Source organism: Oncorhynchus kisutch, linkage group LG14, assembly GCF_002021735.2.
Source record: "Oncorhynchus kisutch isolate 150728-3 linkage group LG14, Okis_V2, whole genome shotgun sequence".
Lineage (NCBI taxonomy): Eukaryota > Metazoa > Chordata > Actinopteri > Salmoniformes > Salmonidae > Oncorhynchus > Oncorhynchus kisutch.
In genome coordinates this window covers 25,211,948-25,272,920 of record NC_034187.2, presented here as the reverse complement: position 1 = coordinate 25,272,920, position 60,973 = coordinate 25,211,948, and the positions used below count along the sequence as shown (strand labels likewise).

Below are 60,973 nucleotides of genomic sequence, written 5' to 3'. Positions count from 1 at the left end.
GCCTGAAGACAATGGAGCAAACAAATGAAAAGATGCCTTGTAACATTTTGAGTTTTAGGAGACCTTTTATTTTCTCTTTGTTTGTTATTTAATGAACACCCTTGAAACAGAGCTAATACAATTGTGTCTGATCTGTGTAAATGTCTGGACCAAACCTCCCAGTCTGCCACAATGTATTAACGATGTCAATACCGTCTCAGCAATTCACCAATATCCCTCAAGTAAAGTGAAATCCAAATGTAATTTTTTATTTTGAACCTTAAACTACTTGTAATTGGAAATGCATGATCTCTGAGGTACTTGAACTCTAATATTGTCATGTGTCAGAGAGGATGCAGAGAGAGAATGATCTATCTTTATTAAATCATGTTTATTTTTGACATTTATTACAACAATATCTTCAACATAAAAAAGTGGAAAAACATGTTACTGTATTTTTGTGAGCATTTAACAATAATATGGTTATCTTTTTAATTGATTCTTCAAAGGAATTATTGAACCACTATGTGTATAACATACTCTCAGTAAAGCATAAGATCACAACATGAAAGTTACATGTAGCATTTCTAAATCAAGTGAAATAGCCTTTAGCATTTCTAAATGAACTGGGTGTCATGTTTTTGTTTTCTATCAATGCCCAATTGCAATATGTAAGCGATGTCTTTAATCAATGAATATATATTTCTATTTTGCACAGAAGCTTTGATGCCATGTCCAGCACCTCTGATTCGTTCTCATACTTGAACATCTTATTGGGAATGTGTGGTGATGGGTGGTAGTTTGGGTATTGAGTGGTCTTGGGGTCGACTCCCAGCTGTTTCAGTTTGCTCACAATGTTGGGTAGAGTGTCTAACTGGGGGCTGTAGCTAGACACCCGCTCAGCTAGGCTGGAGATGGAGCTGTCTTTGCAATGATTTCCATGTCTTTTGTATTCTGCTGCCACCAGAGCCTTCTCCACAGCCTGATGTACCTTGAACAGAGTCCACTCTGTGGTCTTGCCTCCTGTGTCGTTGTCAGCAGCGGCTAGGTCACACTGTGCTTGTCTCAGCCAGCGCTCAGCCTCTGCTCGGTTGGGTTGTGGTACATTTCCATGATGTGTCCAGAAGTTGTATCTAGTATTGTGTCCCCTGTAGAACCTCTCTCTCCCACACTGGTGGCGATGAGCTTCTTGGTTCCATTGGTTGTAGAAGTTTCTGAAATTTGTGTTCCACTGCTGTGAGGATGGGTTCCCCGTCCTGTGTGAGGATGGTTTCCCCGTCCTGCCGTTTTCAAGATCCTCAATTCTGTTTTTCAGATACTTGAATGCCTCCGTGGCTAGCTGTTGGCAGTCTGGGTTTTTGTCAGGGTGCCACCTCAGGTAGAGGCGTCTGATGGCCTTGAACCGCTCCTCTGCAGACAGAATCCAAATCTCTGCCAGACATTTGTCTATTTCCATTTTGGCTTCTTCCAGAGACTGTGGTGAGGTCTTTGTGGATGAAGACCGCTGCACAGATTCTCCCAGTTGTACCAGTTCCATGCACGTTGCTCCAGTGGAAGAGTATGAGAATGGCTTCTTTTCCCGTTTAAATTGGTAGAGATCAAGGGCACTGACTTCTATGACTTCATCTTTCCCAATCTGTATTTTGTATCTGTAGGGACTCTGTCCTGATTGGCCAGATGGCACACACAGCTGTTCCACTATAACTGCATAGCAACAATGCTCCTCCTCTGCCGTATTCTTAAAGCCAACATATTCCCCAGATTCATAGTTGTTGAGGAAGCTCATGTCCAGGGCATCATGCCACTCTTCAGGAACAGGACTTCCTGGTTCTGGTGGCCCTTTCATGGAGTCCTCAGTATCAGCACTGTCATGGATTCCATTCTGTTCTAGAGTTGTCTTGACGTCCTTCATGCTATCACACGAAAGAAGGTGTCCTAGAACTAGCAGGAGATTTGAGCCAAGAATGTTATTAAGAAGGGCATTAATCTCTTTAGTCAGTCTCATGATGATCTCACTCTTCACTTTGTGGGCCTGGTCGTCATTGTGTTTCAGGTAGAAGGTACAACCTTGCTGGCCCTTTTTTACGTACACCTGTGTGACAGCAGTGGTGTCACTCAGTACCTCCTGGCCAAGTTGAAGCACTGTTTCAAGGCTGTTGCAGCAGGTGATCTCAATGCTGCCAAAGGTTTTCTGACACATGGTGGCAGCATCGCCTTGTGATATCTTGCCCTGACACTGCTCTCTGATGAGACACACTAGACCATGCATGAAGGGAGCTGAGGATAGGTGTGCCCCAAACCATCCGCTGAACTCGCAGCCCTCCCCGTACTCACACAGTTGCATGTTGGATTCCGCCACATTCTCTACTGTAATCTGAGAGAGCATTTTGGGTTGTATCTCCAGGGGCAACAACTGCATCATTTTACAATGTTCATACATGTCGTTCTCTAAATGGCAATTGCTCAGTTTCTCCAGGAGTTTCAATTTGTCTTTAATGGCATCCTCCAATCTGCTAACCTTGAAGACTGTGTCATTGAAATACAGTGAGGCTGAAGGGTACAGTCTGCCATCGGTTGAAGGTAGATACAAGGTCTTGGGAATTTCTGAGGTCAACTGATTTTCTTGCAATTTGATGATCAGATGAAAAAGCTGCTCCACAGCTCGCTTGACAGTTTTCTCCTGATTTGGCTGAAGGGTCTGCTTGTCGGTGGAATCTGCATGGATTTCTTGTAGAACATTGCAGTACTGCTCTGCAGTAGGCTCGTCTTTGACGCCAATTTTCTTGAAGAATTCTGCAAACCTGACATCCTTTGGAGGAATGCAGTACAAGTACGGCCTGAACTCCATACAATGAAGCAGTATCAGAGCTGTTTGCTTGCTCTTTACAAGTGCAGAATCTTCCTCCACAAGCACCACAGGGAGATCAGTCAACGGCTTGGGGTCAAACTCTATTGTTTGTAGATAGGTGTAAGATGTCCGGAACACTTCAGCTCGTGTTCCAACCAAGTCAGCAGTTTGGCATGGTGACTGACAGATGTTTCTGAGGTTCTCTGTCACACGTTCAGAAGGGGGTTGGTCAACTGCACCTGCTTCTCTAATCATTTGAATATGCTTTTCATCGCAGTTTCCTACGTGCAGTATTGGCATGGATGTCCAAATTAGGCATGGGTGGAGGACATCTTTTTCAATCAGACAACCTCTGATTGAAACTACAGTCCTCTTTCCTGCAAATGACTGGTGGTAGTTGCACAACCTCTTTTGAATTTCCACAGGAAAAACAAACTTGATGTCAGCAATCGTTTTCAGAAAGTCTGGTGCTAGCTTTTTGACATTTCTTTTGAAAATAGTTTCAAACAATGTAGACGACATCAGTTTCAACCCTTTGAGGCTGGCAGTGCCTTTGGCATCCAATTCAATTTGATGAGCAAATTCAATTATTTCCTCATCTGACACAGTGCACTTCATTCCAAGTTCTTTGAGCAGTTGCCTTGCTTCACTCTTGAAAATGATGTTCGCTCTATTATGAAATTCATTCCAGAAGCTTTCTGGCACAAATCTTTCTTGCGGCAGCATCACCTTGTACAACGTCTGATTCTCATCAAAGAAGTAGGAGGCCATCTGCAGATTCCCATGGATGTCCCGAATGAATTTCACATTTTTCATTATAGAGATGATTTTGTCATGGTACTGCTGATAGTCCTGTTTGAGTTGTAGTGACAACAACAGCTGGACAGAGTGGATCATTTGGTTGTTGTTTAGCTTGTGCAGGAAAGGCAGAATGAACTGGACATAGTACTCCAAATCACTTAATATCTTAATGCTCAGGTATTTTGACAAGCTCTCATTTACAATGTGGTATTTCAGGAAAATGTTGTTGTCATCTGCCATGTACACGTCTGGAAATCTTTCCCTGAACTCTGTGTTGAGGATGTATACATTTCTGGGTCCATCAATACGCTGCCGTCCACCCTGTATGGTTTCAAATAGTGGCAATGACTTGAGCTTTCTCTGGTAGTCCTGTTTGTTTTTAGATGAGGATATCCCAGACTGTAGGACATTTTGAAGTCTCTTCAACTCGTAATCTGAAAGATGCTGAAATTCTGAATGTTCCAGCTGGTGGACTTGGTCTAACACAGCACTGCTGTCGCTTGTCCTCAAGAGCTCAGGGAGTAGATATTGATGCAGATGCCTGTTCACATCTTGGAAGAATGTAAGGTCCAGTTTCATGAGACCAAGTTTCATGAGAATTAATATAATTTCTTCTTCTGAAAACAGAATCACACTGGACATCTTCCTCATTGTTTGTAGAACATATTTGTTGTTTAGTCTTGGGCACACAACAGGCAACATAGGGCAGTCAGAGAACAGCTCCTTGATGGCTATCAGAGCCTGGTTACCATCTCCATTTGTTGAAGCTGTAGCATGTATGTGATAACTAAAGAATTCCCATAGTTCTTTCAGCCATGAGTGTATTATCTGGTTTGGTACATGTAGCCCACAGTGTGGATCGGTTTCACAGTTTTGAAGGAGGTGCAGAAGTATAGGTTTCAAATACTTTGCTGCGACTGGAATTGTCAATTCTTTAAGAAAGTTCCCATCTTGTAGAACCTGAAAATGTTTGGTGTTGATTATTAAATCAGCAAAATCCTCATGATGTCCATGGAACATACTGTAAAATGGTGACAGAAGCTTGGGAGAGTCAGGGTCAAACACTCTAAGAATCTGATCTTGAGTGAGAAGCAGTGGAAGTCCGGTGACTGAACTGGAACTCTTCCTGTTAGCATCTTTTTTAAGTCTACTGTCAGAACTGGACCTGTCCTCACTAACTACAACATTTTTGATACAGTACTCCAAGAGAATGGAGCATCTCTTTTTGTCTCTGATCAAAGTCTGGCCAATGGGTAGAGGTAAATCCATTTCAGTGTGAGTTGGATCATTCAGTGGTTTCTTCCTCAGGTAGTTACCCACTGTCAAAGGACTGACTTTTCTCACTTCAATCCCAGCCGATTTGAAGCTGGTCCATATTTCCACCATTTTTCTGGATGAAGGAACCAACTGCATTCCAAGATCATCTAAAATAGAAACAATAGATCTATTTTCTTTGCTCAAATGAGGTGCATCACTTGGTTCCGTCTTGCTCACACTAGACCACTCAACAGTGTACTCTGTTATTGACCTGTGTTGAACTTGTCGAGTTGAGCCGTGTAGCACTGGAATAAGGTCAAGTTTTCTGTCATTGACTGACCTGTACACTTCATGAATCATTTCATGCCAATCTTGGCCAGTGTCTTTGGAGATGGTGGGGAAGAAACACAAGTATGAGCTATCAAGGACTGAATCAATATGTATGGAATTGACTTTCACTTTCTTTAGGTCACAACGGATGTAATTGAGAAGGTCAGCATACAATGGGGCGATGACATTCAATTTCAGGGACTCATTCCAATCTATCTTCAGACTTTTCCCATCTTCTTTCCAGAAACCCCGTCTGGAGGAATCTACCTCAAAGTTCCCGTTGACATGGACTGGAAGTCCAGTTTTACCAGGCAAGGGCAGGGAGCAGAATGCTTGTCCAATGAAGTCATCCTGTTTAAGCAGAGAGCTTGTGCTGACAATTCTTTCTCTTTCTCTAGGCTGAGAGCTTACACATGCTGCCAAAGCTGCCTGGGGAACTCTGCCAGTCTGTCCTTCCATATCAGTGTTTACTTTAAAAGAGCCAAACTGCTCTGCAATGATCCATTGGCTTGGCCGTTTACCAGATGATGAAATCTTGACACTGTAAATGGCTTCCTGTGGTGTTTGTCCGTGGGACAGCAGCGACTGTTGTACGTGGTTTTGAAAAGAAACCCATTCTGCAATGCTCTTCTCATGTATACTTTTTTCAATCGAGAAAGTAGTCTTGAGCTTTCCTGTGCCTGGGTTGATTTCATGAAACTGGATTTTCCTGATGTTCTTCAAGAACATTATCAATCCCTCAGGGTCTTCACAGAGAGCTGAGGACAGTTCTGCCATATCTTCGACATTGACCCCATTGCCGGATATTTCGGAGGTTTTTGCCATGGCACCAGTCCTGATAGGCAACCTAAACATGGTGCCTTCTTTAAGAGAGAATTCTTTTGGGAGAAATGTATTGTAAACATCAATGAAGGTGTTCTTACATTCCTCTTCCCATAAGATTTTGACACCTGGTGATTCTCGTGATGCTTCAACATACTTCAGATTGGGATCAGATATGCAGAGCCATTTGTCACCGGTTAGGATCGAAGGACAGTCAGTCAGGTGGTAGACTGAGTTAAACCCAAGTCCATATTTTCCGGTTTTCCCTGGAATGTTGTGCTTTCCACCTTCTCCCAGCTGCTGAATACCTTGCAGATCAGCAGGAGAAAACACCTGGTTGTTGTACACACACAGTGCCGGGCCCTGAAGTGGATTCCATCTCTGTCCAAATGTTTTCTCTGTGCTGTGCTGTCTTTTGTCCCAAACAAAGTGAATTTCTGTGGCCTCTGCATCATCAGCATTTTGGATGAGTTCTTTCAGGATGTCCTTCTTCGAGGGATAAGCTGAGATTATGTTTTTAATGCGAACTGTCAGTTTCTCACGTTGTCCAAACTCTTCGGCAAATGGTGAGAAGTTCTCTACTGAATGCTTTAGCAGTGTGTGATGTCTTGTTGTGATCACCCCAAAATGAAGTGCAATGGCACGAGATATTTTTGCATGGCACAAAGTGACATCTTCTGACACTTCCATCCAGGGGCTGTCATTGAAATACAGCTGGTTAGATGGCTGCAAAACACACATTTCATCAGGTATGAGACAGTCATCCTGTTTTTCATCTTTGGCCTCATATAATCCCCTTTGGACTATTGTCAGACAAATTTCTAGATCATTATTGGAAAGTGGGCTGATGCCATAGGCTTGGCTGAGTTTCTTCAGTACACCATGAAACTGTTCTGGTGTGAATTGCTTTTGGATGCATAGACATTTCCAGAGATTCTTGAAACTGGAGAAGGCAGTTGGAAGCACATGAAGATAAGGTTTAGCATCAAATTCCTCATTTTTAGCCACAGACTTTACATCCACAAACCTGTCTTCAACAAGGATAAAGGGGAATGAGTGTGCCCTCTCAAAAATGGCAGTCAATTCCTTCTCATCATACAGCCATCTGTTCAAAAAGCTGTAGCAATTATGGGCTGTGTTGAAGAGCGTCTGTTTGTCACATGTTTCCGAGTGCTTGGATGATTCCTGTAGCTGCTGAAGCACTGTCTCGAGTGATGGGCTTTCACAAACTCCCAGTATGCATAGCACTGCATCGTCACTGTGTATTTTCAGATTTAAAGAGTCTACCACAGACTGTGTCATGTCAACTAGATGGCGACATCTGTCACTGTAAATGTCAGTAGGCTTTTGAAGTCTGACTATTCCATCCTTCACTGCTCCACCCTTCCCTGCGTATGTATTAACTGGAGGACATGCTGGAATGAACACGGTGTTTCTCAGAGTCTCCCAGTGAGGCGAGGCTTCATCCTTTAGGGAGTCCCTCATCAGCTCCAGGATGCACTGGACATGCTTGTATGCTTTGCCTTTGTCTTTTTGCCAGATTTTGTCAATGGTCTCTGCTCTTTCTATGATGTCCTCCAAAGGGAGCTGGTCACTCAGCATCCCCAGTTCTGACAGACGTTGAATCCTTTTAGGGGAATGAAAGTCATTTTTGGTTCCACCGAGGAACCGTCCTTCCTCTTGCTCAAACAAGTGTGCCACTTTTCCAGAAGTATTCACAAGTTTTTTGATGTACTGAAGTTTTCCACTTTTCTTTGTAGGAATGCATGGGTAGCTCCTTAGTAGATTGTCAATGGCATCGTCCTTCAGGTCAATAGCATGCAACACAAGAGCATTCCTACTCTTCTGGTCCATATTGTTCAGGTTGTTGAATACCACTTCTTGGTAAAATGCTTCCCAGTCAAATGTTCTCTGCTGGAGAATCTCATCTAAACCGGTCTGTATGAAACTCTGTCTCACCCACAAAGGCAGAGGAACAACAAGATAAGATGTGTTTGAATTGCTTTTACACACCTTCATTGCAAGCTCTCCAACAGCTTTGTCCTCTTGAATATTTGGGTGCAGAAATCTGGCTTTGTCCATTGAGCACCAGTTTTCCCCATCACTGAAGAGCTTCAGAGGTTTGCCAGAGAAGTGCTGACTGACGACCAAGTAAAATGTATCAACCAAGGGTTTGAAGGGTTTGTTCACGTTCTCTCCATTAGGCCAAAAGGTATAGTACTGATAACGTTGAAGGGTTCCATTTCTTGACATGTTCTTCAACACTAGCAGTGTACTGACATATGCGGTTGTAACAGCATCCTGAAGGAGAGCTCTATTCCAGTCGTATTTCACTCCACTCTCCCACAGACCTCTCCGATTAGAGGTCACAGCAAAGGATCCGTTCAGGTTCACTGGGAGCCCTGTGGCAACAGAGAGAGGGAGGAAGCAGAACGCCTGGCCAACCAGGTTGGTTTCTCCAGGGACCCATTTCCCTGTCTTTGGTTCTTTGTTTAAAGGTACAGCAACACCTCCGATTGGCATGGAGAGCACTGCCTGCTTATTATCTCTCTGGACCATTTGTAAAGAATTCTTTGTCCCAAAGCAATTGTATAGGAGCCAGAACTGGACATCAGATCCATCACAATGTTGTTGCGTTAGTTCAGCTATGTTGGCTCTATGGCAGTCAATGACCTCTTGGCATTTCGCATCACGCTTCATCAGACATTTCAGAGCATCATTCTGTAATATTCCTAGAGGAGTGTCCTCTGGAATCTTGATTGTGCTCACAACCTTTCTGGTGGCAGTGAAAATATTCTCTATCTGGTCATCTTGAGGAGGAGTGGAAGCATCAACCGGAAGGTTTTGAAGAGATACCGTGTTGATGTTCTTCAGAAAGAGGAGGTGAGTTTGTGAGTTGTTTGTCAGGTCTTGTTGAAATGTCACTATGTCATCTCTGTCATACACATTTCTGCTGATTTCTGACTTGACAGCCTCCTCTTGTGTTCTGAAAGGGAGTTTAATGAGCGTGCCCGGGTAGAATTTCTGAGTGCTGTCTCTTGAAAGATTGCAATTAAAAATCCGCTCATATGGTCTGAATTGACCAGGAAACCTGTGCAGAAGCTGCTCCCGAGACAAGTTGAGCTTGATACCAGGAGTTGCTTTGTTTTGTATGTGCTTTTGCAGGTGTGTAACATTTGGATCAAGTATCAGAAGCTTGTTGCCACTGAGGATTGAGGGAATATCAGTCACATGGTACACCGCATTAAATCCAAGTCCAAATTTCCCTATTTTTTCAACCTGGTTTTCCTTTGAGGCAGATCCGAGTTTGACAATGTTTTTCCAGTCATCCTCTGTGAACAGCCCGTTATTGAAGGCCCAGAGACACGGTCCCTGACAGAGAACCATGCCTTGGTCTATGAGGCTGTCAGCAGGGTCTTTGTGTTTCCTGAAATCCACCATGAACTTACAGGTGTTTGCCCCAGCATCTTCTGCATTCTGAATTAGCTCTTTGAAGATGTCATTTTCTTCATCATACTCCTTCAGAATGTTCTTAATCCTCAGAGTTATGGGCTCCGACTGCCCACACTGTTCTATTCCAATGAACTCTGGGCGCAGGATCCGGGTGCTGAGGAAAGGGATGTTCAGCCACTGTGCCGTCGCCGGTGGAATCTCCTCGTGGATGACATAAATCTCATCCTGGTCATTCTGTAGATCCTCCAGACAATCCCTGCTTATATCACAAAACACTGTCTTTGACAATGATTGCAGGGTAAATCTCTGACTCCCTGCCATGACCGGCACTGGGATATTGTCCCTGACTCTTTTCTTCTCTCTCCACATCCAGTTCAGAATGGCTATTGACACTTTCAGCTCTGAGGATTTTCCAAAAGATTGGGGCCTTTTTTCAATGGTCTGTTTGATGTCATGAAGGATGTCCTCTATTTCTTTCTCTGAGAGTGATGTCTTCACTCCAAACTCTGTCAGCAACTTTTTGTATGGAAGAAATTCGTCTAGCACCTTCTCAATGTACGAGCTCAGATCCAAATCAGGTGGGTAGTCCAAGACTACATCGTGAGGAAAAACAAAATGATTGTGTATCCACAGCCAAGGTATGACTCTTTTCTTCATCACTTCCCTGACCTCACAGATGTGATCTTGCATGTATTTGTAAATGCTATGCAGCTTGGTTTTAAACTGCACGTCTTTATCTGGATCGGTCATTGCCTTGGCCACAGCTGCCAATGCTGACAGATTCTCCACAACCTTCTCAGCAGGAGGTAGGCGTAACAGACCAAGTTTGCGGCTTACTTTCTGACTAAAGTCTCCTGTAAGAGGCATGACATGCCCTACAATGCCAGCGTACTCTGAATGTCGTATCTCCTCTAGCTTGTAGAAACCTTTCCCCCTTTCCCCCTTATTTTCTTTCGTGATGTAAGGATTCTCACAAGGGACCCACTGCAGCTGTGATAGGTGCTGCAGCTGCTGATGTGAGAATTGGGAAAGCAGGTCATTGCCATTCAATAGTCTTTGAAGTGCTTCTGCTTTTTTGAAAGCCTTTTGTGAATGAACATTTGATTTATCAATATGGGTGCCAACATGCAACACGTTGTCTGCTGAAACGTCAGTTTCCTTTGTCTGCAATCCAAGACGTATTAAGCTGTCAAGCTTCTCTGGAGTATTTGTGAACACTGCTGGAGGAAAGAATTCTCTTTCAAAAAGAACTTTGAAGGCTTCATTGTTTGGATCAAAAATACTGGAGGTCTTCTTCAGCTCTCCATCTATTTCGATAAAGCTCAAATCTTGGCATTTTTTGTACAAGGTCCCATTCTGTGAGAAGAGGATACTGCCATGCTGTAATATCCAGGTCATAATTCCCTCTCTCTCTTGTTTCTTGAAATACTTCTTCTCAACTCCATCAATCAAATGAACGGCCACCTGAGCAGTATTCAAGAGATCAATCTTGAGCAACAATAGGAGCCTGCGATCAGCCTCAGTTGCACACCGGACAATGGAATCAGGCATTGGGAGCTCTGTGGGGAGAGCTGGGGTGGAACCCAAATCCACTGCCTGCTTGTATTGGGTGGGAACATATTCTCCGGCCATTGATTGGAAGAGAGGCATCTTTGAGAGCAGGTCTCTCTCATGGACTGTGAGAGAATCCAGAGTAGAGAGGTAGGTTTTGAGTTCCTCTTTCTCATGGTAAGGAGCAGACCTGATTCCACTGATGACCTGACTAGCAGCTAAGTTCATGAACACTTGTAGAGTGTTCTGTGGCGATGGTGGTAGTACGTACGAGTCAAGATCTTGGTGTTTCAGGCATTTGTCTCTGTTAACGACTGTTCCCCCAACCTTCTTCATGACTTCCTTTATTTTGTCTGGTAAGATGGATTGCGTGCTTTTCTGAAAAATCATGGTTGGATTCTGTTGTAGTCTTGCAAGTATGACAGAATGGCTAGTATCGTGTAGTGGTTCGATGGGTATCAGTGGCATGCCTTCAAAACGTCTCAGATCTATGCAGTGAGTGTTGAGACATTTCCAGAACTCTCTGAGCCATTTCAATGGTGGGTGCTGAGCACTCCCTACCTCCCAGGTGACATGACCTGTCTGTTTCCAGTCCTTTGGGAGAGTCTTCTTGGCAAATGTAGCCACAATTTCCACATCTACATTGAATACTTTGAATATATCTAAAAAGATGGAGATATGAAAATAATAGCCATGTGACAAACATGCAGGTATTTGCAATTCTACATGATATCCAAAACCTTTCATTGTTAAATATAATTGTACAATGTATTCTCTTACTTGTTGCAGCTAGTTGCTTCAAATGTTGGATGCTAGTGGTGCTGAGATCATCAGGCAGAAACAGGTCTTTGCAACCTGGCAGCAATACTCTGTATGAAGAGAATACTTACTTGTAAATTATTAATGGAGAAAGGGAATGGATTGAAGACTACAATGTCTAATAGCCCAGACGGAGAGCGAAGGGTCCAAAATCTATGCCGTGTGATATTTAAGAAGACACATTTCTGGCATATTTTCTACTAGCCCTGTCTAGCTTTATTTCCATACCTGACTAAGACAATTAAGAACTTACCTTGGAAATGTGTCATTGTCAATGAGAGTGATGTCCTTCTCTTCATTTGTGAATGTCTTGAAAGTCCCGTCACTGAGAGGCAGCATCTTCAGACCCCTGAGGTCGTGGTAATTCTCATCAGTCAAGATGTACTGCAGCAGAGACAGTTTGTCATTGTTGGAGAGATTAGACACAACACCTCTGCGGAGAACACCCCTTACAAGAGCTGGAGTCACCCATTTCAGTGTGTCCGGGTCTGGGAAGGCCAGCTGGACAGCTCTGGAGACATGATCTGGGAAGGTGACAAGTTTTTCTCCACCTGCAATCAAGGCCCTGGTCACGGCAGCCATCATTTCAGGCGGCATGGTATCGTCGGATGGGCACACAGCCATGGCGGGAGAAACAAACTGTCTTTCGTCTTCAGCTAGAGAGAAGATGGCAGTATTCTGTTTGAGTAGACATTGTAGAATGTCTTCAGCAATTCCATGCCACTTGTCTTTGTGTTTGGTCTGACTGAGGTCTGGCCAGATGTTGTACACATATGAGACGGGGAGTGTGGAGCTCTTGGCTAGGTTGGTGGCATCCTGCAGCATCAGGAGGTATGTGTGAGGGAGGACCTCCTTCACCAGCAGCTCATTCCACTTCGCAGCTTCATCATACTTCTGGTCTTCCTCCTGCCATTTGATGTGTCTCCTGTTGTCAGTGAGGCCAAAGCAGGCGTTCACATGGACCGGGTAGCCAGTCTTGTTGGAGTCATTGTTTGGGAGGGGCAGGAAGACACTCAGTCTGCCATCAGTCAGGACACTCGCCTGGCTACACTGGAATGCCAAGTCAACTTGAGGGCGGAAACTCAGCTTCTTGGCCAGTAAATCTAGCTCTGGAACATTTCCCTCTTTCATGCAGCATGTTGTCACAAGCCACTTGGTCTTTGTCTGCTTCTTGCCTTCGGAAGTAGAGGTGATGGTTTTGAAGCAGGTTGATCCATCAATGTTTGACTCGTTCCTTGTCTTCAGACTCAGATCAACTGTGGGACTTGAGGTCACTGTAAGCCGGACATTAACGAACCCTTTGGTGTTGATGTGCTGCAGGGAGACTGATGACACATTCCTCAGGAACAGAGTGCTTATGTCTGCATCCGCAAGGAAGCTGTCGAAAAGCTGAACTACTTTATTGGAGTCATACAGGTTGTCTGAGATCTCTGAGGCCTCACTGCGTAAAGGAAACCTAAAGAGTGTCCCTTTAAAGTGCTTCTCCTCCTGGATGATATCCTTCCACCTTTGGCCACTGACTAGTTTGACAACGTCTCTGAATGGTTGGAACTGATCTTGCAGATTCAGTAGAGTTTCCTTGTCTTCCTCTTCCTCCAGAGACCACCGGAAGCCTCCAATTCCCTCCCCAAAGAGCTTCTCTTGGGGGTCCAGGAAGCCCAAGTACTTGGAACTGAATATGGATGGCACATCTAGAAATGATCAATATTACTGAGTGTGAATAAAATGCTGTAATGTAATGAAAAGCTGGCTATGAAGATAAATTAAAACGTAGCAATGGGCGGTATGACTACATTTACAGTATACCGGTATAGATCCATGTGCTGTGATATGGATTTTGGCATATCAAGCAGACCTTGTGATATAGCTAGCGCATGTTCATGGTTAGATTCTTTCATTGTGATAATAATACTCTGAGGTTCACCTGTTATGTGGTAGACAGAGTTGAATCCGATCCCAAACCTGCCAACTTTATTTGGGTCATTGCGTTTGACGCTCCGGCCGGTGGTCTGGATCCCCTGCCAGTCCTCTGCTGTGAACTCTGCATTGTTGAAGGCATACAGAGCAGGACCTGCTCACAGACACAACAACGTTCATACACATCAGTAGTATAATTATTCAGGCTGTAATATACAATTCATTGGTATACACAGCCTGAAGCTAATGCCTGATAAATCATGTAAATGTTCCTTACAAGCCAGAATGTTAAATAAAATTACATTTACACTTACTCTACCGATTTATCTGTGTGGTTTGTCCTTCAGCTGCTCAAAATTTGCATCTGAATCTGAATAAAGGTATATAGTTTGGTTTGGCACAGAGGTCAAATTATATTGGATATTTGGGTTTCTCTTGCTATTGAACCAAGCATGCCATGACAATGACAAAATGTATATTCTGAATCAGGAGGGTGGAGAACAATAAAGAAAAAATGTTGTGTTCATCTTTTTATAAAAAATATTTTTGGGAGAATCCTGCATGGAATTTTGGGGAAAGGCTGTTTGCTGATCAAGCTCTGTGACAATTTTGGCCTTTATTGAACTTCACAAGTTAAAAGTACATATTTGACCTTCAAAATCAGACTGGCAATGAGTCAGGATAAGTATTTAAATGAAAGACGGCATCAAAGAGAAGATACTCCGCTATGTTCACCGTGTTTAAGTCGCTAACTGAGCCCAACTCCACGAGTTGGTAGAGGCTGCCATCACAGCCGAAACAGAGATGGCGGAGGTTCATCTCTCATGGCAAAACTGAAGTTATTTCAATGAGAAACAGCCACCTCACTTGACAAGATGCAAACCTTTATTGATTGCATGAAGACTACTCTAGAGAAAAATGATAAACGGATGACCCACATTGAAAAAAAAGGAGGAACATGACAAAAAGCTAATACAACAAAACCAGGCTATTAACTACCTGATGGGCCAAGTAGAGGTATTGTAAAAAAAAAAAAGAACAGTTGGAATAATATTCAAATGTTTGGGCTCGAAACCAATGCAGAAAAGGGGCAGACAATTTCTACATTTGTGGACAAGATGCTGAGGGAGGTCTTGGAAATTGATACTGCTACACCTTTGGTCATGGAGAGAGTCCACAGAACGGCACCTGCAGCCCAGAGTAGGCCTGGAGCGAAGGACATACAGAGGCCCAGCTCTATCATCGTGCGCCTTCTCAACTTCGAAATGAAACAGGAGATAATGCAGCTGTTGAGAACCAACGGAGAACTATTCTACAAGGACAAGCACATATCTATCTCTCTAAAAGAACATCACATACTCTCTGATGTTCCCTGCGAAGCTGCACCTCACCCATGAGAGCAACCCACATCTTTGATTCTGTACCAGATGCCGAGTCTTTCCTGCACCTCATTGGGATTATACCACCTTCCAGACCGAGGACAGGGTCTGAAAAAATATGCCCACTATGTGGAAAACTCCCAGAAGAACTCAAGGCCAAAGAAGTAGCTCAAATCTACCACAGAACATTGTCCAGTCCACACTGACTATTGAAGCGACCCCTTCTTCTTAAGGACTTGAAACTATTTGAATTTATGCTCATAATTGGGAGTTTAATGCTGGAATAATTCATCAATCTTTGACGTACAGTGTGTCAGGATGAGTATTATTTAATCTGGAAAAAACAGAATAGCCTGCTTTCCTCATTCCCACCTTCTCTTTTAGTAGGCTATAGGGTAAAGATTATTTATTTGTATTCATTTTTTAAAACGTTTTATGGCAATTCCATATAGGCTACCAAAGTGTAGGTTACTGAAAATATTAGCCTAAAATTTGCTGATTATTTATTGATTTAGACAATGCTTTTGGATTACATTTCATTTCCAGCATTTAACCCTTACTGTTTAGGACAGTCTGCTTTGGAACGAGAGACAATTACTATGCCTGCCCGCATATGCTTGAATTAATTTATTTTGCGTTCTGTTTTCTTATAGCCTAATATTATTTGAGTTGGAAGCAACCGTTCCCTGTTAAAGAAGCCAGGTAAGGACCGACTAGACTGTGGTTCCCATTGATCAGTAAGTACAAATTGGCACCTTTGAATAGTTGAGAGAAATTTGAAACTATATGCTTTCAACTACACTGTGATTAGTAAAATCACTGAAGATCTAGACCGTTGGATGCCCCTCTATATATCTCTAGCAGGTCGGGTTGCTTCAGTGAAAATGAATGTCTTACCAAGACTGCTTTATCTGTTTTCAATGCTTCCTCTTAAAACTCCCGCTAAAACCTTAACTAGCCTAAATGCAGCAATAGGCAAATTTTAATGTCAAAATAAGAAGGCTCCTATTAGTTATAAAAAAAAACTACAGTTGTTAAAAAAATTGGGTGGGCTTGGCCTCCCTAACCTTAAATCATATTACTGGGCGGTGCAACTTAATCATATAGCATCATGGATTCAACAACCAAAGGATTTGTCATGGCTTGAAATTGAGAGTCAATATTGTGATATGCCTTTACATTGTATTCTCTTTATAGCAGACCCTATTTCTATTGACAGGGATAAACAAAACCCAAGTATTACTCTTACATTGAAGACATGGAGGGAGGTTCAACACCAATATTAAATGAGTAATGACTCACCTATATTCCACAACCCAGCCTTTCTTCCTGCTACTATGTCCCAAGGATTTAGGGACTGGGAAAAGAGATGTCTTTGTAGTCTCTCAACTATTCAAAGGCTCAATTTTTAAATAATTTCAAGAAATCCAGGAGGAATTCATTGTATGCCAAACAACATCCGCAACATCCGCTGAAATGGCAGAGCGCGAAATTCAAAAATATTTCCGAAATATTTAACTTTCATACATTCACAAGTGCAATACACCAAATTAAAGCTTAACTTCTTGTTAATCTAGCCATCATGTCCGATTTCAAAAAGGCTTTACAGCAAAAGCACACCATACGATTATGTTAGGTCAGCGCCTAGTCACAAAAGATTTTACAGACATTTTCCAGCCAGAGAGAGGAGTAACAAAAAGCAGAAAGAGATAAAATTAATCACTAACCTTTGATGATCTTTATCAGATGGCACTCATAGGACTTTATGTTACACAATACATGTATGTTTTGTAACCGAACAAGGGAGATTCAATTCAAAGTACTACATTGTTTTTTATGAGCCCTGATAAACTTAATAAAATTAAAAAAGGAATATCCGCTATGTGTTGGAGGCAGTGTGGACGAATAGGTACTTTATTACTTATTTTGGCAATGTCCAAAAATCCTGTATTTTTGGTCTGAAATTCTCCATGTTATACAGGACATCACAGGTATTATTATTCAACCAGACCCATGTCATCTCCTTCTAGGTATTGTTCCTAGGAATACACTCCAATCCTCTCCACTTTAATTGATAGCTTATCTTTTAGCAGCAGCAAGGAAATGTGAAACAAAATGCTGGAAAAATGAACATGCACCCTCAAAAGATATGTGGTTAGGTCTATGTAGGGAACTTGCTGACATGGAGAGAATTACATAAATTTTGCAACATAGACAGTATAGGTATGAAGGTGTCTGGTCAGAGTTCCAGACATATCTTACTGGTCTTATTCTGTAATTTATTTTTGTTTGTTTCTGTTGTTTTTCTGTGGCTTTATCCAAATTGTATTCTTATTCAGACTATTAAAGACAGAAAAGATATGTTGTGTATGTATGGCACATGTTCTTTATGTGCTCCTGAATAAACATTTATAAAAAATAAAAAAATTAACACAATTTTTAGATTTAATCATTTTAAAACGTTGAAAATTCTAAAAATAAACAAGTGTAGATTGTTCTCCATCCTCCCCTGATTCAAAAAATACCATTGTCATGCATTCATTGTCAAGGCAATCTTGAATATTCAAACTTTACCTTGGTGGCTTTTGAGCAGTTGAAGGACAAAAACTTGTGATAAATAACATACTTGCTTATATGATGAGATACGGATAAAGATAATTTAATTAATTGGCAGCCAAGAACCGATCATCATGTCACCAGCATCATTCATTTGATAGGGCCTAGCCTACCCTCAATATTTTTGGGAAATTTGCATGAAGCTCGTCACCGTGCAGTTACCCACCATAAGTTAAGTTCTAAATAAGCTTTGTTCATGATAACTTATTCCATATGCATATGAACTCTGTATGCTTTTCCATGTCTTGGTGGTAGTAGGCTACAACCATAGAGAATAATAGAGGCCTCTAGTGGCCAAAAGGCAGTTTTAGCATGGGCAGTGCCATAGAGCCCCACAGTGGAGGTGTCATTATACCCATAAAACCTAGAGGTCAACAGGGGTATGGTTCCAATCGTTTCCCCACCATTTTTCACATAGGGGGTTTTAGAAACACTTCAAATAAGGGCTGTGTTTCGTGTAAGTTTACCCTGGCGTGACATTTTGATAACCATGTGAATGTCTCTCGGACAAGGTGACTTTTCTCAATATATTCAGCTCTATTAACTATCAGATTTGAAAATGAAATAGTATTTGTCACATGCGCCAAATACAACAGGTGTGGACCTTACCATGAAATGCTTACTAACAAGCCTTTAACCAACAATGCAGATGTTTTTTTTAAGAAAGAAAGAAAATATTTGCTAAAAAAAGTAACACAATAAAATAACAATAATGAGGCATTATACAGGGGGTACCAGTACAGAGTCAATGTGTGGGGGTACAGGTTATTTGAGGTAATTGAAGTAATATGTACATGTAGGTAGGGGTAAAGTGAATATGCATAGACAATAAACAGCAAGTAGCAGCAGCATAGAAAAGGGGGTCAATGCAAATAGTCCACGCAGCCATTTGATTAACTGTTTAGCAGTCTTATGGAACTTTTTGGACCTACAGTGGCAAGAAAAAGTATGTGAACCCTTTGTAATTACTTGGCTTTCTGCATAAATTGGTCATAACATTTGATCTGATCTTCATCTAATAATTTAATAGTTTAACATTTGCAAGCCCTGCCACATCCGACGAGCGTCATTTCTGGTGTAGTAGTTTTTAATCTTAATCCTGTATTGGCGCTTTTGCCTGTTTGGTGGTTCGTCAGAGGGCATAGCGGGATTTCTTATAAGCATCTGGATTAACGTCCTGCTCCTTGAAAGTGGCAGCTCTAGCCTTTAGTTCAGTTCGGATGTTGCCTGTAATCCATGGCTTCTGGTTGGGATATGTACGTTTACGGTCACTGTGGGGACTACGTCGTCGATGCTCAAAATCTTGAAGCCGTTGACTGATGTGGTATACTCATCAATGCCATCGGATGAATCCCGGGAAAATATTGTAGTCTGTGCTAGCAAAACAGTCCTGTAGCTTAGCATCATCAGACTACTTCCGTATTGAACGAGTAACTGGTACATCCTGCTTGAATTTTTGCTTGTAAGCAGGAATCAGGAGGATAGAATTTATGGCCAGATTTGCCAAATGGAGGGAGTATGAGAGCTTTGTACGCATCTCTGTTTTGTAGTAAAGGTGGTCTAGAGTTCCCCCCCCCCCCTATGGTTGCACATAGAAATTAGGTAAAACAGGTAAAACAGATTTCAGTTTTCCTGCATTAAAGTCCCCAGCCACTAGGAGCACCGCTTCTGGGTGATCATTCTCTTGTTTGCTTATGGCTTTATACAGCTCGTTGAGTGCGGCCTAAGTGTCTGCATCGGTTTGTTGCAGTAAATAGACAGCTACAAGAAATATAGTTGAACACTCTCTTGGTAAATAGTGTCATCTACAGCTTATCATGAGGTACTCTACCTCAGGCAAGCAAAACCCTGAGACTTCCTTAATATTACAGATCGCGCAACAGCTGTTGTTAAATGGATCCAACCTTTATTTTCAATTTCCACCTAAAATGACATACCCAAATCTAACTGCCTGTAGCTCAGGACCAGAAGCAAGGATATGCATATTTTTGATACCATTTGAAAGGAAACACTTTGAAGTTTGTGGAAATGTGAAATTAATGTAGGAGAATATAGCACATTAGATCTGGTAAAAGATAATACGAACAAAAAAACATGCGTTTTCTATATATTTTTTTGTTCCATCTACAATCAGATAGGAGTTTAGGTGTAATTTAGACTTTGGCCACCAGATAGCAGCAGTGTCTGTGCAAAGTTTCAGAGTGATCCAGTGAAGCATTGACATTACTACACAATATTTTGTATCAAGTCTGCCAGGAGTTTGCCAAAATGTGCCGAATTGGTCAATTGTCAGTTTAAAAGTTGCACAAGACAGTTTACAGAATTGTCAATTTAAAGAAATGTAGCCAATTTATTCATTACTACATTTAGCTAACATTAGATAGTTAATCCATTGATTCTTACCTTTGCCTCGATTCGGCAATCTCGTCCAGATCATCATGGCATTTGCAGTTCTTCATGATAGCCACATTAGCAGCTAATTAGCATTTCATTTTGGGGGGGTAAATACAGTGAATATATTGATAAAGGTCACCATGTTCTAGAGAGATTTACACGGTTATCAAAACGTCACTTCAGGGCAAGCCTACACGAAACAGTCCTTATTTGAAGTATTTCTAAAATCCCCTATTGTAAAAGTTAATGGATCAAAAATGATTTAAACTATTTCCCTGTTTAATCGCTAGGTTTTATGGGTATTATGACACCTCCACTGTGGGACTCTTGAGGGCTTCCACCATGCTTTCACCATTAAAGTAGTCAACTGGGTGGGGATTCCTATGGTTTATAGCTTCAATGACATTTCCCATGCTGTCACAGAAGCCATGATGGCACAGATATAAAGATTAGTCCTCTATCTATCTCAATGGCTACAACATCATTGCTTGACTCCAATATTTGCGCATGAAAGCATTCCCACCGCAATTGTTGCATCATGTATTTCACAGACCCCCAAAAATATCCCACCATGTCTAACGTATTTATTTAGTCAACATTGAGACATTTTGTCAACAAATCTGATGTTTCCATAAGGTCTGTAGTGACTTTTTTTATGCGCCAGGTCATTCATCCGAATTAAATGGAATGGATGGAAACCTGGTTATTCTGGCTTGTACATTTACATGATTTTGCGAGCATTAGCTTCTGGCGGTAAATACCAATTAATTGTGTATCACAGCCTGATTATCAGAGTAAATCATCAGGACCTGCTCTCAGACACGACAACATTCATTCAGATCAGGACCTGCTCTCAAACAGGACAACAGTCAAAGTTTATCCCTCTTTTCAACGCTTTTGCTTCAATATTTGTTTTGAAACCAAATCAAAAGTGATGGGGCATTGCCACACCGGTTTTAACGTTTTTGGAAAAATGCCAGCTCACCACACGTTTGCTGGTGGCACTGCATGAGCCAGGGCAAGCATGTTTCCTGATACTGTGACCACTTGTATTTTTGCATTCCAGCATGATGATCAGGATCCTAATCAGTTCTGCACTTGATATTAATCTGGGCATGTTGCCTTCTGTTTTAAGCCTTTTTTTCCAGATGTTGTGGTATAAACCCTTTCTACATTTACTGTCTAATGTGGGGTAATTAAAATGAAATCACAACACTTTCATAAACCCACTGTCAAACATCAATGTTATTTATTTTCAATCTTTGCAAATATGAAAGAACGGTACCTTGGTACTTCCCCAGGCCTTCAGTCTTGAGGCTCTGTCTGCCGTAGCATCTCTCATCATGGAGGAACACAACATCCGACGCCCCGGCATCATCCGCATTCTGGATCAGCTCCTATAGTCACAGTACAGATAAGGATAGAGATGTTTACATAGGTGCCTTTAACTAACGTTTGCATAGTAAATTGGTCTATGGCCGACTTATACAAAACAAGATAGTCACACCTCTCCTTTAAATGTGGTGACTGTGATGATATTTAAGTTAGGTTTACATGTTGGTGATTTAGCAGACACTCTTTTCCAGAGCGATCAGATGACATGATGATGATTGATTAATCAAACTCACCTTTAATATCTGTCCTCCATCAGGGTACCTCCGCAGGATGTCCTTCAGGTAATCAATGAAAGGGGGAGCTGTTGCACCAAATGAATGTCTTAATAGAAACAGGTTGAAGTGAAATAGTTGGATATTTTAGTGTTTACAGTATTGTTGAAAATGTAAACTCATTCTTCTACATCTCTACCTTCTATCTACTAAAATTCGGAATAAATGATTTTAATTCTATAAACTCGTAAAATATAACTGACATTTCCACACACACCAAGCAACTACTTCAACTGGTTTAAAATAATTACACTTGTAAAAGTATTCTTCTTACCGTGTTTTTCTCTTACTCAAACTCATCCTTCCACATCATAGGATTCTACAGAAACCAATGAATTAATTATAATAATCGGGGTTATAATATGGCAGGACAAATATAACTGTACTAATCAGACAGAAAACTAAAATGTCACTATAGTTCAGAAATGTAATAATCAATGTTCAAGTATCCTAGTCATAATTATAACCTAAAAGTAAATGAAAATTATCATAAGAGATTTGTTCTATTTAAGATACATAAATTGATCAATTTACCTCAATCATTTCATGGAGTGTGAAGAATTCATCCGAAGCCACCTATGTCGTCAGACTAAATGTTCTTAGTAGGCTAACGGTTTTATATGCCCAGCGTCTATACGTATGAGCCTCTCCCCATTACCCATCCCTACCAGACTGTTCAACAGTTTCAGTTTATCAACATTTCCTCCACAGTGGTGAAATGAAACTTTACAGCCCATTTATCCTGTTCTGTCCGGTCACAATCTGAATATCAAAGTTGTTTCGTTTTCATGCATTTCCGTGTATGAAACGAAACTTTGATCAGGATGTGAATGTAATTCAAACAAGGGAGCCTGTGAAAGCCTATAGCGCGGCGACTCCGTAAAAACACGCCACTTCGATACATGTGACTTTTCGTGACGCAAATCTCAGATATGCACAACTTCTAGTGATGAATTGTATTGCAAGCAAATATTGTTATTTTGAGGGAAATTGAGACGTTTGGTGGACAGGAATTATAATAATGGTTAATATAAACATTTGAACATTGGCCTTATGATAAAACATGCATTTGCCATTGGTAAGGAGATCGCATAGCAGTTTGTATCCTAATGTGTTTCTTTGAGTTTTATTGTTAAGGGCCTACATCAAAATCATATTTTCTGACATGACTGTTATATTCTCACTACACAACAAATATCAGGCTACAATTTATCTATCCATCGCTCATTCAGCTAAGCATGCTCGAAAGTAAATAGACCGGTAGCCTAGACAGTATCGGTAGGCTCCAGTATTGCTGTGCGATAGTTCAAGGTTTATTTATTCTCAGAGCCTATACCATGACAGGAGATCGAAACAAACATCTATTGACAAACAAAATATTGAACAACAATTAATATTTTGCACAGTATGGGCTGTAGCATTTACTTTTAAATTGTTTCTATATATAATCAATCATGCAGAATGCCAGGCCAGTGTTTGGCACTTGCTATAGGCGAAATGTATTTTTTGTTTGAAAAAGTCAATTGCAAAAAGATTAAAACATCCTACCAACACCTCTACAGAAATGTGCTAGAATTTAATTAATTAAGATACACCCAATTCCAACCTTTCCAAATCATATAGCAAATTAGGACGTTTTATAACCATACAATTAGAATTATGGGCGTTTTCCAGGCAGGGTAGCGCTCATTCACTAGTACACATTTATAATATGGTTCTGATTTATCAATGAAAACATGCTTATGTTGTGTGCGATAGTTTCAGAAATCCCAATCATTTGTGTGGCAAGCAAATCCTAGAATCTTCACTTGATGGAATTTAGTAAGACATTTATGTACGTTTCATAAATAATGCCGCAGGTGCCCAAAATTATGACGTGCTGGTTTGGAGTTAAAAGCCCCCCTCCCTGCTATAATATGCACTTTGTCACCTAAAAACATTTACACATTTCTCCTGGAGGCCGCTAGTCTTGCTCAACTAAAAATATAATGTCTCATCTCAACATTTTAAGTTAGGTTACTCCCAAAATATTTTGAGTTAGGCCTACATTGGGCAAACAATTTGTAGTTTAGAAAAAGTTATATCTAATTAAGTTTTAATTTATACCAGTAGGGAGCCTAAATGTAAATAATCAACTTGGTTAGAGTCCCCAATAGAAAAAATATTTTTCACATGACCCTCCTCTTCAACCTGGTCGCAGAGCATTTCATATTATTCACTATGTAAATCCGAGACACTCCATTTCGTATTATATGTTAAGTGTAATATGGTATGTATTAATTTATAAATGTCCATCACCCATTTCGTAAATGTTACGAAATTACGAATTACAATTCGTATTATGTGTTACGAATTTGCAAACGTACTATAAATGACTAATTTGCTAAACAAATTATTCAGTATGTTACACATCCTACCTAGGTGGTTAGGTTTAGGAAGTAGGTATTTTAAGGGTAAGGATAGTGACGTCCCAAGGATCCAGATTAGCGCTAACCATGCGACCGCAGACGTTCATTTCGCCGAGCCGAAATCTGCTAGAAGCAAACCGAGTCTATGTATGCGGACTCGTATGGGACTATGCATCTCACTCGCAATTTTTTTCTGGTTCAAATAGTCAATGAACTAAGCAGACCAGACCCAGCTGCTATCGCATTGGTGTCAATAGGAGAGACACCATGTTATGAGCAGACTGGAACTGACTTTTTATAAAATATTTTTTTGTTATCGTAAACGGCCTGAGTAAACGATCTTCATTTATCCACCATCTTTGGTTAAAAAAAAACAACAACACAGATTTTAGCCAACCTTTGGAGCAGCAGCAGGCACAATCCCGCTGTCGCCTTTTCTCTGATTGCGGTCATTACCCTAATTATGGGAGTCGCCAGGGAAGGTGCGTCGTAAGTAGCCTATGCTAATAATATAGCCCACTACAGAATATGTATTCAGCATGGTTTATTTGTAGCAGTCGCTGTATTAAGCAGCATCAGAAAGGCAGGGTCTATTTTCCTTCTCGCTACACGACCATTTATGATGTCCACTTAAATCCAGGAAACAGAAGGCGCACACATAAGACAGTGTAATATGCCGAACTCAACATTACAAAGGCATATAGGTTACTATATGATTGTCGGTGAAAATGTTCCGTTTATAGAATAATCAGCGCAGGGACTGGTAGTCTACACCAGAGAGGAAGATGCGAAGCGAGAGGGTCAAAATCTGTCCTGGCGAAAATACAGCGATAAACAGACCTTCTACCTTCCCGCCTTTGGGACAACGAGTCCCTTTGTAATGGCGGAGACAGACCGTCTCGTTATAATCTACACTATCTCTGGCTACACCCGCCATGTTGGCCACTTCTCATCATCCAGGCAAAAAAAAATTGAACAAATATAAGGACAGATGCATGTTGTTGTACAGAGATGCTTGTTGTATCAAGGCTACATGGCGCGATTTCATGAACGTGTGCGGAAAATGTGATTCCATGCCTGCCAGTGATTGGCATGCATTTTATTTTTATTTAACTAGGCAAGTCAGTTCTTGTCTGACTGCTGTGCTAGATAGAGCCTAAAACCGAGAATGAAGTGCATAATCATTTAAATAATAGTGCAACAGCCAGTGGTGAAAAGTACTTAAGGAAACATACATTAAAGTACTACTTAAGTAGTTTTTTTTGGTATCTGTAATTTACTATTTATATGTTTGACTGCTTTTACTTTTACTTCACTACATTCCTAAAGAAAATCAAATACTTTTTTACTCCATACATTTTCCATGACACCCACAAGTAATCGTTACATTTTGAATGCTAGCAAGACAGGAAAATGGTCCAAGTCACACACTTATCAAGAGAACATCCCTGGTCACCCCTACTACCTCTGATCTGGCAAACTCCCTAAACACAAATGCTTGGTTTGTTATGGCTGAGTGTTGGAGTGTGCCCCTGGCTATCTATAAATAAAATAAAAGTGTCTTCTGGTTTGCTTAATAAGGAATGTGAAATGATTTCATACTTTACTTTTGATACTTAAGTATAATTTGGAAATTACATTTACTTTTGATACTATATTTAAAACTATATTTAAAACCAAATACTTTTACTCAAGTAGTGTTTTACTGGGCAACATTCACTTTTACTTGAGTCATTTTCTATTCATGTATTTTTACTTTTACTCAAGTATGACAATTGTACTCTTTCCACCACTGGCAACAGCTACCTCATATAGGCTAACAATGTCAGTGGTTAGATGGCACTATAGTCCTTCACAGACTTTACCCAGTAGGCTACTGTCGTGATTGGCAACCAATTATTGGTCAAAAGAGACTATTTGATGCTACACTGTGCAGTTTTATCATTTTTATCAGAATATTTGGTTGTCAGAGCATTATTATAACCGAGTTCCCATAGAAAGTTCAATAAAGGTTAACATTGTTGCTTCACTTGATAGCGAGAACTATCACTAATGCATCCCTATATGTTTTTACTTTCAGGTTTGAAGAGGAAGAGAAACGCCTTGTCATGATGAAACCTTTGACTAACCGTCAGCAGGGTTAATGTGTGTTTCATCCAAACACAAAGCCAGGGGTTAGTGCCACTGCCAAACGCATGCCCAGGAGTAGATACAGGTGTTAGTGCCACTGCCAAACGCATGCCCAGGAGTAGATACAGGTGTTAGTGTCAATTCCATGTCAAGTAGACACTCACCAACCATGAGGCCTGACAATAACAACAGTGTGCTGGATGGAGACGGAGTGGAGGACGGGTCTGGACCAATCAGCAGGCCCCGTCAGCCCCAGTGCCGCTCTCTCTCCTCCGGCCGGGCGCGTCACAGCCACCGCCGCAGCAGCAGAACAGACAAGCAGCCTCACACCTGTCCTCTCTGTTCCAAAACGTTCATCTCCTCCTCTCACCTGGCCTTACACCTGCGCTCCCACAGCGGGGAGAGGAAGTATAAGTGTGGCGTGTGTGGGAAGCTCTTCCTACAGTCAGCCCACCTGATGCGCCATAAGACCACCCACACAGGGGACAGGCCCTTTAAGTGTCCAGACTGTGGAAAGGGCTTCGGTCGCGCTTCTCACCTGAAGACACACCGACGCCTCCACACAGGGGAGAAGCCATTCCAGTGCTCTGTCTGTGACAAAGCTTTCACCCAGAAGGCTGGGCTGATCATGCACCACCGCCTGCACACTGGAGAGAGGCCCTACAGGTGTGATCACTGTGGTAAAGCCTTCCGCTCCTCCACACACCTGCTGGCCCATCAGGCCCTGGAGTCAGCCAAACAGAGCTTCACCTGTGACAGGTGTGATCAGAGTTTCAGGTCAGCCTCGTCCCTCAGACAGCATGTTAAGACACACAGCAGCACCATGGAGGACCTCTGCTGTGGGGTCTGCTGCCGGTCCTTCGTCCGCTCCTCCTACCTGCAGCTGTACATGAGGCTCCACAGAGGACAGAGGCCCTACCACTGCAGGGTCTGCAACAAGACTTTTGCTAAGATGACCACCTTCCAGAGACACTGTGACAAACACCTGAGGAGGAACGGGGACATGGACCAGGGGCAGGAGGAGGAAGAGGAGGAGGATGTCAAACCTACATTGCCCCCACCCTCCAACCCTCCTTCTCCTGCCCTTCTACCTCTTCTTGTTCCTCCATCCACCCTTCCTCTCTTGTCTGAGGTCAATACACGCTCTAAAACTAGAGCCAAAATTAGGATAGAATGACTGTTCTGGACTTGGAGTATAACAATGGAGAAAGAACATAAGTGGCAAACATGTGCTATTACTTGCAACAGTCATATTATGTATATTTACTGATAGGGTATTACAAATTACTTAAAGTTTTTAATTACACAAACTGTACTGTAATGTGGTTAATGGTATTGTTACATTTTAAGCATGCTTTTGTATTTACTAATACACACTTAGACTTTCCCTGTGTGACTTCAACACTCTAAAATGTGCTATACAATCCTGATGCTTTTCATACCATGGTCCATATCGTACAGTACCATACTATACCATAACGTACAGTTTGTATGATCATATCACTCCGTCCTTGGACCAAGTATTAACTTTTTTTATAACAATAAATGTTGATTGGACAGGTTACAGTATTTTATCTTCTCAATCATGTGATTCTTCCAGGTTGTGAGTCTTTAATGTTGCTCAGTATTCTGTGTATCTGATCTGAGTTCCACAGAAGAAGCAGACGTTAAACCAAGTATCAGCATTAGAGGTCTGCCTGCTACATCCATAATTATGATGTCACGGGGAAACTCCTTGTCTCGACCTACAGGGGAGAAAATAGCTACAGGTGAGGTGGCTCATATCTATAACTTATTGTATATTTAGATCTACAAAAAACGATTGAATTTGAAATATGTTCATGTCAGAAGATAGAGAATGCAAAGTAATTAACCTACTGTACACACTGGGACAATTGTAACTTCCACATAAATAGAATTTTCACAAAATTACCCAGGGCCGGCTCCAGGCATAAGCGACATAAGCGGTTGCTTAGGGCCCTAGGCTGCTAGGGGGCTGCTAGGGGGCCCCCCAAAACAAAAACAAATTTAGGAACTCAAGTCAGGGTCTCAACTTACTGTAGAATACACAAGGTGCAAGTTAGAAATATGGTTGTGCATCAGAAATGTCTCTTGTTATGTCTGTCACTGACTGTCACTCAATTAGTAATTTCAGTAACAATTTTTAGATTGTTAAATTAGTCGAGGCAGCCATCTAATGTGGCAGACCAGGGGGGGTTGATCTAGACGTTTACACAGATCAGACATGGACAGAAGGGTGATACCTCTGTTTTAAGGGTTTTTACTTAAGCCAATAAAGAAAAGAAACAGGTCTTCTCCAGGAGACCTCTTCCAGGTTACTGCCATCTGTGCTCAAGGGAATGCTGTCTCCTCTGGGGTAGAACACAGAGCTCCTAGGTTCTAGCAGACCGTGAAGACGTCTAGCGACCTCTCACTACCTCCAACCCTCCTTTGTGCTGCCCTCCTGGCAGTTTTATTGCTATACAGTTGGTGAGCAATCAGCCCCTTGATTACTCACCAGCCTAAATCAGCCCCAATTAGGCCTGGCCAGAGGAACAGTTGAGATGTGGCACGTCCAGCAGAGGGAGCCATCACCGCGTGATGCAGACTCCGTCTGTCACCAGGCCTCGACGAGTCTCCCGCTGATGGCTTGTCTGCGGTATGCCAGGGGCCATCTAGACCAGGGTGAAGTGCGTGAAGTGCATGCCCAACAGGTAATACTTAAGAGTGTCAGCACCCACTTCACCGCTAGACACTCTTTCTCGACAATCGAGTGCTTATTTTCTCAGGGGTATCAACCTCCGGCTTATGTACATGATGGGGTGTTTCTCCCCATCGTGTACCTGGGACAGGACGACCCCTAGCCCCGTGTTGCAGGCATCTGTCTGCACCAGCATCGGTACCTGGAAAACGGGCGTCACAAGAATTGGTAAAAATACTTTAAAGTACTACTTAAGTCGTTTTTTGGGGGTATCTGTACTTTATTATTTATATTTTTGTCAACTTCAATACATTCCTAAAGTAAACTATGTACTTTTTACTCCATACATATTCTCTGACACCCAAAAGTACAATTTTAATGTTTAGCAGGACAGGAAAACTGTCCAATTCACGCACTTAGAGAACATCCCTGGCTATCCTTACTGCCTCTTATCTGGTGGACTCAAGAAACACAAATGCTTAGTTTGTAAATGATGTCTGAGTGTTAATTAAAAATGTCTTAATATAAGGAATTTTAATACTTAAGTATATTTTAGGGAATTGCATTTACTTTTGATGCGAAAGTATATTTAAAACTTTTGCATCAAAAAGTCACTGGGTGACTTTTACTCCAATTCTTATCTATGAAGGTATCTTTACTTTTACTCAAGTATGACAATTGGGTACTTTTTCCACCACTGGTCACAAACCGCCTGGACCTTCCTCCCCTGGGGCTTGACGTTCCCCTGTCCAATCAAATACTCCACTTCCTCAAACCTTAGTTTGCATTTCTTGACATTCGCTGTGGTTCGCTGTGTGCCCAACACGAGGTTGGTGGCACGCCTCGTATTTGGGCCCGCTGATGGCATCGACTACTCTCGACCTGGGAACTTCCATGCGAGGTGTCCCCGGGCTCCACACTCAAAACTACTCCTTTGGTCTTCATCCACCTGGGGTTGTCGTCGGCAGGTCAACTCTCCCCCGGGTGTTTCTCCGTGGGTCAGCAGTCCTCTAGCCCGGCTGACTGTCGGATTGGGGAGTACGGTGGTGGGGTCGTCTTTCCGTCCCCTCCAACGGCTCCTGGACTCGGCCTGCGTCCCCTTCAACAGGGCCTCTGTATTCTGGTGCATCTCCACGGCTCCCAAGAGGTCCTCCAAGGCCTACCTACATGTACAAATTACCTCAGCTAATCTGTACCCCCACACATTGACTCGGTACTATCAGAACTCAGGATAAGACCCAGATGCAGACAGCTTGAGTCACATATGTTAAATTGACCCAAACGAGCGAGGGCGACAGGGCACAGATTCCCTTTCCCTCCTACATTCTCGAAGCAGCCCATCGATCTGGATGGTCAAGGCTATGAGGGAGTCAAGGTCTATGGGCAGCTCCCGGGCTGCAAGCTCCTCTTTGATCACCTCCGATAATCTGTGAAGGAACATGACGAACAATGCTTCCGGGTTCCAGGGACTCTCAGCCACCAACGTGCAAAATCCACCGCATAGCCTGCCACTCTACGGGAGTCTTGACATACAGTGGGGCAAAAAAGTATTTAGTCAGCCACCAATTGTGCAAGTTCTCCCACTTAAAAAGATGAGAGAGGCCTGTAATTTTCATCATAGGTACACGTCAACTATGTTAGACAAAAGGAGGGAAAAAAATCCAGAAAATCACATTGTCACCACCTGGTGACACGATCGTTTGTGTCCCTTCCTCTGGCCATCCAGACCAGGGGAGCATGGTCCGTCACCAGGGTGAAGTGAGTACCTAACAGGTAATACTTGTGCCCACTTCACCGCTAGACACTCTTTCTCAACAATAGAGTATTTTTTCTCTCTGGGTATCAGCTTTTGGCTGATGTACATGATGGGGTGCTCCTCCATCGTGTATCTGGGACAATCTCGTCCCACTAGGAGAGGTACCAGCAACTCTGCTACTGCACCCACCATCATCTGGCAGCTCCCTTGTGGCATCGCGATGTTGACCCATGCGGTTAGATACCGCTTTGTGTCCCTGTGAACACAGGAAATGGACATCTCCCTACCACGTTCCATCTCCTGGTTCAGCAGGCTCATAGTTACGAGGGTAACCATACTTCTGGAGTCTAATGGAGCTTCCGCAATTCCAGGCAATGTGCCCCCGGGCGCCACACTCAAAACACCTCCTTTGGTCTCCATCCACCTGGGGTCGTCGGTGGCGGGTCGGCCCTACCCCAGCCGTCTCTCCAGGGGTTTGCTGTCCTTTGGCCCTGTCGACTGTCGGTTAGGGATACACAACAGGGGGTTGTCCTTCCGACTCCTCGAACAGGTCACCGACTCGGCCCGGCTCCCACTCAGCAGGGCCTGAGTGTTCAGATGCGTCTCCACTGCTTCCAGGAGGCCCTCCAATGTCTGGGGTGCGCATAGACTCGCTGACCTCTTCATGTTGTGGGGTAGTGCCCGTAGGAAGCGATCCAGGACCACTTTGTCTTGGATGGAGAGGGTGGATACCACGGTTAGGAGCCTTCCCCTGGTGACGCGCATTAGGTTGCTCATCTGGGCTCGGGGGGATGCGTCGGCTACGAACCTCCAGTTGTGGAAGAGTTGAGCCCGATGGGCCAGGCTGTACCCGTAGCGGCTGAGTATCTCCCGTTTGAGTCCGTCGTAGTTAGCCACCTGTTCATCGTTCAGGTCTCAATACGCCTTTTGGGAATTCCCAGAGAGGAACGGGGCCAGCAGACTGGCCCACTTCTGTCTTGGCCATCCTTCCCGTAGTGCTGTCCGTTCAAAGGTAGAAAAAAGGTGAAAACCTGAACCAGGACTAGAGGTTCCCTGTCCGGTGATCCCAGGGGACCAGGTCTACATCCGAGTGTTCCGGAGGAAGTGGAACGAGCCAAGGCTAGAGGGTCTCTACAAAGAAGTCCTAGCAACACCAACAGCTGTCCAGCTGAAAGGAAGCACTACGTGGTACCATCTAAGCCACTGTACCAGAGTTCCGGGTGGGATCGATGAGGAAGCAGAGGATACTGATACATCAGGCAGGAGCCTGGAGGGAACAGAAGGAGAGGATGCTGATACACCAGGCAGGAGCCTGGAGGAAACAGAAGGAGAAGAAGACCAATGTCCAACTCCCAACAGTCAACAGATACACTCTCCTGAATATCTAGAGAGTCCAGGGATGGGGAGGAGTGACATGCTTGTTGCTCCTGATGACATACCTACTCTTGCAGATACCCCTGACGGAGGCGTTGTCCAAGGGGACGGAGAAACAACGACAGGAGAATGGGAAGGAAACTTCCCTACCATTGACTTCTCTGCCCTCACATGGTCTTCCTAACAGACAGTGGAAACCAGGACAGATGAAGAACGGTAGAATGGCCTTGACAGTAACAGCGGCAAACCTAGAAGAAATGGTAACAGATCTACCTACAACCATACAGTACACCAGAAGTAGAATAACAAAACAAGTTTCTCCTAAATCTCCTTTGAAAAAGAACAGGATTAGTGTTGACATAATGACAGGAGTAATGAATAATGACAGGAGCAGAAATCGGAAAATCCTTCTCAATCAGGAGAAGTAAACCTTTACCAGAAATAGCGCTCTGTGGATGGACCCATCATCCAATGATGGGAGAAGCCATCTCGGATTCAAAGGATGTGACCTAAAAATATACAAAGGAAAAGTTGATTGGCAAATTACTATGAAAGGATTTGACCAAAAGGAGGGCGAGGAATACGTCATAAGAATAATGAACAATAAAAAAGGGGCAGAAGGGAATAGTGTGACGGTTATCCAGATGGACCCTACCCTAGAGCCCTTAAAAAGACCAAGAAGAGCTACAACATCGGTAAAATCACCTCCCACTAGCTCTAGTATACCAACTAAGACAATGGCAAAACCACAAGAAAGTGGGTTGCTGCAGAAAATCTGGACATCTGTTACCAGTTGGGGTAGCCACAATGAAGAATCTACCCCAGAATCAAACTGTTACGGATACAAGTATCCTGTGTGTGTATTTCTTTTCTCTCCTTCTCCCCTCACAGGTGGCAATTATCAGTCACTAATCAGTTGCTAATCAGAAGACACCTGCTCCTTTTCCCTTACCCTACTATCACATCCCCTTTCCCTTGGTTTAAAAACTCAGTCAGTTGCTTTCTCTGGAGCTTGATCTCTCTGTGTTTCAATCTCTCGCTATCTCTCTCGCTCTCTTTTTAATGAGCTCGCTTTTGTTTTTTGTTCCTACATGTCACATTTGTCCGGAATTATGTGAGTATGTATTGTTGTGCTTCATGACTGTTTGTTTGTTGGTGGGAAAAGGGGGTACCAAGACAATTCGCCCATGGGCATACACTACCCGTAGGTAAACTTTGTCTAAACACCCTAGTTAGAACTGGGCGGACCACCCACTGTATTTTTGGTTGGTTAGCTAGCTGTTCTTAAAAGCAGGCTAGTCTAGTTTAGGGGAGTTTTAGGATATTTATTATTTATTTCCTTGGGTCCAGCTCAGCCCCTCTTCCCACCCCCTTTACCGTGTGTTTAAAAATAAACCCTGAGTGTTTGACTGTAGATTTAATTTGTCTGTGGTTTTTATTCTCACTGTTACTTTTTCACTGTTATAATATGCATGAGTTATGTTACGGGTCTTGTTGCCATCCCCCCTAGATTGTAGAGCCAAATGGATTCGTAACACAAACATTGACCCAAAATTGAGGAAAGCAAAAAAAATGGCTGGTATAAGTGGGCTCAGAATACAGCCCAAAAACATAGACTGGACAATTGTATACTGTGTAGCAAATCCCCCATGACAGGTATATTAATAGTACCTGAACCTGCGGCATTTGTGCAAATGGTGCAAACTAGATGATGTGAAACTTTTCAAATCAAACCAAATCAAATGTATTTATATAGCCCTTCGTACATCAGCTGATATCTCAAAGTGCTGTACAGAAACCCAGCCTAAAACCCCAAACAGCAAGCAATGCTGTTCCCTTATGTTGGGATAGGGAATGTGTTTAAAGTATACACATAGTATAACAGAATAAAATCATATAGTCACTGTTAAAGGGATATAACCATGTAATCAATGCTAAAAGTATATAACCATGTACTCAATGTAACAGTTACTGAATGATAAATGATGTTAGACCTGAATATCTGTTTGCCTAGAACTGTATGTGACATAGGGTTTTCCTGTTACAAGAGTCCACGGACCATGCCCATAATCCTCTTAACAGGTTTTTTCACTTATGACCAAACAGTTGTTGGAGAGGTGTCTGTGAGGGAGGGCCATATGTTTAGGTGTCATATTGAGAACAACGTTAAAAGGGTTTATGAGGTTCAGTTTATTATTTTTGATGTTTTTATTGTTCTTATATTTGACATAACTGAGAACCTGGGGCAAGGCAAAGAAATGCATGCACATGCTTATACACAGTATGTTAAAGGACAATTGGCTTAAGGATGGATCTTTTCTTTCTTTCTAGCTATATGTGAAATGAGACGTTTGTCCTGAATCCCCAGTATGAATGAGGAAGAGGTGCAAAGACTGACAAGGAGACAGGGAGGCAGATTGCCTCCATAACAATACAGAATGTGCTTCTCCTTCTCACTTGTACTGGAACAAATTTAATGGTTGGGACTTATTAAGTCCCAAAGGGGGGAATATATGATAATTTTTCACTAGCATATTGTTAAATAATAATGTAATGAAACAGAATCATTAAAAGCTTTAAAAGAACCTGTAACCACACCTGTATAGCATAAGAAAAGCCAATGTACAAAAGAAATAGACACACATTGTAATCCAGATGCATGCCTGGATAAGATATGTCATAATCAATATAATGAATGTACTTATGACTATAGCCTGGTGGGTGCTGATATAATCTATATAATGAATGTACTTGTGACTGTAGCCTGGTAGAGGCCCCTATTCTTTTTTTTAACCAAACTGTCACAGTTGCTCCACCAATATAATCGGTTCAGTGATTTTGTAGAGTGTTAAATGATTTGTAGAGGTGGGAAGAAGCCCACCTCAAAGAAGAACTTAGGGTGGGAAAACAATAGTGGCGCAAAGCCAAAAAGAGTTGATCATTAACATAAAGAGGCGTAAGGATGAAAACTGTATAATAGAAGTGTGCCGAGGCTGGGAAAACAGTTGATCCATAGTCCAGCTCGGCTTTTTACTTTGTAATAAAGTCTACTTTGAAGAAACAAGGTCTGGTATCTGAGAAATTATTGGACCAATATTTCTACAATATCCCCTTTTCTCCCGGCCGGCTTGGCCCTTCCCTCCTGCTCCTTGGCTGAGTGACTCATTGCGAGCTTACAAAACTGGGATGCAGGCAGCTGAGCAAAAATGGAGGAAAACGAAACTTCCAGAGGACCTTTCATTCTTTCACTCCCTCCTCTCTACCTTCTCTTCCTCTGTATCTGCTGCTAAAGCCACTTTCTATCACTATACATTTCAAGCTTCTGCCTCTAACCCTAGGAAACTCTTTTCCACCTTCTCCTCCCTCCTTAATCCCCCCCCCTCCTTCCTCCCTCCACAGACACTCCACAGTGTCACCCTCCCAGAGTAAAGAACCTTGGCATAACCCTGGACAACATCCTGTCGTTCTCTGCAAACATCAAAGCAGTGACCTGCTCCTGCAGGTTCATGCTCTACAACATTCATAGAGTACGACCCTACCTCACACAGGAAGTGGCGCAGGTCCTAATCCAGGTCCTAATCCAGGCAGATGTCCTCTCCCATCTGGACTACTGTAACTCGCTGTTGGCTGGGCTTCCCACTTGTGCCACCCCTGCAACTTAGCCGGAACGCAGCAGCCCACCTGGTTTTCAACCTTCCCAAGTTCTCTCATGACCCTCCCCCGCACATTCCACTGGCTTCCAGGTGAAGCTCGCATCCACTACAAGACCATGGTGCTTACCTACAGAACAGAGAGAGGAACTTCCCCTCCCAACCTTCAGGCAATGCTCAAACCCTACACCCCAACCCGAGCACTCTGTTATGCCACCTTAGGTCTCTTGGACCTCCCACCCCTATGGGAGGGCAGCTTCCGCTCAGCCCAGTCCAAGCTGTTCTTTGTCCTCACACCCTAATGGTGGAACCAACTTCCCCCTGAAGCTAGAACAGAGTCCCTGCCCATCTCCCAAAGACATCTGAAACCCTACATCTTCAAACAGTATCTAAAATAATCCTCCTCCTCACCTCGACCCCTCCCCCAAAATAAAATAATAATAATAATAAAACCACTTAACCAGCACTTGAAATTGACCCCCAAATTTTGGCAAAGAGATTTATTTATAGACTAATACACTTGAAATAAATTGAGCGCCACCCTATGGTTGTGATGCAATCTGGATGAAGGGTGGCCAGACTGCCTTCCCAATCTCCTACGCCTTGCAAGTGTCCAGTCTCCCATGGGCTGCAGAGTTGAGTTTAACATATGTCTGTTGGCTTGGGACAGATAAACGCCGCCTGACTCGACAGCTTTGCTATAGGAGGCATTTTTAACTGCGATTCGGTTTGCCTGGGCTACAGCAAGGTCGTTGGACTCGGTTATCCTTTAGCGCGCACCACCGCTAACTAGCTAGCCTTTTCACATCGGTTACACTCACCCCTCTTTTGACCTCCTCCTTTTCCGCAGCAACCAGTGATCCGGGTCAACAGCACCAATGTAACAGTATAGACTTTACGCCCGTCCCCTCGCCCCGACCTGGGCGCGAACCAGGGACGCTCTGCACACGTCAACAGTCACCATCGAAGCATCGTTACCCATCGCTCCACAAAAGCGGCAGCCCTTGCAGAGCAAGGGGAACCACTACTTCAAGGTCTCAGAGCAAGTGACATCACCGATTGAAACGCCACTAGCACGCACCACCGCTAACTAGCTAGCCATTTCACATCGGCTACATTCGCAGCGAACTCCGCTTCTTGCATCCATCAAGTCTAGATCATATGGACAGATAGTGGAGTTATGTAAAGCGTTTCCTATGTACCGACTCGCATATAAAGTTTTTGTGTCATGCCAAGTGAATTGGTTTAAGTTAATTATAATCTCTGTGGTGACTGGTATGGTGTGCTCCTATAGAGATTTTTTAATTCATATAAATGGAGGTCGTCTTTGCTTTTCTCCCCATAGGCCTCCAAGGCACGATGACACCGGCAGGTTAAGAGGGATGAGGCGGGGTCAGCTAAGGAGACCTCACACCATAAGAGACTCAGGTCCCTCAAACAAAGGACCACTCATCTGACCCAAGGCAAGTTCCTATGTACGCGCCTGCCGGTAGGCATACACCTCAAATCTGTTCCTTACATCACGTTAAAATGGTTCTGATCAACTAACAGTCTGTGTGTCCAACAGGTGCTGCGAGGGAGGAGGCTTTGAAGACCATGAGTCAACTTGAAGCTCAAGTTGTAAGGGCTGTGGCACAGGGAGTGAATGGATGTGGCAAGCTCTCCACACACTGCAGTATCTGCTCAGACAGTTTTGATCCAGATAGTGGTAGTTCAAGAGATGGATTTTATTGTATTTACAATTACACTGTAATGTATTTACAATTACACTAATGTATTTCATATGAATGATTGGAATATAAGTCTAGAAGTCGATGTGGTATAAATAAATGTTGCTTTTGTTTTGTTTAATTTAGAAACCACAAAAAAGAAAAGGAAATTCAAATGGTGACGTCAGAGAAGAGGACAAATATACAGAAGAGCTGGTTTGGTTTAAAAAGTCTCCAGATCAACATCAGGTGTAGAGAATTACCAGTATTGGTCAGTTTTTCACATGATTAGTGTCAGGCAGCCATCAATCCCTGTGTAGAGCCACAATGCATCATCTAAAGGACAGGGCTACCGCAGACAGAGCTATCGGTAGACAACCCTGAGGCCACGGCAGAGGACAGGAATAAGAAGTCCCGCTATGACCTCCGCAGAGTCATCCAAACAAGCAAAAGGACAATATAGGAATAAGGTTGAATCCTATTACACAGGCTCCGCCGCATGTGGCAGGGGCTACAGTCCATTATGGATTACAAAGGAAGAACCAACCGTGATCTGCCCAATGATGCCTCTCTAACAGACAAACTCAATGCATTTTATGCACGCTTTGACAACATCGTGCCGGTGTAAGGACCATCACCGACCCAGAGGATTGGGTGATCTCGCTCTCCGAGGCAGACGTGAAAACGGTCTTTAATCAGGTCAACACCCGCAAAGCCGCGGGGCCTGGGTGTGTTCCCAGAGCATGCATATTCACAGTAATTTCAACCTCTCATTGTCCCAGTCTGTAATCCCCACATGTTTTAAGATGACCACCATCATAACTGTCCCCAATAACTCTTAGGCTTTATGCCACTGACTACCACCCTGTAGCACTCAATTCTGAAATCATGAAGTGCTTTGAGAGGCTGGTTATGGCACACACTAACTCCACCATCCCAGACACCCTAGCCTAGACCCAATTAAATTTGCATACTGCCCCAACAGATCACGCAATCTCAATTGCTCTCCACACTGCCCTCACCCACCTAGATAAGAGCAATACCTATGTGAGAATACTATTCATTGACTACAGCAAAGCGTTCAACACCATTGTCCCCTCCAAGCTCGTCAACAGCACCTCCTGCAACTGGATCCTGGACTTTCTGACGAGCCGACCCCAGGTGGTGAGGGTAGGCAACGTTACCTCTGCTACGCTGACCCTCAACACGGGCTCCACAGGGGTGTCTGCGTAGTCTCCTGTAGTCCCCTTTTCAGCCACGACTGCGTGGCCACGCACGATTCCCAACCCTACGTTTGCTGACGACACAGCGGTGGTAGGCCTGATCACCGGCGATGATGAGTCAGCCTACAGAGAGGTCCGTGAACTCGCAGTGTGGTGGCAGAACAACAACCTCTCCCTCAACGTCAGTAAGACCAAGGAGCTGATCGTGGACTACAGGAAACGAGAGGGCGAGCACGTCCACAACGACGGGGCTGCAGTGGAGCTTCAAGTTCTTCGGTGTCCAAATCACTAAAGACTTAGGTCTAAATGGTCCAACTACACACGCACAGTCGTGAAGAAAGCACAACAGTGCCTCTGCCCCCTCAGGAGGAGGTTGAAAAAGTTTGGCATGGCCCCTCAAATCCTCAAAAGATCTACAGCTGTAACATTGAGAGAATTTTGACTGGCTGCATCACTGCCTTATATGGCAATAGCCCCCCCCCCCCCCCCCCCCCCCCCCGATGGCATTGTGCTACAGAGGGTGGTGAGGACAGCCATGTACATCACTGGGGCCGAGCTCCCTGCCATCCATATCAGGTGGTGTGGAAGGAAGGCCTGGAAAATAGTTAGACTCCAAACACCCAAACCATAGACTATTCTCTCTGCTTCCACACGGCAAGTGGTACCGGTGCATCAAGTCTGGCATCAACAGGCTCTTGAAGAGCTTCTATCCCCAAGCAATAAGACTGATAAATAGCTAACAAAATAGCTACACAGACTATTGGAGTTAACCTTGTATCCTTATTGACTGTTTATTTTTAACACTCACTCATCATCTGCTCACTCAAATCAAATTTATTTGTCACATACACATGGTTAGCAGAACCAGGCGAGGCAATCATTTGAGAAACCAAGGCTGTCGAGTCTGCCGATTAGGATGTGGTGATTGACAGAGTCGAAAGCCTTGGCCAGATCAATGAATACGGCTGCACAGTAATGTTTCTTATCGATGGCGGTTAAGATATCGTTTAGGACCTTGAGCGTGGCTGAGGTGCACCCATGACCAGCTCTGAAACCAGATTGCATAGCAGAGAAGGTATGGTGAGATTCGAAATGGTCGGTAATCTGTTTGTTGACTTGGCTTTCGAAGACCTTAGAAAGGCACGGTAGGATAGATATAGGTCTGTAGCAGTTTGGGTCAAGAGTGTCAAGAGGGGGATGACCGCAGCTGCTTTCCAATCTTTGGGAATCTCAGACGACACGAAAGAGAGGTTGAACAGGCTAGTAATAGGGGTGGCAACAATTTCGGCAGATCATTTTAGAAAGAAAGGGTCCAGATTGTCTAGCCCGGCTGATTTGTAGGGGTCCAGATTTTGCAGCTCTTTCAGAACATCAGCTGAATGGATTTGGGAGAAAGAGAAATGGGGAAGGCTTGGGCGAGTTGCTGTTGGGGGTGCAGTGCTGTTGTCCGGGGTAGGAGTAGCCAGGTGGAAAGCATGGCCAGCCGTAGAAAATGCTTATTGAAATTCTCAATTATGGTGGATTTATCAGTGGTGACAGTGTTTCCTATCTTCAGTGCAGTTGGCAGCTGGGAGGAGGTGTTCTTATTCTCCATGGACTTTACAGTGTCCCAGAACTTTTTTGAGTTAGTGTTGCAGGAAGCAAATTTCTGCTTGAAAAAGCTAGCCTTGGCTTTTCTAACTGCCTGAATGCAAAAGTTTAGTTCATGTCGCAGTAAAACATTCAAAAAAATGTTATGCTGGTATCAATTAATGAAATAGATACTTTGTTTCCATCACTTACACCGTTTTATTCTCTACCTGATTCTTGAAAATATAGATTTAAAGTAAAAAATAAAACCAGTTCAGAGAACATAATGTTTCCACAGATATTTGTCTGATGTCTCTGTGTTTATGACCTCTCTTTTGATGAAAAGGCCTTTTTACAGAATCTTAATAGATTCTCCTTTGTATGCTGTGTCGGTTTCTGCATTCTAGTCTTTATTCTCTTCCCCACCACTTTGTGTGTGAGTGTTTGTGCATACTTGATTGAACTGGCAGCAGTTTGGCTGGATAACTCTGGCAGTTTTATTTATCTAGCCATTATTTTACCAAGTAAGTTGACTGAGAACACAATCTCATTTTCAGCAACAACCTGGGGAATAGTTACAGGGGAGAGGAGGGGGTTGAATGAGCCAATTGTAAACTGGGGATTATTAGGTGACCATGATGGTTTGAGGGCCAGATCAGGAATTTAGCCAGGACACCGGGGTTAACACCCCTACTCTTACGATAAGTGCCATGGGATCTTTAATGACCTCAGAGTCAGGACACCCGTTTAACGTCTCATCCGAAAGATGGCACCCTACACAGGGCAGTGGGATTTTTTTTTAGACCAGAAGAAAGAGTGCCTCCTACTGGCCCTCCAACACCACTTCCAGCAGCATCTGGTCTCCCATCCAGGAATTTACCAGGACCAACCCTGTTTAGCTTCAGAAGCAAGCCAGCAGTTGTATGCTGCTGGCAAAGACATTTGAGGTCAGTATGGACTGCTCTCTCCTCTCTGATCCCGTATGTTTGCACATACATGATTGACTACTATACATGGGTCAAGCGATGTGTGTGAATGTCATGTTTTTTTGTGTGTTTTTAGTACTTTGTCATGAGGTTGTCAACTACTAATATAATCCCCAGAGTAGATTTACATTTAGTGTCTCTCAGAGCCCTAGAGTTGTGCTATCAATCTCTGCATTACACGCTGATATGTCACCACCACTATGCCTGGCTGGCCAATGTGCTACCAACCTCACGGCAGTGTCAATCTCCATTACCTGTAGGATATTTAGGCATCATTCCTCTCTTGGTCTGATTCTATTCGGTACTGTGGTGCGGTTCGCTGTAGCAGCGCATTTATGAGCTCATCAGATGCAGATTAGGAGAGACTGGAGCTATACCGAGGATAGGCTATAGGCTACTGAACATAGACTATTCAAGTTGCAGTTAGGACGGTTATTGTGCTGTTTCCTCCCGCATGTTGTTCGAAGACCAAAGCTAAAGGAATATGAAGATTTGGGCACAAGTGATGCGTCATGATAATCTTATTTTGCTTTACAAATGACTTGCATGGACACATGGTTTTGTTTGGGAATTTTAATTCGTTTGACATTTGGCAATGTGAAACAAACCGAACCAAATTAACAAAACACAATGTAACAAATAGACGAACTCTGATCCGAATTACATATAGTTCAGAACTGTGTGAAAACGCCTTAATTACAGCCGGGACACAATGAGAGTGATTGTGGGTTTAGTTGCATGTAAAGCATTTGATCAGAGTCACTCCCAGTTGCGGTAAGTAGCCTATCGCGTTTCGAGACATCTATTTATAAAACCTTTAATCTAGGTCACTCACTGAAATAAGTGTATTTAACAAGACCGACCTGGTCCAAGTAGCCTACCTCTGTGTCACAAAATTATTTATTTTTTACAGGATGTGTCCCTGTCTGTTCCGTTGATCAAACTCAGGTGATATATATATATCCTAAGGCCACTCATGTGAGAAGATGCGAGAGGGAGGTGAGCACGTCACTGTTTTAATGTCCGTAACCGTTGCCGCGTTCAAACCAAATGGGAACTCGGAAATCTCCGACTTCCGTGCATTCAAGACAACTGGGAAATCGTGAAAAAATTAGGTCCGAAACGTCAGGTCAATGTTTCCACACTGCTTGATACAGCGATACTATATATCAGTGTTGGCTGCTTACTGCTGGCATAATAGGCTACATGATTCTGCTATTTCATCTACGACTTTGGAAAACGCATGATGTACTCTGCATGGTGGAGGAAGTTTCTGATGACTCCACCAATGGAGTGGAGCAGAGACCAGGCTTTGTGGAATCTAACAGCTCCAACTACATGATTCGCCCAAGTGTAACGGATGCGGTGACGTCACTTGCTCTGAGACCTTGAAGTAGTGGTTCCCCTTGCTCTGCAAGGGCCGCGGCTTTTGTGGAGCGATGGGTAACGATGCTTCGTGGGTGACTGTTCTTGATGTGTGCAGAGGGTCCCTGGTTCGGGCGAGGGGACGGTCTAAAGTTATACTGTTACACAAGGTCAATACTTAAACAAATGTAAAGTATTAAATGCCTACCTACCTTGTCGGCCTACCTGTTTGTCCTCTGTAGTGGCGTGTCTTTCTTTGTTTGCGGAAATACATACTTTTTCAATCAATTTGAATCAAATACAACCACCTACTGATTTTAGCAAACAAAGGCACGCAACTACAAACGGGTACAAGGTAGACGTTTTGAGTTTGAGTTTGAGTTTATTTTTATTTTTACAGGGACAGTGCACATTAATCAACATTTCAGTAAAAGTGCCGGTTTTAGCCAACCGGCTAATTTTCAACCGCAGTCCCTGGGCAGGTTATTAAAAACAATTACAATATAGACAATAGCAACATAGAACAAGCAAGACATAGCAACATAGGACAAGCAAGACATAGCATACAGACAGAGCAACATAGGACAAGCAAGACGTAGCATACAGACAGAGCAGCATAAAACAAAAAGCAGCAAGACAAAATTCATAAAAGCAACAAAGTGTTTCCACACCTCACAAGCTACAGACAACAGACAACCTGGAGAGTGGCAACACACAGCTAGGGACCATGTTCACAAATCTGATTGACCTTTAGCCATGTCTTCAAGCATTTTGTGAAAGTGTGATATGTGGTGCAGTTATGTGTGTCTGATGGCAGTGTATTCCAGACATGGGAAGCTCTCACAGAGAATGCAGATTTACTAAAGGTGCTTTTCCTTAGGGGAACTATACAGTCACCTCTCATGGCAGACCTTGTGGATCTGCTGCCATATGTCTGGGTTTTCTGTTTAACAAAAATATTGAGTGGAGGGGGAGCCAGGCCATTGAGGATCTTGAATACAAGACATGCGTCGGTGTATTGCACAAGATTTTCCCAACTCAAGAGCTCATGCTTTCTAAGGATGTGACAATGATGATGGCTATTGGGCTTCCTATCAAGCACTTTGAGAGCCTGTTTGTAGACAGACTGAATAGGTTTTAATGTTGTACAGCAAGCTTGGGCCCAACTAGTCAAGCAGTATGTTAAGTGGGGGAGTATCATAGATTTGAAGTACAGTTTTGCTACCTCTGTAGTCAAACAATTTCGTATAAATCGGAAATTAGCTAGGTTGAATTTGGTTATTTGAATTACCTTTTTCACATGCTTTTTAAAAGAGAGGTTGGAATCAAGTATGATGCCAAGGTACTTAAAATCGGATACCACCTGGAGCTTCTCCCCTGACACATATATATCTGGCTCAGTAGCATCTGTTGCCCTCTTTGTGAAGAACATGCAAACAGTTTTTTTCACATTGAGATGCAAACACGAGTCACTGAGCCACTTTGTAACCTGGACCATTACAGTAGTGAGTTCTTGTGCAGCTTGTTGTTTGCTCTTTGCATGCACATATATCACTGTATCATCTGCATACATTTGAACTTCAGACCCAGTACAGACAGAAGGCAGATCATTAATGTACAGGCTGAACAGGAGGGGCCCCAGTATTGACCCTTGGGGCACGCCCACATCATAGCTACGAGTGGGCGACAGCTCATTGCTCACTCTGACACACTGAGTTCTGCCTTCAAGGTATGATTTCATCCATCTCAAGGCATCAGGGGAAAAGTTGAACTTGGACTATTTTGTGATGAGAATCTCATGGTTAACAGTATCAAAAGCCTTCCTTAGGTCCAGAAACACAGCCCCAACAGCACCCCCTTTGTCCATCTTGGACTTCACATTTTCCAGAAGAAAGCAGTTGGCCGTTTCTGTGGAGTGTTTCGCTCTGAAGCCAAACTGCATGGAGTGTAATGTGAAGGGGCTGTTGTTGAGGTGGGCAATCAGTTGTTCTGCTACACACTTTTCAACAACCTTTGACACCACAGGTAATATACTAATGGGCCTGTAGTTACTCACGTTAGCAGGGTCGCCTGATTTAAAGATGGCCGTTATTATGGCCGACTTCCATACCCTTGGAAACACACCGAGACCAATAGATGTGTTGGTGACCTTAGTAATGGGGCCAATGAGTGACTCTTTTAGTTTTTAAGAAAGGTAGAGTCCATCCCAAACACATCTTTGGCTTTAGAGTTCTTTAGTGAGCTAATCACCTTGTTCACCTTTGACTCAGAAACCTCCCTTATGATGAAGACAGGTTGAGTGTCATTCACTAGCACTGAGCCCAAGAAACAAGTGGAGGGGTTCTGTGTCAGTACCCTGACAGAGTCAATAAAGTAGGAATTGAAGGCTATTGCTATTTCGACTGCATCCTGTGTTAGATTGTTATTCACCATGATTTCTAGTCTTTTTGCAGTGTTACTATGGTCTTTCCCTGTTAACTTTTTTATATTCTCCCATATCAATTTAGAATTTCCCTTTGCTTCACCAATTATGTTAATAAAAAAGTTTGCCCTGGCCTGTCTGATTTTGACCTTGGGGCGAATCAATGTAGTCTGAGATGGAATAAACAAAGCCTGGTATCTGCTCCACTCCATTGGTGGAGTGATCAGAAACTTCCTTCACTGTGGAGTTTAGTCCGCAAGCGGTGACCTGGCCATTGTCATCATTATTATTGACTTGTCCAATGGCTTATTGTGTTAAATTAGGACACAAATGATTCAAACTCAATTCAGTAAGTGATAGGCCTTTGTCCAGTTCAATACTTTAATTTTATTTAGGCTACAACCATTAATCTTTTTGTGGTCTTAGGAAAGGTACACCCATTTTGAATGTTATAATAATGTTTTTGTGCAACTGAGTGATGTTCAATTGATTCTTTGGATCATTTCATGTTTTCATGAGTATTCGAGTTATTGGCCTTCAAGCAGGCAAAAACCGTCCGGTTTGACGTTGCACCGTGATAAAGTCGCTCTCACTACACCTGAAGTTAAAAGGAATATGACTTTTAGATCGCGAAAACGTCTAACTCCTGAGGATGTCTTCTCTCGAATGAGCCATTGATCTTATTTTTGCTATATTCCTACCTCGAGAAATGTGTAATTTAACGGAGGGTCTAGCACATTTGTTCGTATTTGTCTGCCTCTTTAGGCCAAGGTGCATTGCATGGTGCCGTTGCCAGAGATATTATAGAAAGGGATAGGATTCCAATGAATGAAGGAAGTATAATGCCCCACCCAGCAGACTGTCGACCAATCGCGTTCATATTGTCATGCTGCATCATGCAGTTGCTAAAATAATCATAACGCAACCCCTTCTCAAAGTCGGTGTATATGAAAGTTATAATGTCACGATTCTAAAGCTATACGATACAACAGATAGCAAGTTAATTATCTCACATCTCGGAAAATATTTGTAATGTTGTACTTCTTGTTGACGCGCCCTATAGGCTCCCATTCACTCCTTGAAGAAGAGCGCTCCTTGTCCAAGAATCGCCGAAAATGCACCGCACGGCCCATTGACGTAGAATGGGCAACTTTTCCCATCTCCTCAAAAGTATATCTGCTGTTGCGAATGTTAGACTCCACTCTGTGAAGCACATCGATCTGCAGGTTGAACATCGGGTGATTGTAGGCTCCTATATTGAGTGCAGTTTGTTTAGCCGATTTTTTACAGCTAATTGGCTACATTACGTGATTTGTTGTTTGTTTTGAAAAGCAGAATGTTTCGTTAAAAAAATTACGTGACTATATTGTCTTTGGTATTATTGTGTGTAGCTACGTTTGCTAGCTAGCCAGCCAATAGAAAAAGCACTGCATTGTGGATTTTTTAGTCGACTTGAGCTGCAACAGATTTCCACAACGATTTCCCATGTTGCTACCAGCGCCATTATAACGCCAAAATGAACATTTGTTCACAAAAAATATTGTTCTCACATATTAGTGTTATTTAACACTGTAAATTAAAGGAATGGGTGGTTTTGTATGGATTTTTCCTTTAATGAAAATACTAAGACACAAATAAAAAAGGTTATATTTGCCTGATATAGCCTGTCAGCTCCTATGGAACGTTTTTTCTAGATTAATGTTTGACAGACTACAACATTAGTTAATACAAATCAGGCCATTAGTCGGCTACTACTTGCGAGGCTGAATGACAGGAACCCCTAACTGACCCAATACAAACACACACGTACACACACACAAACTATAAGCTCCTTATTACATGTGGAAAGTTATCTGCACACCCAATTGTTGCCATTGTACTGACACGAGATTAGTTTATAGAAGTGAATTCTTATGCGAACAATCTCATTTAGTTTCACTTCAAGGGAGAGCATTTTCATCATGTAATAGTGCACAATGAATAGACTTTATGAAACAAGTGACTTATCTTTATTATTCCATCACATTATTTAAATAGCCTGTTGTACCAGAGCTGTGAATGGCCCTGCATTGTAGTATCGTAGTACATTTTGGAGTAACTCACCAGGAGTTGAACACACAGTTTTCTGGATATTTATTAGGGGTGTGCCTGCTTTGTCACTTATAGTATATCTACTAAGAATGCCTAATGGTGTTCATATGAACTCATAGAAAGGTGAAGGTGGAGTCGAGAGACCCTTTAAGGTAAATATGCTGATTTACTGTGATACTAGAAAGTGTGTCGCCTACTGTACATAGTCATACTTTTTGTTGTATTTGGATCCTTTTTCTGGCTAATGTGCATTGGGATGCAACTCTCCAGTGGAGATACTATCCCTGAACCACCACATAACAAAGCCCGGGTAAAACCTAGACATACAGTATATTCACACAGCCTCAAGCAACCTCCTCTCTCAGTTCCCATGAGGGAGAGATTGAAGAGATTCTCTCTGATCTCTTATTATTGTATTTTTTTCTGAGCTTTATGTTGTGCAGCAGCTCCTCTGCGCTGGAGAATATGGTTAAGTAAAGTAGAGGGCCCTCTGCTGTGTCTGCTACTGTTGCTAATGGTGGCCTAGTTACAGGGCCATGCTAATTCATACATTCCTCTCCTCTCTCCACGTTGGGCAGGCAGGGTTGGCCTGGAACTGACTTGGTTTGGTGTGTGTGTGTGCGCGTGTGTTTGAATATGTGAAGGATTTTTGATAGAGGGGGAGGTGAATTTTACTCTACAAAGCTGATTAGCTGAATCAGGAAAGTTAATCAGGTTGGTTATTCATGTACAGTATTTCCTGTTTACTGTATTCGCAGGGTTTACTCTACTCAGAACATTGCAGATTAAAATGTATAGTCTGTAGAAAAAAAGAAAGACAATTCAAAAGCACAGCAGCAAGGTGACAAAAATAAAGACAGAGACAAAGCTAAAACTGACAAACCAGTTAGAGCTGTGAATGAATCTGACTCAGATGAGTTTGTGTATTCAATCGATAACGAGGGAAAAGAAACAGTGTAAGTCAATGGATAAAAGCTGAACATTATAATTGATACAGGCAGTGGATGAAATTTCATTGAAGAAATCATGTGCAAGAGTGTTTGCACACACAGGAATGGAATTTAGAGGCTAAGAAAAAGTTATAAAAGTTTATTTTTGTGATCTCCATCCCCAAAAACTTTTGGCAAAAACTTTTGAGCGGGACAAGAAGAACATTAAGAAAGATAGATGGAGCAAATTTTTGTAGAATCAGAACAAGGGAGAAGGAGGTAGGGTAAGAGGAGAACTGAATTGAGACTGAGGGCAGCAGAACTGGATTGAAGTCTAAGAGAGGACCTACAGTACAGACTCCCAGTCCTCCTCTACATAGATAGGACCTGCTCTACTCCACTCAGCCAGGACCAGTAAACTGCTTTCATTTGATCACTATATCCTCAATGTGGTTCATTCCGGTTGATAGGAAGATGTATGAACATGTATGTCGTTTGATTAGAACAACAATCTAGTCCAGGCTCTGTTGCAGCCGGCCGCAACCGGGAGACCCATGAGGCAGCGCACAATTGGCCCAGCAGCGTCCAGGTTAGGGGAGGGTTTGGCCGGCAGGGATGTTCTTGTCCCATCGCGCTCTAGCAACTCCTGCAGTGGGCCGGGCGCAATGCACACTGACACGGTCGCCAGGTGTATGTATGGTGTTTCCTCCAACACATTGGTGTTGCTGGCTTCCGAAGTTAAGCAGGCATTGTGTCAAGAAGCAGTGCGGCTCTGCTAGGTTGTGTTTCGGAGGACGTGTAACAGGGTTGGTTATGTTTCCACTTGCCTCTAAAGAAATGTGTATTTAATGTTCAAGCATTCTTATTGGTTAGTTCAACTCTGATGACTATAAGGTGTGTTGTGATTGTCCCCGCTTGCAGATAGGGCGAGATCGCGAACATCAGGTCTCCCCAGTATGAAAATGTGATGCAAGGGGTAGGTCACGTTCTGAATACGGTTTTCTATTTTACAATGTGTACAAGTTTGCTGTAAGTTACTTATTTATACATGTGTGGGTATATGGTACCTGTTAGGGATTGAGGGGCTTTCCGGGATGTGCTTTGGCATATGATTGCTGTAAATAAGTGTGTTAGCTAGCATACACCGATGTAATGGTCACATAAGCCACTGCTAACACAGTTGTCTTCATGCTACAGATTTTGCCATCGACAGCCATCAATACCGTTAAGCCCTGCACAACTAACGTGCTGTTTCCCATTTAACAACAGGTATTTACACATGTTATATTTTGTATTGTATTTTTGTATTTTGTTCGCCCAGTATGAAAATGTGATGCAAGGGATTTTGCTATCGACAGCCATCAATACCGTTAAGCCCTGCACAACTAACGTGCTGTTTCCCATTTAACAACAGAAATAAATGCTCAACTGGGACCACTGGCCGAAGTGATTTATTTTGAGAAAACACAACTCATGGAGAGTACATTATACATCTGTTACAGACGCACGGCTCTTGACCTTCCTACGGGAGTTGCAGCGATGGGACTAACTACCAATTGGATACCACAAAATTGGGGAGAAAAAGGGCAACAACAAAAAAGATATAATAAAAAAATAACAACAATCTAAATGTTATTTATTTTCTAAAGTTAATTAATTGTTTCTGTATTATAATGATTGGACTATCGAGAGATTACCTACCTGTTATAATCATGAAGATGTGACTAGGACGATAATTAAAATGACCTTGAACTGTGAATCCTAGAAAAGTATGAGTTGTTAATAAAGCGCATTAAACGAGAACCAGGACTACTTATTTTATTCAACAACACAACGTTTATGGCCACGAGGAATGAAGGACTGTAAACGCGTACCTCAAGGACACGAAAGAAGCTGGATACATGTTCAAACCCTCGCCCCTATTCTTTCTTATGCTCAGTTAGCCCTGCCAATCTCAGAGCTGCAGACTTGTACACGAACGCTGTGAGACCAGCTACATTGCTTCATTGAATTGGAGCATGAGTGCAGAGAATCTTCGCCAATCTACTGGGAGAAAAAAGTACATTTGCAGACTGTAGCCACGCTTGTTGCCTACATTACACCACAGAGAAATGTGGTGTGGGAAAGGCACAAGCTTAGACAAGGCACAGGCTCAAGACAAAACTATTGATGCTTATGTGAATGCATAAAGAGAACTGGCTAAATCATGAGTTTGTTGCGCTGGAGTCAGACATGTTGAGGGATCAGCTAGTGGAAAAATGTACATACAAAAGACAAATTAATTGCTACAGGAAGAAGGATTAACACTACAATGAGCTCTCAGCGTTGTTCGAATATTTGAAGAATCAGAATCAAAAGTGCTTTCTGATCATTTTGGCAAGGCTAAAGACAGTCATGTTAACTTTACTGAAGGACGTGCAAACACTAATTAACAGAGAGGCAGAGCACGAAATGGAAACAAAAGCGCTGATCCAGAGGAATGCAATAGCGACACCAAGTGTTTCAGATGTGGACTGACAACACACAAAGCAGATGAATGGGGCGCTAAAGCAGGTAAATGCTTGTACTGTAAGAAAACAGGCCACTATGCAGGGGTCTGTAGGAAAAAAATACAATTCAAAAGAACAACAGCAAGGTGACAAAAATAAAGACAGACAAAGCTAAAACTGACAAACCAGTTAGAGCTGTGAATCAATCTGAATTTGACTCAGATGAGTTTGTGTATTCAATCGATCATGAGGGAAAAGAAACAGTGTAAGTCAATGGACAAAAGCTGAACATTATAATTGATACAGGCAGTGGATGGAATTTCATTGAAGAAACTATGTTCAAGAGAGTGTTTAAATTCCATTCCTGTGAGTGCAAAGAGGCTAAGAAAAAGTTCTGTGCTTATGCTCAGACTACTCCACTACAGTGTGTAGGTTACTTAGAAGCAGAGCTAGTATGGAATAATGGTGCAAGAAAATACCAGATCTTTGTGATCAGAGGAAATGTTGAAGCATTGATGGGAAGAAAAACATGTTTTGTCTTAAAGAGTTTGTCAATTTGGTAGAGCAATCACCAGGCAGGTTCGTGCAGCTAGCACAGGAATATGAGTCCCTTTTCCAAGGACTTGTACATATCAATGGATTCAGTCACAAAGTTACGGTGAATGAGCAAATAGCCCCTGTAGCTCAAAGCGTGAGACATGTTCCTTATCCAATACTGAAAGCTGTCAATCAAGAACTGGAAATGATGTTAGATGATGATATCATCGAAGAAATGAATGAAGGATCAGAATGGATTTCCATATTGGAATGGATTTCCAATATTTATCTAATTCCTAAAAAAGACACAAAATAAGTTTATTTATGGGAACCGAACGACACCCAGTTCCCAAAGTAGACAGTGCAATGCAAGGAGCGAAAGTGTTTGCAAAACTGGACACAGGAAAAAGATTTTGGGAAGTTGAACTAGCCTTAGAATCAAGAAACCTGACAACATTCATCACACACAGCGGATGCTACAGATTCAAGAAAGTTCCTTTTTGGATTATCAAGCATACCTGAGGCAAACCAGAAAGCCATAGACTTTATGCTCCGTGGATTACAAGGTGTAGTTTTCTACATGGACAATGTTGTTGTCTTCGCTGAACAGAAACTGAGGAAAGTCTTCCAAAGATTCCAAGACAGAGGGCTGACATTTAACAAGGAAAAATGCATATTTGGACTAAAGCAAATTGAAATCCTTGGACATGTAGTCACGGCAGAAAGGATAAAACCAGACCCACAGAAAGTTGAGGCCATAGGAAAAGCACCAAGACCAGAGAATGCAGGAGAACTATGATCATTCCTGGGGATGTGGATTAATCATGAAATTCATACCAAACTTCTCAGAACCACTACAGAAACTGATCAGAAAAGGAAAAAAGTGGGAATGGACATCAAAACATAAATAATTTAGAGAACTGAAAAGAGCCCTGACTAGTGAACCGTGTCTAGCATACCTCAAACTAGATGTACCAACAGTAGTGATTAGTGATGCAAGCCCAGTAGGACTTGGAGCTACAGTACTTTTGGAAAGTATTCAGACCCCTTGACTTTTTATAAAATGTTATGTTACAGACTTATTATAAAATGGATTAAATAAAAAAAATCCTCAGCAATCTACACACAATACCCCATAATGACAAAGCGAAAAAAGGTTTCTGGAAATTTTACATGATGTATATAAAAATAGAAAACCGAAATAACTTATTTGCATAAGTATTCAGACCCCTTGCTCTGGAACTCGAAATTGAGCTCAGGTGCATCCTGTTTCCATTGATCATCCCTGAGATGTTTCTACAACTTGATTGGAGTCCACCTGTGGGGTCAAAGGAATTGTCCGTCGAGCGCCGAGACAGGATTGTGTCAAGACACAGATCTGGGGAAGGGTGCCAAAAAATGTCTGCAGCATTGAAGGTCCTCAAGAACACAGTGGCCTCGATCATTCTTAAATGTAAGAAGTTTGGAACCACCAAGACTTCCTAGAGCTGGTCACCCGGGCCAAACTGAGCAATCGGGGTGAAGGGCCTTGGTCAGGGAGGTGACCAAGAACCCGATGGTCACTCTGACAGAGCTCCAGAGTTCCTCTGTGGAGATGGGAGAACATTCCAGAAGGACAACAATCTCTGCAGCACTCCACCAATCAGGCCTGTCGTGACGTGGCTTTCATTAATCTGATGACTGTTATGTACATTTATTGGATATTTCAAACCTTTTTAACAAATCAAAAACAGAAAAATTGGGCGTGCAAAATTATTCAGCCCCTTTACTTTCAGTGCAGCAAACTCTCTCCAGAAGTTCAGTGAGGATCTCTGAATGATCCAATGTTGACCTAAATGACTAATGATGATGAATACAATCCACCTGTGTGTAATCAAGTCTCCGTATAAATGCACCTGCACTGTGATAGTCTCAGAGGTCCGTTAAAAGCGCAGAGAGCATCATGAAGAACAAGGAACACACCAGGCAGGTCCGAGATACTGTTGTGAAGAAGTTTAAAGCCGGATTTGGATACAAAAAGATTTCCCAAACTTTAAACATCCCAAGGAGCACTGTGCAAGCGATAATATTGAAATGGAAGGAGTATCAGACCACTGCAAATCTACCAAGACCTGGCCGTCCCTCTAAACTTTCAGCTCATACAAGGAGAAGACTGATCAGAGATGCAGCCAAGAGGCCCATGATCACTCTGGATGAACTGCAGAGATCTACAGCTGAGGTGGGAGACTCTGTCCATAGGACAACAATCAGTCGTATATTGCACAAATCTGGCCTTTATGGAAGAGTGGCAAGAAGAAAGCCATTTCTTAAAGATATCCATAAAAAGTGTCGTTTAAAGTTTGCCACAAGCCACCTGGGAGACACACCAAACATGTGGAAGAAGGTGCTCCGGTCAGATGAAACCAAAATTGAACTTTTTGGCAACAATGCAAAACGTTATGTTTGGCGTAAAAGCAACACAGCCCATCACCCTGAACACACCATCCCCACTGTCAAACATGGTGGTGGCAGCATCATGGTTTGGGCCTGCTTTTCTTCAGCAGGGACAGGGAAGATGGTTAAAATTGATGGGAAGATGGATGGAGCCAAATACAGGACCATTCTGGAAGAAAACCTGATGGAGTCTGCAAAAGACCTGAGACTGGGACGGAGATTTGTCTTCCAACAAGACAATGATCCAAAGCATAAAGCAAAATCTACAATGGAATGGTTCAAAAATAAACATATCCAGGTGTTAGAATGGCCAAGTCAAAGTCCAGACCTGAATCCAATCGAGAATCTGTGGAAAGAACTGAAAACTGCTGTTCACAAATGCTCTCCATCCAACCTCACTGAGCTCGAGCTGTTTTGCAAGGAGGAATGGGAAAACATTTCAGTCTCTCGATGTGCAAAACTGATAGAGACATACCCCAAGCGACTTACAGCTGTAATCGCAGCAAAAGGTGGCGCTACAAAGTATTAACTTAAGGGGGCTGAATAATTTTGCACGCCCAATTTTTCAGTTTTTGATTTGTTAAAAAAGTTTGAAATATCCAATAAATGTCGTTCCACTTCATGATTGTGTCCCACTTGTTGTTGATTCTTCACAAAAAAATAGAGTTTTATATCTTTATGTTTGAAGTCTGATATGTGGCAAAAGGTCGCAAAGTTCAAGGGGGCCGAATACTTTCGCAAGGCACTGTACATGTATTTAACACCATTTTAAAGATACACTTGTTGTAAATCCAGCCACAGTGTCCGATCTCAAAAAGGCTTTACGACAAAAGCAAACCAAACAATTGTGTTAGGTGAGTGCCTATTCACAGAATAACACAGCCATTTTTCCAGCCAAAGAGAGGATTCACAAAAAGCAGAAATATAGATCAAATTAATCACTAACCATTGATGATCTTCATCAGATAACACTCATAGGACTTCATGTTACACGATACATGTGTGTTTTGTTTGGTAAAGTTCATATTTATATCCAAAAATCTGAGTTTACATTGGCGCGTTGTGGTCAGAAATGCATTGTCTCAAACAAACATCCGGTGAAAGTGCGAGAGCCACATAAAATGACAGAAATCCTCATCTGTCACGTTCTGACCTTAGTTCTGTTATTATGTCTTTGTTTTAGTATGGTCAGGGCGTGAGTTGGGTGGGTTGTCTATGTTAGTTTTTCTATGATTTGCTATTTCTGTGTTTGGCCTGGTATGGTTCTCAATCAGAGGCAGCTGTCAATCGTTGTCCCTGATTGAGAACCATATTTAGGGAGCCTGTTTTCTATTGTGTTTCGTGGGTGATTATTTTCTGTCTTTGTGTATGTCACCAGACAGGACTGTTTCGTTTCGTATCGTATCATTCTCGTTGTTATTTTTGTTGAGTGTTCTGAGTTGAATAAATATCGTCATGAACACGTACCACGCTGCATTTTGGTCCGATCCTTGCTACTCCTCGTCAGAAGAAGAGGACGAGCGTGACAGAATCACCCACCACCAAAGGACCAAGCAGCGTGGTAACTGGCAGCAGCAGCAGCGATCTCAGGACTCCTGGACATGGGAGGAGATCCTGGACGGCAAAGGACCCTGGGCACAGGCTGGGGTATATCACCGCCCCAAGGCAGAGCTGGAGGCAGCGAAAGCTGAGAGGCGGTGGTATGAGGAGGCAGCACAGCAGCGCGGCTGGAAGCCCGAGAGGCAGCCCCAAAAATGTATTGGGGGGGGGAACACGGGGAGTGTGGCGAAGTCAGGTAGGAGACCTGCGCCAACTCCCCGTGCTTACCGTGGAGAGAGAGGGACCAGGCAGGCACGTGTTATGCCGTGAGGTGCACGGTGTCCCCGGTGCGCAGGCATAGCCCGGTGCGGTACATAGCAGCGCCTCGTATCGGCCGGGCTAGGTTGGGCATAGAGCCAGGTGCCATGAAGCCGGCTCAGCGCCTCTGGTCTCCAGTGCGTCCCCCGGGCCGGGTACATGGCACCAGCCCTACGCATGGTGTCCTCGGTTTGCCAGCACAGCCCAGTGCGGGCTATTCCACCTCACCGCTCTGGCCTGGCTACGGGGAGCATTCAGCCAGGTAGGGTTGGGCAGGCTCCGTGATCGAGACCTCCAGTGCGCCTTCACGGTCCGGTCGATCCGGTGCCACCTCCACGCACCAGCCCTCCAGTGGCAGCCCCCCGCACCAAGCTGTCTCTCCATCTCCTCACTACAGGTGCTCCTGCCTGTCCGGCGCTGCCAGAGTCTCCCGCCTGTCCGGCGCTGCCGGAGTCTCCCGCTTGTCCGGCGCTGCCGGAAACGCCTTTCACTCCGGAGCTGCCGGAGTCTCCCGCCTCTCCGGGGCTGCCGGAATCTCCCATCCAGGTCGGCGGCGAGGGTTGCCGCGTTAAAGAGGCCTCTGAGGCGGGTAAAGAGGCGGAGAAGGATGATGGTGGAGTGGGGTCCACGTCCCGCGCCAGAGCCGCCACCGTGGACAGACACCCACCCAGACCCTCCCCTATAGATTTAGGTTTTTCCGCCGAAGTCCGCACCTTTGGGGGGGGGGGGGTACTGTCACGTTCTGACCTTAGATTTTTTATTATGTCTTTGTTTTAGTATGGTCAGGGCGTGAGTTGGGTGGGTTGTCTATGTTAGTTTTGCTATGATTATGTCACCAGACAGGACTGTTTCGTTTCGTATCATTCTCGTTGTTATTTTTGTTGTAGTGTTCTGAGTTGAATAAATATCGTCATGAACAGGTACGACGCTGCATTTTGGTCCGATCCTTCTACTCCTCGTCAGAAGAAGAGGATGAGCGTGACATCATCATAAACAAGTGTTTTCATGGAAATATAGATAAACTTCTCCTTAATACAACCGCTGTGTCAGATTTCAAAAACTCTTTACGGCGAAAGCACACTTTGCGATTATGTTAGCTAGCCACAGAAACGCATACAGCCATTCTCCAGCCAAGGAGTGTCACAAAAGTCAGAAATTAAAATTAATCACATACCTTTAATGTTCTTTATCTGGTGGCACTCCCAGGTCTCCATGTTGGACAATAAATGTTTGTTTTGTTCGATAATGTCCCTCTTTATAAGCAAAAACCAAATTTTTGTTTGCGCGTTTTGTCCAGTAATCTGAATGCAGAAGGCGCATGCACTAATTCCAGGACGAAAAGTTTTTAAAAAGTACAATAAAAGTTAGTAGAAACATGCCAAACGATGTTTAAAATCAATCCTCCGGTTGTTTTTGTCATAAATAATCAATAATATTTCAACTGGACAAAAGCTTCGTCAATAGGAAAGGAGAAACAAGAAAGGCGAGTTCACGATCAGGGCGCATGGCTGATGAATGGAAATTTCCACTGGCCACTGATTGGAAGTGCTGTACTCCCTCATTTTTCAGAGTAAACACCTGAAACAATGCCTAAAGACTGGTCACATGTAGAGGAAGGCACAGAGCTTGTGAACTGGGTCCTAAGTCTTTGTATGGTGGATAGGCTTTCAATGGAAAAACAGCCTTTCAAAATAATAGTACTTCCTGGTTGGATTTTCTCTGGTTTTCGCCTGCCATATCAGTTGTGTTATACTCACAGACATTATTTTAACAGTTTTGGAAACTTTAGAGTGTTTTCTATCCAAATCTACTAATATATGCATATATGCATATCCTATATTCTGGGACTGAGTAGCAGACAGTTTAATTTGGGCATGCTTTTCATCCAAAATTTCAAATGCTACCCCCTACCGTAGTGAAGTTAACGAGTTACCATCTCCCAAATTAAACTCAAGATGATATATAAGATATCGATAACAGTAATTTATTAATCATTACCTTATATCAGTCTCATTCTGACCTTCTTGAATCCGCAAGAACCCCAGCCTTTTTGATTATTCAGTTCTACACAAATTGATTTAATTATTTATTTACTAACTAACTAAATAATAACACAGAATACACATGCACACTTACATGAGACAAAAGTCCCTAGTGGACTGATGAGATATGATGGCTTATTACACACAGATGGAGAAGGGGGTGGGGAAAATAGAGATAAGGGACATTTATCATGGATACATTCTATAACTATTCTAGCATTAATCATATGCCTTGCACACAAACCACCGCCTGTTTGGGTAAGAATTGCAATGTATTTATGTGTAGATTTCTTTGTTCGTTGTCTCTCTGTTGAAACCAATCAACCCTTCTATGGGAAGAGCTCGATGGGTTGTCCACCAGAGGTCACAATGTCCTTCTTCTTAGTTGTCTTGGCTTGGAGTGGAGTTTCTTCAGAGCAGCTACTTAGATGCACCCGTGATTGTTTGAGGTGAGCTTCTTGCCTATTTTTTCGGGTAGATAGTAAAAGTTATAGATCCCTTTACATGCACAGCTGCAGACTGTCAAATGTTCTGGTCTAGAGAGTTTCTTCTTCACCTCGTGTTGAGTTTGAGTTTCCAACCATTTCAACGTATAGCCACTGCTGCACGCTTTCTGGTCTGGGAGTTTCAACCATTTCAACGTATAGCCACTGCTGCACGCTTTCTGGTCTGGGAGTTTCAACCATTTGTAACGTTTAGCTCACGCTTCATGTCTGCGATTCTGATGTGTTAATTCTTAGTGAGTCCTTTTGAGCGCTCTTGTCGAAAAGGGCAGTTCCATCACACTGACACGCTCTTCTGACCTCATTCGGAGCATGGCTTAGTTAATGTGCAAAGGACAGGAAAACTATGATCTCGTTAGAAAACTAAAATCAGATTCATATCTTAACAAAAATAGTTTATTAGTTCTTCATATTTCCTACACAACATAAAGGATGTAAACCTGACAAACAGTGCTTTTACTTTACAGTGTTTGTTATACAGTTTTTAATGACAAAACAAAATGAAAAGCAATATGACATGAATATTATTTAGATTCCCACTGACCATTTCCCAAATTCGTTATGTTAGAATTATTGTTCCAAAGTTCACCTTTCGGACCTTAGAGTTTTTGGGCGCCAAAATGTCTCTGTAACAAAGCCATTCCAATCTTGACACTAAAGAGCAGGAGAGGGTTCTCTGCTGCATAAGATTTACAATTGGCGTGAGGTGTCTTAAAACTGACCCAGCCCCCCCCCCCTTTTGTGGGAGAGAGGGGGGTCTGGCTATCATCAGTTGCTAATATATGCATATTATTATTAGTATTGGACAGAAAACATTATGAGGTTTCTAAAACTGTTTGAATGATGTCTGTGAGTATAACATAACTCATTTGGCAGGCAAAAATCTGAGAGGAAACCCAAACAGGAAGTGAGAAATCTGAGGTTGGTCGATTTTCAACTCAGACTTCACAGTGGGATATGAATGAAGTTGCACTTCCTAGGACTTCCACTAGATGTTAACTGTCTTTAGAAACTTGAATGAGGCTTCTACTGTGTTGTGGGACTGAATAACACAGGTTACTGGCAGAGAGCCATTTCCTGGTCACACGCATTCCACACGATATCGAAGGAATTCTCCGGTTGGAACTTCATTGAAGATTTTTGATAAAAACATCCTAATGATTGATTCTATACTTAGTTTGAAATGTTTCTTCGACCTGTAATATAACTTTTTGAAGTTTTTGTCCGAAGTAATGCACGAGCGTTTGGATATGTGTACCTAACGCTAATAAATAACGGACATTAGCGAACAAATCAAGCATTTATTGTGGAACTGCGATTCCCGGGAGTGCATTCTTATGAAGATCAAAGGTAAGGGAATATTTGTAATGTGATTTCTGGTTTCTGTTGACTCCAACATGGCGGCTAATTTGATAATTTCTGAGCACCGTCTCAGATTATTGCATGGTTTGCTTTTTCCATAAAGTTTTTTTGAAATCTGACACAGCGGTTGCATTAAGGAGAGGTATATCTTTCATTCCATGTGTATAACTTGTATCTTGCATCTACATTTACGATGAGTATTTATGTTGAATCGATGTGGCTATGCAAAATCACTGGATGTTTTTGGAACTAGTGAACATAACGCGCCAAAGTAAACTCAGATTTAAAAAATATATAACTATGAACTTTATCAAACAAACATACATGTATTGTGTAACATGAAGTCCTATGAGTGTCATCTGATGAAGATCAAAGGTTAGTGATTTAATTTTATCTCTATTTGTGCTTTTTGTGACTCCTCTCTTTGGTTGGAAAAATGGCAGAGTTTTTCTTTGACTTTTTTTTTCTTTGGCTTGGTGGTGACCTAACATAATCGTTTGTGGTGCTTTCGCTGTAAAGCCTATTTGAAATCGGACACTGGTGGGATTAACAGAAAGATTACCATTAAAACGGTATAAGATGTATGTTTGAGGAATTTTAATTATGAGATTTCTGTTGTTTTGAATTTGGCGCCCTGCACTTTCACTGGCTGTTGTCATATCATCACGTTAACGGGTTTGCAGCCCTAAGACGTTTTAAAGGACTCTCAGACCAAGAGAAACAAGATTCTCCGGTCTGATGAAAACAAGATTGAACTCTTTGGCCTGAATGCCAAGCATCATGTCTGGAGGAAACCTGTCACCATCCCTACGGTGAAGCATGTTGGTGGCAGCATCATGCTGTGGGGATGATTTTCAGCGGCAGGCACTGGGAGACTAGTCAGGATCAAGGGAAAGATGAACGGAGCAAAGTACAGAGAGATCCTTGATGAAAACCTGCTCCAGAGCGCTCAGGACCTCAGACAGGGGCAAAGGTTCACATTCCAACAGGACAACGACCCTAAGCACACAGCCAAGACAACTCAGGATTGGCTTTGGGACAAGTCTCTGAATGTCCTTGAGTGGCCCAGAGACCTGAAAATAGCTGTGCAGTGATGCTTCCCATCCAACCTGACAGAGCTTGACAGGATCTGCAGAAAATAATGGGAGAAACTCCCCAAATAAAGGTGTGCCAAGCTTGTAGCATCATACCCAAGAAGACTCAAGACTGTAATTACTGCCAAAAGTACTGAGTAAAGGGTCTGAATACTTATGTAAATGTGATATTTCCGTTTTTTTTTGTTTTAATACATTTGCAAAAATTTCAGAAAAGCAGTTTTTGCTTGTCATTATGGAGTATTGTGTGTAAATAGTTTTTTTTGTTTAACCATTTTATAAAAATGCTATGTCGTAACAAAATGTGGAAAAAGGAAAGGGGTCGGAATATGTTAAATCCTAAGAAATCGACCCTGTGTCCAGAGAGAATCCAAAGATAAACAAACATAGCAGATTCCTTATCTTGATTTTCCTTAACTGAAACTGAAAAAATGTGCAGAGAGTGCTTTCAGTTAGCACACATGACTTACATGCATTGACAATCGAGGATGTGAATGAGGCAACAAACCG

The 60,973-nt window shown here is 42.7% G+C and overlaps 2 protein-coding genes and 1 long non-coding RNA gene across 4 annotated transcripts; 2 read left to right on the top strand and 1 right to left on the bottom strand.

The window, feature by feature from the left end:
- Window positions 1–227: 227 nt before the first annotated feature.
- Window positions 228–22,570, bottom strand: sacs2 (sacsin molecular chaperone 2). The gene is made up of 8 exons (XM_031788105.1): window positions 22,368–22,570; window positions 22,108–22,152; window positions 21,795–21,882; window positions 21,452–21,563; window positions 13,785–13,931; window positions 12,114–13,551; window positions 11,822–11,910; window positions 228–11,703 (listed from the first exon to the last, which is right to left on the bottom strand). The coding sequence occupies exons 2-8, from the start codon at window positions 22,131–22,133 to the stop codon at window positions 668–670; spliced, it is 12,936 nt and encodes a 4,311-aa protein (XP_031643965.1). The 5' UTR covers window positions 22,134–22,152; window positions 22,368–22,570; the 3' UTR covers window positions 228–667.
- Window positions 22,571–24,290: 1,720 nt separating this feature from the next.
- Window positions 24,291–27,935, top strand: LOC109904115 (zinc finger protein 239). 2 transcript variants are annotated; one of them, XM_020501257.2, is made up of 2 exons: window positions 24,291–24,730; window positions 26,322–27,935. In XM_020501257.2, the coding sequence occupies exon 2, from the start codon at window positions 26,517–26,519 to the stop codon at window positions 27,546–27,548; it is 1,032 nt and encodes a 343-aa protein (XP_020356846.1). In that variant the 5' UTR covers window positions 24,291–24,730; window positions 26,322–26,516; the 3' UTR covers window positions 27,549–27,935. The 2 variants fall into 2 exon arrangements, with proteins under 2 accessions (XP_020356846.1, XP_020356847.1); XM_020501258.2 differs by having other exon boundaries at window positions 24,307–24,723.
- A 21,104-nt stretch (window positions 27,936–49,039) lies between these two features.
- LOC116353279 (uncharacterized) lies at window positions 49,040–49,949 on the top strand. Its single transcript, XR_004202616.1, has 3 exons — window positions 49,040–49,122; window positions 49,344–49,415; window positions 49,561–49,949. It is a non-coding gene; the product is annotated as an uncharacterized LOC116353279 (long non-coding RNA).
- Window positions 49,950–60,973: the final 11,024 nt, after the last annotated feature.

What these genes read in the sequence shown, in the direction of transcription:
- sacs2 (XM_031788105.1), bottom strand. Translation starts at nt 22,133, where the DNA reads ATGAGTTTGAGTAAGAGAAAAACACG. An exon ending in TTGAGTAAGAGAAAAACACG is followed by an intron (nt 21,883 to 22,107) that starts GTAAGAAGAATA and finishes GTTTCTATTAAG; the next exon opens with ACATTCATTTGGTGCAACAG. An exon ending in CTCTGTCTACCACATAACAG is followed by an intron (nt 13,552 to 13,784) that starts GTGAACCTCAGA and finishes GATCATTTCTAG; the next exon opens with ATGTGCCATCCATATTCAGT.
- LOC109904115 (XM_020501257.2), top strand. Translation starts at nt 26,517, where the DNA reads ATGTCAAGTAGACACTCACCAACCATGAGGCCTGACAATAACAACAGT.